General features: G+C 49.4%; 2 protein-coding genes across 15 annotated transcripts in view; one reads left to right on the forward strand and one right to left on the reverse strand.

Annotated features, from left to right (window-relative positions):
* The first annotated feature begins 7530 nt into the window (after window positions 1–7530).
* MAP2K4 (mitogen-activated protein kinase kinase 4) lies at window positions 7531–56425 on the forward strand. Its single transcript, XM_042022065.1, has 10 exons — window positions 7531–7654; window positions 25867–26041; window positions 35613–35732; window positions 42503–42622; window positions 43364–43415; window positions 43810–43937; window positions 50925–51002; window positions 51954–52102; window positions 52624–52669; window positions 53445–56425. Exons 2-10 carry the CDS (start codon window positions 26003–26005, stop codon window positions 53556–53558), a joined length of 846 nt encoding a protein of 281 aa, XP_041877999.1. The 5' UTR covers window positions 7531–7654; window positions 25867–26002; the 3' UTR covers window positions 53559–56425.
* A 3720-nt stretch (window positions 56426–60145) lies between these two features.
* MYOCD (myocardin) overlaps window positions 60146–69311 on the reverse strand; it is a 219749-nt gene continuing 210583 nt past the window's right edge. For 9 of the 14 annotated variants that reach the window (XM_042022067.1, XM_042022066.1, XM_042022074.1 and 6 more), the window contains 5 exons: window positions 69056–69209; window positions 67011–67952; window positions 64359–64472; window positions 63430–63487; window positions 60146–62773 (listed from right to left, as the gene is read on the reverse strand). In XM_042022067.1, the coding sequence (XP_041878001.1) occupies window positions 62205–62773; window positions 63430–63487; window positions 64359–64472; window positions 67011–67952; window positions 69056–69209 (1837 nt within the window). In that variant the 3' untranslated portion in view covers window positions 60146–62204. The remainder of the gene's footprint in view (window positions 62774–63429; window positions 63488–64358; window positions 64473–67010; window positions 67953–69055; window positions 69210–69311) is intronic. The other 5 variants (XM_042022071.1, XM_042022072.1, XM_042022076.1 and 2 more) reach the window with 3 other exon arrangements.

The raw sequence follows: 69311 nt of genomic DNA on the forward strand, positions 1-69311 counted from the left end.
GCTGGAAGTGGTTGGAGGATGAAAGAATATCCAAAGGAAGGATGTTGTGGCTTTGGCTCTTTTCATTGGCATCTCAGTGCTGTGGTGGAGGGCAAGACGCTGTGCTACATGGACCACTGCAGCTGTTCTTATGCTCTTTGTCTTTGGATCTAACCCTTGCTTCCGGAATTAGAACATCTTCCTCTGAAATCCAGATTGGAGAAGTACAAAACTAGATCAAATAGATCTATCTACAGATACCACTTCTAAAGCTTAGCACAAAATTGCCTTGGCTTTAGTATCGAAAAGTTCTCCAACCAAGTACTTTCAAAGACAACTGAAAGTTTTATGTGCTCTGTAGACTCGTGATTTGATTTCTTGCTTAAGCGACTCTACACACCTCCATTATAATTCAGCAGAACTAAGCAAAAATGCCTGTTGAGAGCATGTGTTCCTAGGTGTTCTTAAGATCCAGATCAAAATCTTTCCCAGTGTAACAGTGCAGAAACAACCTTGCAGCTGAGACCAGGTTTTCAGAAGGGCTCAGTTCCTCTCTAAGTCTGTGAAGACATTGATCAGATGTTCGGGAGAACAGCACACGTGGGCACTCACAAGCAAGAGACCAGTTCATGTGAAGCAGATCCAAATTGAAAAACTGGCTATTTTTAGCTGCACATAGATGGCAGGCTGGTAGTATTTGGAAAAAAACCCTATATATTGCAAAGTTTTGGATCCAGACGTGAAGATCTGCTGTGCTTGCATTGCGCAAAGGATTATTTCTTGTGGGTAACAGTGGTCGAGTGGAAAAGCAGCCCAGTGCTGGGGTCAGAGCATTATCCCTCCTCAGGAAAGTCTGGAGCCTGTTAGAATCCAGCTCCAGCATGAGTCTTCTCACTGTAATACAAGTTGTTTCCAGCATTTTATTTGTGCATGTTAGTGCAGCCTGAACATTTTCACACACGCACGCTTTCTCTGCTCATTCTTTCTAGTTATTTAACTAGTCGGTGACAGGCAACATGTAACTATTCTTATTCCCCTGACTCTGGAGGATTTTTTATTCTATGATTCTGTGACTGTAGGATTCGGTCTGGTCACTGGGTCCAAGGTGTTTATCAGAGCCAGTGGGATGCAGGCTGTGATTGACGTTGCCACTTTGCTGGCCTAAGGTGTCTAGAGAGATGACGGAAACGTGCTTGTTGCTTTATCCAAAGAAACTAAATCCTTTCCATTGACCTTAAGCAAAGTCCTCAAGGGCAGATTTTTTTTCCTTGCTTTTAGTCTGAGTATGGGCTCCTAAAATTAAAAAGAAAAGAAATAAAATCAACCAAACCCCCTCCCCAGTCTTCCTTCCTGTGGTATATTTTATAATTGTTGCTGTGCTGTTTCATATTGAAAAAGTACTCGGCATGGCCCTTTGCATAATTTATTATTGTTGTTCACCAGGAGAGGCTCCAGGTGCTGCACAATAAATTTCCCAAAGTCACCCTTTGTATCTGACAGCTGCTCTGTGACAGACTCTGCTGGGTTATGCCATGGCTGCCTCAGGCTGCAGAAATATTTTGGGTGAAGCAGAGTGCTGCTGTGAGAGCAGACACACACTCCTGATCTGGCAGCACCTCCCATGTGAACCAGGCCCTCCAAGTTCTCTCCAGCGGTGTTTCACCAGGCTTGGCACTGGACTGTGACTGTGAGCCATGTGTTAAATGCTGCTCTCCAGCTAGAAATTGCCTGAACCCCAGTTTGGGATTGAAGCTGCTGTCTGACCCCAGTGCTGCACTCTCCTCTGGGCAGGGAGCTTTAACCCTATTCATACAAATGGTGTTTCCATGCAGGACAGCATCAGGGATAATGTTAAAGGTTAACCGTGGGTTTTGGAGAGTCCAGAGACTTCATTCTCAGGTTTTGCTTCTGAGTATTTCCAGTCTGAGGGAACTAATCTTAATCCGATTGCAATTTCTTGAACTCTTAAGATTAACCTACTTTACCAGGCATGCTGGTGGAAGTATTTATAGATGGTGGAAGTGCTGTTGGATGTAACCTGGATCTTGTACTGCCAGTTGTGGAGGTGCGTGTCTGCTGGTGCAGCTGTGAGCCGTCTCCGGGCCCCAAATCGTGCGCATGTCTTGCTAAAATACTGTCTAGTTCAGTTTTTTTGCCATAGAGTGTTTTCATGAAGGCATTGGCCAGTAATCCTTCCAGAGTCCTGGCTGCTCTAGGCTTGGGTGTTTGTGCTCCCTAGTTGGAGGCACGCTTGGGACTGTGGGTGAATTATGGATAAATCCTCTTTCTAATGAGGCGACTCCTAAAAATGAGCATACTTAGCTTACTCCTGCAGTGCAAAATGATCATTTCAAATTTGAATGCTGACTCTCAGATTGTACTAAATCGAAGGCTTCACTGAAGGACTAAAAATGTCAGACGTACTGAAAATATTTAAAGTGAATTTCTGTAGTTGCAGCTCTTAAAATTAATAAGTCAAACTCTAGGTCTCTTCTTTCATCCAGACTCCTCAAATAGAACTGCAGGATATGCTGAAGTTCTTTAGGTTTTGTTTCAAAATTTGACTAGCTTTTTCTTGAAAAATAGTTTATCTTGAGGGTAAGACTGGAAACCTACTTTAGTCTCAGATTAGTTGTGCTGGTGTTGGAGTAGATCCATGAGCAAGACTGGAAAGGAAGGAGATAAAAGTGCAAGATGGTAGGCTGGAAGAGTCTGTGGGCAGGCAGAGCTGTGCTAGCAGCAGCAGGAATAACCAGCTGGAAATCCTGGGAGCATTCAGGATGTCAGCAACTGCGGGGCTGCAGCTCTGAACGCAGGTAAATGTTCTTTGCTGTCTCTACATCAAAGCAGGCATTTTGTTAGCAGACAAGATACAGCAGTTTGGTTATTTAAAGCTGTTGGAAGAGCAGAGATCTGTGTGGGGTTTTTTTTTTCCCATCTCACGTTAGAATTTGCACTAGCTTTGCTTGGAATTACCTTGGAAGAAATCAGAACTGATAGTTTTCTATTAAGAAAATTACCTCAAGCATTCAGCTCTGTTTCCAAATGGAAGTAAATAATCCATTCTTCCCCATTTTCTGTCTTTCTGTTGATGTGTTTTAATTTTACAAGGGAGAGGTAAAAATGTTGCACAGTTCATTACAGATGCACTGACTGTTCTTCCTGCTGTTTGCTGCCACAGCTTGTGTTCCAGCGGTTGTATTTCTTTCTTTCCTGATTATACTACAGTAAGGAAAGAGAGTGCAGATTTGATTCCTGGCGTATCATCACTCCACAAACAGACAGTGACTTCAGCATATGACCAGAGAGAATATTTACCTGTGCACTGTGACTCACTTGAATGCTGTGACCTGTGCTCAGGCTGTGGCAGCAAGAAGTTGATCCTGCAGAGTTGAACCGAGTGGAAAACATTTTGACAGGAATCAGTTTGTAGCCTTGCAAGATAGAAACCTTGGAAAAATCCATTAAACTACTAATGTTTTGAAAATCTTACTGCTTGAAAAGGGAGCATTTTGTTCTGTGTAACCTGAACATGGTCAGCAGTGCGGTTGAGGTGTGGCACGCAGGAATGGTGGTGAGGAGATTCTAGGAAGAAGTTAAGAATTGTTTTCTCCAACAGGAGGTGACTCAGAGGCTTGAAGAAATGGCTGAGGGTATCCTGTACCAGCTACAGTGCGTCCAGCAAGACCAGCAGAGTGACAATCCCCCTGTGCTGGGCACTGCTGAGGCACCTTGAATCTCTCATGACGAGACAGACATTGAGGGGCTGGAGCATGCCCAGGGAAAGGAACAGAGCTGGGAAGGGGCTGGAGTGGCTGAGGGAGCTGGGAAAGGGGCTCAGGCTGGAGCAAAGGAGGCTCAGGGGGGACCTTGTGGCTCTGCACAAGTCCCTGACAGGAGGGGGCAGCCGGGAGGGTCGGGCTCTGCTGGCAGGGAACAGGGACAGGAGGAGAGGGAACGGCCTCAGGCTGGGCTGGGGAGGTTTAGATTGGGTATTGGGGAAAATTTCTTCAGCTGTCAAGCACTGGAAGGGGCTGCCCAGGGAGGTGGTGGAGTCCCATCTCTGGAAGTGTAAAAATGTGTGGATGTGTTGCTTGAGGCCATGGTTTAGTGGTGAACAAGGTTGTGGTGCTGGCAGGATGGTTGGACTTGGTGATCTTTAAGGTCTTTCCAGCCTTAATAATTTTGTGATTCTGTAACTCATAGATGTCCTAGGTGAAGTAAAAATAGTAGTACACAATCTAACTGTGGAGGAATACTTTTGGCCTGCATGTGACCTGCTAGACAGCTGTTTCTTGTTGTGTGAAGGCTGGTTGGCTGTGGTGATGGTAAAGGGGCCTCACAGTGATGAGAACTTAACTGCAGAGCCAAGTGCTTGGATTAATTCTGGTGACGGATAGCAGCACATAAATAATTCTGTCCTTGGCCTAGCACCATTCACCAGTGCAGCAAGGAACAAGTGCTGCTGTCAGCCTGAGTTTTTCTGGGGCTGTTGTGTAGGTGCTTTTCCCAGTGTCCATTTTGGCTGCAGTCTATGGAATGCCAAGGGCTGTGCATTTGAGGATGCAGGGCATCACTCCTGGACCTCAGTTCTGTGTACAGGCCTGGTGGTAGAATGATGACATTCTTTTAAAAATGGTTTTGAGGACACCCACTACCACTTGAAAGCTGGAATGATTTGCAGTAAAGATTGCTATCCTTATGGGTAGATTAATTTATTTACAATCAGAAAGCTGGTTTTGGCTGTCTTTTTTCTTCTTGGAGAGCAACCTAACTTAGGATACAATCCTGCTTAGATTCCCTCAAAACATAAGGTAGTACTTGCCACTTCTGCTCAGCTGAAGTCCAGGCCATCCTGCTTTCAAATATGGTCTGGGCTTGGTATAACCATTAACATGCAGCTGAACAACCCAATGGTCACAATTGGGAAGACCATAAGTCAAGAAGCTTCATAGTTTCATGTTTGGTGTTGAGGATTACCCTAATTTGTGAAAAAGTAATCTATTCCAAAGTTAGTTTTGGTTTCTTCCAAATCATTCTCTGTCCCATAATCTTTACTGTAAAAGTTCTCAGAGAAGTAGATGTTGTAACGGTTGATGATTAGAATTACGTTAAGTTAGCGGAACCTTTAAAAGACAATTTGTATCAGGTGGATATTTCTGCAGCACATTTTGGGACAGTTTTGGTCACACAGCCTTGGTGGTGATGGGCATTAGTGAACTCCAGAAGCACCATAACCCCCACACCTCTTTGCTGTAGTGAGGCAGGGTGGTCTTTAATGAACCTGTACATGGCAAAATCACAGCAAAACTGCTGCACCTAAAGAGGCTCTTTTGTCTCCAGTTAGAATGATGTGTCTCAAGGAATAGAGACATGGAGTCAAAAGTTTTTTTTAGGATGAAACTCAAGATTTGGAGTCCACAGCTGAAGCTGTGGAAGGCTGCTAGGGAACACAGTTTGCTTTGGCTCTCCTCAGACTTCTGCTTCATTTGAGTCTGTTGTTTCACTTAAAGTACGTTTCCATGTGATCTGTGCTGGATGGAAATTCCTGGCGTTTCTCAGGATGTTCGTTTTTCCCGGTCACATTCCTTGTTCATCAGCTGAGCAGAAACAAACCATGCTGTTTGCTTCCCAGGGGCAGCCTAAGCGTCTGTATTTGTTGAATTTGTAGAAAATCTAGCTCCAGATGGTGGATTGACATAATTGAAACTATCCTTAGAAACCTACTGAGGTAGAAATCAATAGACCAACATCTAACTGTGTTAAAAAATGTCCTGTCCCTGTGTGAAAACAGGAGGAAACTTGGTGTATAAAGTTTACAAATAGTAAGAATAGGAGCAGGCTCTGAGGAGATTTTCTGATGAGGGTTTGTAGCTAATTGTGTCAATTTTAGTGTTGGGCCAGTTCAAGTCCCGTGTTCTCCTGAGCTGTATAAACATTGCTGTGAGAAAGGGAAAATCTTACAAAACAATGTTATTGCCCTTTGACAGAGGGCTGGGGTTTTGGGTGTGTGAATGAAACAGACTTGAAGGATAATAGAACAAATCCCTGGACCCCATCTGAGGGCAGACTTGTGCTGCCATCATGGGACCAGTGAGCAGGGGCTGTGTGGCCGTTCTCCACGGGTTCCTGCCCAGCACCATCCCCTGTGCTTGTGCAGACCTGGGGGGAGCTGCCGAACAGGGGGAGGTTTCAGGGGTAAGGGTCGCATCCTCCAGACCCTTGGCAGTCATTAGCTGTCTGGTTTTGCTCTGTGTGAGGGGGGAGATGCCCTCAGGGAAGCAGTCAGAAGAGGTGTGGGAGGTCGGTCAGGCGATGGCATGGTGTCGTGACAGGTTGTGCACTCACAGAAGATCCTCTGGTTCCTCAGTCCTGCAGACCTGCCCTCAGGTGTATGCTTTGCTCCAGGGACAAACACAAGGTACAGAGTGTGTCTGTGCTGGCTGACAGTGTCCTTAGTGTCAGCTTGAAATGGATTGTTACAGTGGGAATGGTGAGGCACTGGCACGGGCTGCCCAGAGAAACTGTGGTTGTCTCATCATTCAGAGTTAGGTTGGACTGGGATTTGATCAACCTGACCTAGTGGAAGGTGTCTCTGCCCATGGCAGGTGTTGGAATGAGTTAATCTTTAAGGACCTTTCCAACCTGAAGAATCACCCAGGCAGTGGGAAGCTGGGAGGGATTCAGCTGTGGGCTCCTGGGAAGGTGGGGGGGAAGAGGCCTCATCTCAGGTATTTTGGTGTGGAGGAGTGCAGGTTTCCTGTGGGCAAATGGGAGCAAGACAAGGTCTTTTGTACCCCAGTGGGAGGGCTGGGAAGGGGGAGCTGCCTTTGTAGTCCCAATCCTGCTGTTGCTTGAGCAGGTCATCTCAACTTCAGTGGAAAATAGAGAGCCAGTGGCTTGAGCAGTGACCGGGATCCCTCCCACACTACTATTTATTTATTTTGTGTTTCCCACTGCTTCCTCAGTTGGCTGCAGAGTTTTGCCTCACAGGGTCACCCCTCAGATGCTCTCTGCTTGGCAGCCCACCTGGCAGAAAGAGCTCACAGATATCCATCCTCCCTCAAGCCTGGTTATCTCCATTTGCTGCTAGCCTGAGGAGGGTCAGGAACCCCAACAGCCATCCTGTGCTTGGAATGTCACATAAAAGTCATCCCAAGGTGCCCTTTCCGTCTTCAGTGCTGTCCCCCCAGGTCTGTTGGTGTGCCCAGGCTGTGCGTGGCAGGCCAAGCCTCTGTGCCCCATGGGTGTACATGGAGGATGCTGAGCCCTGGGGTTGAAGGTGCTGTGGCTGCTGGAGCCCTGGCAGGTGATTCCAGGTGCTCCAGCTGTCACAGGAGGTGCTGTGGGTGCTTTGCTTTGGCAACTGCCTTGGAATGAGCTGGGGACGACCTTGGTATGAGAGCTGACTCTGTGTCTCCATCCCCGTGTCCTAACACAAGCTGTGATTCACTAATGTTGTAAAATGTAAAATCCTTTTCTCACAATATGTCATTTTTTTTCTGTTTATTTCCAGATGCTCTCAATATTTTGTGCTGACAAAAAGTTTACTTTATGTTCGTTGTCTCCCAGGTAAACGCAAAGCGCTGAAGTTAAATTTTGCAAATCCACCTTTCAAGTCCACAGCAAGATTTACTCTAAATACTTCTGGAGTTCCTTTCCAAAATCCACACATGTGAGTATAAAGCCAACGGCACAACTAGTGGAACAACTTTGAAATGATTTAGCCAACATCAAGTGTTAGTTAAATGCAGTTTGATTAGTTCAGTTATTTTTAAGTTGTTTAAATCTCTCAGTTTGAGTCACTGTAAAAGATTTTTTTTTCCAGAATTAAAAAAAAAGGTTAAATTGGGATCTTCTTGGTTTACACTGGAGCTAATGCCTTCCAGAATTGATTGAATTGAGTATTGTAGCTGATAATGCTAGATACACCTATAATTATTGTCCAGACTGATTCACTGTTGTTTTTCTATCTCTTTGTTCAGCTTATTACTTTTCATTAGAATTTCTTGTTTCTGTGTTACTTGTGAAAGCCGTAACTGTGATAGAATTGTTTTCAGCACTACAACAGACAAAGGTTGAGGATTATCATTTTAGCAACAGGGAGATGTTAGGGGAGTTATGCAGAGATTAGTTCTCAGTTTTCTAGCCAGTTTAGCCCCAGGATATCCCTGTCCAAAGTCTGAGAGCAAGCGTGGCACAGAGCTGTTCCTGACTCTAGTAAATACCAGGGTACATCAGCACCAAAAAGATCAGCTTTGTATCCTCAGATCCACCAATCTAGCTGGACAGTGCTGCTCTGCAGCTGGTCCCTGTGGCAGATGCAGCAAGCGTGCAAAAGATGTCCCACGTTTTTCTTCTCTAAGGTCTCAGGAGTTTTGTCAGTGTCAAGTCTCAGAAACTGCACCTGCAGCCTCCCTGCTACCTGGGCTCTCCGGAGTGTCCCTGTCACAGGCTGCTCCTGCTTGGCTCTGCATGTCAGTGCCTCTCTCCTGGAGCTCAGTGCCTTCTGCTTCCCCAGGACATACCTGCTGGGCTCTGTTCCTGGGAGCTTCTTTATGCTGGGGATTTTCAAACAAGCCTTTATCAAGTTAGGAACATGTTTCAGATGAGTTATTGACGGTAATTATAACATAGAGAAATTTTATAGAGTACTTTAGATGATTCTCAAAATCTTGAGTGGCCTTTCCAGCAAATCCTCCTCTTTCCTTCTCTCTCTTTTCCTCTCTAAAATAGAGTATTCTTATTGGTTGTAGAGCTCACATTTAGATATTCACTTTTTGTGTCTCACCACATCATCAAACCCTTGTAAAGATATTCTGCAGAAACCCTTCTGGGGTTCTTTCCTCTCTCTGACCTTGTTAGTCCCTTAAATAAAGGACTTAGTTTCAGCTAGTGAGTCCCCACCATCAGCCTTCTATAGGGATTTGACTTTTCTGTGTTCATCTGTGTGGATTTCTGTCTCGGATTCACTGGAAGTCACAGTGGCTCCTGTCTAGCGCAGAAGAGCTTTCGTTGTTAGTCGATGACATCTTACGTTCCATGTTTGTGCAAGTGATTGTCAACGCTGTCCAAGACAGGTGCTGCTCTTTCTCTGTGGGAGTTGCAGTTGTTGGCCAGGATTGGATCCTGGGCTGGTTAATGGTGTTACTAGGTCTGAGGGCTTGCAAGTGTTTTGGGTTGGATAGGATAGCTGTTCAGGTGCCGGAATTGATGGTGGTGTGTCTGTGCTAGAGCTCTCTTGGGAGGCTGCAAGCTCCCAAGGCCATTTCTGTTTGAAAGAGATGGATGCTGTTAGCTTGGTTGCTTTTTCTGTGGTGAGGCTGGCTGAGCTTGGATGCAGCAAATTGTCCTTGTGTCCTTTATGTGTCCGTAGCAGATGCTGTTCTCAAAGGCAGTGTTGGCATTTTCTGGTTGCACGCTTCTGTCAAGTGTTTGTCTCACAGCTGATATATCTCCGTCTCCTGCCTTCTTCCCTGAGATGCTGGAGTGACTTTTTCCTCAGTAGGCTAGAAACCTTTTCTAGACTTTGGATTTGCACTGGATATTTCAGACCTCCTCGCCCAGACGTGTTCCTGTTGCAGAGTGTGTTTCTGTTCACCGAGCCCCTTCTCCTCAGCCTGGTGGAGCGGAACAGCCTGGGTGTCCTCCCGAAAGGAGCACTGGCTGGGGATTGTCCTGGACAGGCCCTGTTGGTCCAGATGGGTGGATCTGAAGATACAGAGAGGTTAATTTCTCACATGAAATTTGGGGTTCTGTGGTTTGGATCCACTGATCCAGGGGTGTCCTGTTGCTTCTGCCTTCAGGAGGGCAGAGGGTCCCACCGTCAGATGTGTCTTGCCTGTGCTGAGCTCTGGTTTGGGCATGAGAGGAGGCAGCCAGGGGTGACATGCAGCTGCCAGGAGATGGGAATTGCCTATTAGCTATATTTTGCTTGATTAGCGGGTTTTGGTTGGGAAACTGCTCAGGCTGGATTGTTGGATGTTTAGGTAAAAGTGTGGTTTCCTGCTACATAGACAGAAAGTAAAAGAGAAAATGGGCCTCCTCATGGTGGTGTGTGTGTCAGGAGGGAGGAAACATCTGTGAAAACTGCACCCTGGAGCAGAAACATGGCTGTTGAGGAGGGGAAGCATGTTGTGCCACAGGTGGCATTCCAAATTTCAGGCTATTGAGTGTTACTGTGCTCCTTCTCAGTGCCAAGGCTCTGTACCTGGATAAAATGGGTACAGAGCCCACATTCTACCAAGGTGCAAGTTGTTCTTTCTTTTGAGGGTTTGTTTCTCAGTCTGAGAGATCTTCAGGGGTGTTGGAAAAGAAGTTGGGGAGTGTGGAGGAAAACAATTTTGGGAATTGCTGTAAGCCAGGGGTGGAGTTCAGCTCCAGTGAGCAGGGGTGATGCACACGCAGGCTGGACAGGACTAGTTGTGGTTTGCACAGGGAGGTTTCCCAGGTGATCTTTGTGTGATTTCTGACTCCATCCGTTCATGCTAGTTCCTTGGTTTTCATGGCATGTTACCTGGAGGAACAATTTCAAGGCCATGGAATCTCAATTACAAAATGTGGCATTCTTAGGACTCTGCCCAGTGCTTCCCAGTTGCCTTGCCTCCTGCAGTGCAGAGACCCTCTGTTCCCACTGTACTTCTGCCTGGAGGCTGTTTCCAGAGCTTTGCTGCTGTTGTGGTTAGAGGCTTTTTGCTAATGCATAGGCTGTGCCCTGGAATACTGTATCCAGGAGGAGACAGTATGGATTCAACACTACTGGATGCAGGAAGTTGATAGATGGGTTCACAGACCTTCCGCCTGCCCCTCTTTTGCAGTTTCTTTCCCATTTGCAGAGGTTTTGAGCCATGTGTTGTAATTTGGGTGCAGGTTAGGGCCTTATCCCTCCAGGCTGCACAAGCGTGCTGCCATGGGGGCACAGGGAGCACAGGAGGTGGGAGCCAGGGCAGGATCCAGAGCCACATGGAGGAATGTGACATCACATGCAGGAACAGGAGGAGTCAGTGAGTGGGCAGGACCTCTGAGCGTTTCCGTGCCATCTCCATCGAGGCGTTGGATCTGAGAGCTGCTGAGGGCCAAGTGGCAGTGGATGGTATGGCCTTGCTGCTCCTGTCCCATCCCTGTCCAGCCCATGTCACCCTGAGCCTCTGCCCCAGGACGTGTTCCTCTTTCACCTTTACGAATGCATCCACTACCAGCTGCGTTGGGATGTCTTGGAGGAGGTCACCTTTGTCACAGATATTCAGGAAACTAAGCAAGGAGGAGAGGCAGAGAATAGGGCTGCTCAGACTGGAGCCGGGGACAGGACCCCTCACATCTCCAGTGCTGCCTGGGATTTGCTCTAAACATTTTCTGGATTAGAACATGTGTTATAATCTGGGGGCTTTGAAGTGACCTTGAAATAGGAGACCTACTCAGTGTGACTTTGAATGAGATTAGAAACTGGAGGTATGTTTCTAGTTCTAGAATTTGGGCTGTTGTTCCCTGAAATCTCCCCTCCTGGAGATGCCGAGGGCTGAGACCTCCCTTATTCCAACTAAGGGGCACTGTCAGTGGCTTTCTTGTGCAGACCCTGTGGGGCAGGTGGGCAGAGCCCTGAGCTGGTGTGTTGAGCAGCAGGAAGCAAGGCAGGGGTTTGGAAGGAAGGTCCATTCTGGTTCTGTGACTGCCTGTGATGGAGGAGGTGTGCCTTGTTTGGTTCAGCTGGAACTGCTGCCACCAAATCTTCTCGAGAAGTGCAAAGAGATTTTTCTCTAGGCATAACATGTATCCTGCCTGTCTGTAGGGCATTCAGCACAGCTGTAAACAAAATTTTACATGCAACCTGTACAGGGTAAGGCAGAATAGAGCCTGAATTACAGACAGTAGTTGGGGAATATAATTCATACTTGACAGGGAGCAGTCTAGAGAAGAGGTAAGAGTTTTACTGGTGGAAGGATGCAGTCTAGAGAAGATGTAAGAGTTTTACTGATGGCTGATGCCTGATCAGAGTCAGTGAGGCTGTGCAGGCTGGGGAGCAGTTGAGGCTGTGGAGATCTGCCAGCTCTCTTGTGAGTTCAGGCTGAATTTGTCACTTAGACCAGATTAACAGCTGCTAACTTTGTTTTCCCTGCAGCAGACGTTGCAGAGGCTGGAGGACACAAGCCATGGTTAGGGTGAGCTCTTCAAATTCCAACCCATTATACCAACTGGAAAGCATCCCACCTTTTACCTCATCTGTCCTGTGTCCAAGTAGGATTTAGGTCACAAACAAAATTAGATTACTCCGTTATCTATGTGGAAGCTTTACAGAGCCACTTGCAGCTGGTTGCCTTTGCAGAAAGGAGATTCAGATCACACTAACAGGAGTGATGTGGTGAGGTGTGACTGTGGCTGTGCATGGCAGGATTTCTGGCTGGGCTGTGCTGCCCATTGCTCTTGAAACCAAGTTATTCATTTGGCTGTAGATGAGATTTTTGGTTTTCTGTAAAGCCTTGTATTCTTGTGCAGTGATGCCTGGATGTTGACTTAGAGGATTTAGATTGACCTGTTAGGAAATGTGCAAGCACAGGGAATGTTGATGGGCATCTGGTTCACAGCTTGTTGCTTCTTGAGTGTTCTGTCTGCTGGCTGGGAAGTCTCTTGACTCTCAGAGGTGCCACCTCTTGAGAACCTGATTACCAGAGCGTTGCAGTGTCACCTGGAAAGGTGACAAAATGAACTGACCTCTCTTAATGTTCAAACTTGATGTTTGAAGTGTCTGGTGTCCAGTTGAACACCACAATCTCCCTATAGCATGTGAGTGTCTTCATGGATTTATTGGAAGCTTCCAGAGCTGCCCTGTGTGGACCTTCTCCTTGTGACACCTGGAAGAGTCACACTCCTTTCCAGGGAGCTGCCCCAAGAGTATGTTGGATGTTCTAGTGAACTCTCAGGGCTGCATTCTTCAAAAGCCAGTGGAGGTCCAGTTGCACATCAGACTCTGCTGCTTCCTTTTTTCCTGTATAGTTCAAGGACTGTTATTCCTGGAAAGTTTTTTTTTTTTTGGCTGTTCCAAAACCTCTCTGAGGTGTTTGTTGCTCTTTTAATCTCCTCTTAGGCTTTTCCATACCCTTCTGGCATGTGAGATCAGGCTCTGTAGCTGCATAGCCTGCAGCTGGTGGACTTCTTTAGGAAGTAAGCCGAGAGAGTTCCTACCATTTTTGAAAAAACCGCCAAAAACCTAAACCCCAAAGGGGAATATCCTAAATTGGCATGTTCCCTACTACCAGTGTGAATTTTCCTGTAAATATTTCTCTGTCTCTTCCTCATTTCTGTAACTGTCGTTTACATCTTTATTATTACTGATTTCTGTTATTTTCCTGCTGTGTGATACCTTCCTGTGGCAGGAAGTGCTGCCTGGAAGCCTTGGAAGCAGAATTCAGAGTCAAAGGTACCAAGAATTTGGATTTTTTTTCTGTGACTGAATCTATCCCATTTCCTGAAAGTTGCAGTATTTGGAGGTAATCACTTGTGTTTTCAAGGCAGCACAAGTAAGATAGAACCTCCAAGGCCTCAGCAGAGACATCTCAGTGTTTGAGGGAGCCTGTGGTAACCAGGCTTTCACTTTTTGTACAAACATCACTGTCGGTTCAGTGCTGGAACAGTGCTTCTTCTGTACTTTTTTCAGGAGCATTTTTTGCAAATTGATGAATTTTGCCTTGTGTTTAACCTTCCTCTTTCTTTGGAGAGTTTACAAGTTCATTTGGCCAGTGATCTCTGAGGCCTGCATGACAGAAATGATGTGGTCTGTAACATACTCGAGTATCTCTGGCTTCGAGTAGGTCACTGCTTCAGAGAAGGTGCTGCCTGAGTCAGTGTGACATTTTCACTGAATGTGCTGCTTTAAGGTCTTGTCTTTTTTCTTTTTTTTTTTTTTTTAACTTTTGAAGTTTTGGTATATCAAGTGCAAATCCTCTCTGCAAAGGAGCTTTTTGCTGTCTGCAGCTTCCAAATTAAGCTTCTCTAGTGGCAGCTCCCACATCCCTTGGAGTTTTACTGCCATGGTAGGACTGTTCTCTTCTTTCTGTGAGGGTTTGATATCCCAGCACTCTGCTTCTGACTTTAGGCCTTCTGTGTGTGGAACCAAAATTTGGACCTTGTGCATCTCTGTTCAGCTAATTCACATGAATTTTTCAAGGGTGCTGAGCACCTGCCTTCCTGCCACACTGCAGAGACCTGGGCTCCTCAGAACTTCTGGAAACTAATGACCCACCCTTGGGTGTCTGAATCAAATCCAGCCTGCTGTTAGGTAATGACCTGACTCCCATGGGTTCCAAATGCTTCACGGGTGCTGAATGATTGAGCTTTGCATTATAAATTGTTGCACAAATCTCTGCTCTCCCCGTCCTGCAGATGGTAAGCTGGGACATGCTGTCTTTTGGAAGAGATAAAGCTTAGGCCAGAAGCTCGTGGTAGAGTTCAACAGGGATCTCTGATCTGTGATCCACAGGTAGCTCTGTGTTACCTCTCCCATCTGGGCATGGTTGGGAGCTGCTGTCCTGGTTCTTGTGCACACAGCCGTGGCCAGAGCTGCTCATCTGGGGGCAGAATTCAGACCTTGCAGCCTTGACCCTCTCGGTGTGGTGCATAGCAGGACCCCTGCCTGGGGCTCAGGGGAGGCCCATCCCCTCCATGGTGGGAAGAGGAATAATGGGTGAGAGGATGGTGATAGTGGCAAATCACCTTCCAAAGCACTGAGACCTGGCCCATCCTGCCCAGACAGGGACAACAGCTGGGTACTGGGGTGGTGGAGGAGCCGTGGTGGCAGCGGGGTTGGGTTATCTGAGGAGGGAGAGGCTGAGGCTTCTGTGCCTGTCCTTGTGAGCCCTCATGGCAACACAGCCATCCTTGGCCTTTGAGCTGGGACACAGATGTCTCACACACCAAGGCATGAACGTCCTGCAGTTCCTAATTCAAGGTGTGATGGCTGGATGCTTGGGCTGCCCCCTCAGGGCTGTTTTCCATGGCATGTTGGGCAAAGGAAGGTGGGATGGGGTAGTGGCAGAGCTGTGTTACCCATAAAGGTATTTTTAGTAGTGTTGTCCTCACTTTTCCAGGGACACTAAGGTGGTGTCTGGGCTAAGTCCCTGAAGAGCAGAGGTTCTGACTTGACTGCCAGATTTTTTCTACTGAGTTGAATGGTGTGGAGGGATGTGAAGTATTCTGGGTCAGTGGGAATGAGAAAGGTAGAGCAATGAGCTGGAAATGTTCATTTTCAAACTGAACTTTACTTCATTCAACATGAAATCTCCATCAGTGTGGTTGCCTGCTGGGACATAGAATGTCTGGACAGAAGAGCAAAGCTGGGCATGTCTCCCTTGGGGAGGAGTTTCCTGTAGACTTTCCTTCTCATGCCTGCCTCTTGGTGAGCTGTGTTGCCTCCCCTTTATCCAGTAACATGGCTCCATGGGTGGTGACCTGTGGTTGGCCAGCTCCTTCCCTGAGACACAGACAAGGCATCATCCTTGACTCCATCCATGCCCTTGGCAAAAGCCCAGTGTTTGCAGCCTGTGCAGGACCAAGTTGCTGCTTTGGGGGTACCTGTCATGCTCCAGAGCCTGAAGGAGAGCTGGGGGTGACCATTTTCCTTGCTTAGTCCGCTTAGTTCCAAAAGCACAGGTTTATAAACCTGAATACAAGGTCAGTGCTTTTGATAATGCCTTGTGTAGTCTGCAGAGGAAGACTGTTTAGGGAAGTCTGTGATCCTGGCCATGAAGAACGGGAATTTTCCCCATTCTCCTTGCTGTGTATGAGATGAGGGGTGGTGCTGCCTTTTTTGAAAGCAGTTCATGGCTTCAGGCTATGGAGGATTGGGTGTGGTTTAAGAATGTTGGGTTTATGTAATTCCTCTGGTTGTGTCCCGATGGTTCCGAGGTAGCGCTGGGTCTGGCAGGAGCAGAGCTGTCCCATTAGTGTGCAACAGACCCCGGGGGCTCCTGAGCTGCAGCCCTCTTCACACATCCAGGGGGACACCTCTGCTCCTGGCACAGCTGCATAGCTCACACCAAGACGTAACTACAACAGTGTTTGTTTCAAAGCAGGGAAAGTAGTTCGAGTAGTTTCAGAGTTGGTATCAGCTCTTCCCTTCGTGCTATTGTGTTACCAGAAGCAAAATTTTCTCCTCTTCTTTCCTTTCCTTTGTTTTGAGGTTGCTGCATCCACCAGCAAGGACAGCTGTGTACCTGCTCTAGGCAAACTGGTTGTAAGTCTTGGTGTGTGGAGACTTTCAAAGCTTTCAGGACACCAAAACACCTCAGTCTTCTCTGCAGGGCTCTTGAGAAAGAGGGAGACCACAGCTACATTCACGTTGGACTTTTCAGTAAATGACATCTGGATCTGTTGTATTCTCAGAGTTTTTAAAGACTGGTGTGTTTGTCCATTACCATTTTATCTGGAAAATTCTGTAAGCTATTCTAAAACTCGCATTTCATACTTTGTAGAGAAGGTGAGATGCAATTCCATCTCCGAGCATTCAAATGGTCTGATTAATTATTCACCAGTACCTTTTTATGGTTAAGAAGTACTGGTGAGATCCAGAATTCCATGTGACAACTGGAAGTTGCTACAGTATCTCCCTTTCTTCCTCCTGGCATGAGCAGTCCTTGGGGTTTGAGCTTTTTATTCAAAATGATCCCAAGCCACCTGTGCGTTTCCTGCATCCCAGGGTGTCGCAGGGATCCTCTGAGCTGAGTGCATTGCTGCTGTCCTGCCCAGGAGGGAACACTGAGCATCGCTGTGTCTGAGCTCATCAGTTTCTAAGGCAGGCTCTGAAAACCCATCAGATGGAACTGATTGCCATTAAAATTTTTCCAGGGAGCGGGAGATGCTTTTGCTGATCTTTCTAAACCACCTGAGAGCATGGCATGCCCTCTTGGCTTTCTGTAGTTCCTTTCTTCTAGCCCCATGAATCTGCTTTCTGAGCTTTTTTTTTTTTTTTTTTTTTTTTGTGATTCAAGGTCAGTGGGGCCACAGTAGTCCCATCCTCATGTCCTGTATGTCTTAGGGACTGGTGTCCTGGCACATGGGTGGAGTCCTCAGGCTGAAGAGAGCCCATATCCTCATGTTTCCCCCTCCTCCTTGGGCAAACGCAAACGCAATAACTGCTGGCTTTCTATGCAGAACGTGCTGGTGTTGGGAGAGGAAAATGGGATGAAGCAGAATGTTATATGTAACATCTCTGAATGCATGTGTATAAATATATTTGTGTGTACACACAGGTTTGGTCTCTACCCATTTTTTGGATAAATATCTTGTTCAATAATTATTTACAAGTAACAAAGTAGAACATGGCTTACGCATTGGGCTGAGCTTGGTGCCTGTGTGTCTCTGCTGTTGTGCAGCTGGTGGAGCTGGGCTGAAGGGCTGAAGGGCTGTCAGTGTCACTGTTACTCTGAGAGGGTCAGGCGTGGACCACCACAGTTTGTATCTGTGACTGGACTCCAACCCTTTGACACCAGATGGGAACCTTGCAAACCACATTGCTGCAGGAAGCACCTCTAAACAGCTGCTGTTGCCAGCTCTTGGAATAAACTCTGCTCATTGCCACTCTGTGTACTTGGGATCCCTTGTTTCATCAGAGCAGGACAGGCACATCCTTTATCTCTTCAGACTTCAATCACCACCTTGTAGTAAAATGTCTTGTGTTTTCCCCTGGCTGTGGAAAAGTGAGTCAACTCTTCTGCTTTGTGGGTTCAAACCGAAGGAATCAGTCATGGCTCTTATCTTCTGTACACATCGAGGAGTGGAGAATGAAGACAGAAGAGTCTTCAGATTCAGAGACTGCATTGACCCCGCAGATCTTTGTTGACAACTTCTGTCCTCACTCTCTGTATAAATGAATGACTTCCAGCGTGTGCCGTGGAGGACACCGGGTCTGAGTGGACAGGATGCACACAGGAAAATCAGCTGCTGTACAGAGTGGTCATGGAAAGTGCTTTGTGGTGGACAGGATGGATGTGATGGAGGTGGGGGTTGGCCTGTGGGGCTGAACTGGTTTTGGAATTCTCCTTGTTTGGGGAACAGGCTTCTGAAAGGGACTTAACTTACCTGGGTTTGTGGTGTATCATGTCTGGGAAAACTACAGACATCCTTAATATCAGGTGGATGTTCTTGCCTCATATCATGAGCACCTCTTCATTTTGGGAAACTTCAGTAAAGAGAGAGCAAATCATAGAATCATAGCATAAACTGAGTTGGAAAGGACCCACAAGGATCATCGAGTCTCCTGGCCCTGTACCCTGCAAAAATCCCTCCCTCTGCTTGGGAGTGTTGTCCAAATGTTCCTTGAGCTGTGGCAGCCTTGGGACCGTGACCATTCCCTGGGGAGCCTTTTCAGTGCCCCAGCACCCTCTGGGGGAAGAACCTTTTCCTGATATCCAAACTAAATCTAAATGGCCAAGCCAGTCTACAGTGGATTATGGCAATGCTGAACAGTCTTTTTGTTGAGCCTGTTTTAATTCCTTCCTTCCTAAGATATGCTTGGAATAAATCCAGGTGAGCAAATGGTCCTTCCTGCCTGGTGTAACTGGTGCCTTTGCAGAGACAAGTGTGGATCAGTTGGAAGTGATTGTTTCTGATGTCTCTTGCTGCAGCAGTGTGAAGGTGGTTGTCCTCTCTGAGGAGCACAGGGGCTTTGCTATAACACAGCTTGTGTTCTTTTCTCTCTGAGATTCTAGGTGGGTATTTCATACCAGTGAAAGAGAGGAAAGGTGATTCTCTGGGAACATTGGCTTAGCTCCTTACAGCACCCTTAGTTTTCTGTGAGCATTCTTACCGAGCTTACAGCAAAGCAGCTCTTGGCTCTGAAGGGTCAGTGAGAGCACCGTGCCCCAGCAGCCATCACGGAGGAGCCCAGCATGGAAAATCTCACCACACTACTGGAGCCTGGGAATCTTCACCTGGCACAAGTCTTTTGTCTTAGAGAAGGGACGTTTTAAATACAAGTCAAATCTGGTCTACTTAGTCTTGTTACAAGCTCTTTTGGTCACCCCACTGAAGTAGCTGAATCTCTGAATAAGCAATCTCTGTCTTGCAGTCAGGTGCTTTCTATGTCTCACATCTGTCCTTGTCTGCCACAGAAGGAAATACATGACCAAGTGCATTCTTGGCAGTGAATTTCAGATTATTTCAGGCTGTGATGCAGCCCAAGGTTTGTGGGATATTGTTCAGTTGTATTTTTTTAAAATCCCAAAAGAGAAGTTGGACTTATGCAGACTAGGGTTGTAATTTTATATCCTACAGAAGTTTAAATTAGAAAAATCACTTCTTTAGAGTATTTGAAACTAAACCATTTCTTGTAGTTGAATTAGCAGTGCTCATTATCTGCCCCTCTCAGGTGGTTCCCACAAGGAGCTGAGCAGAGCCCCTGGTTCCTTTGCTGACCATGTGTCCATGGCTGCAGTGGTCAGTGGTGCAAGTATCCAGGGCTTGTTCTCCACGCAGTGCTTAGCAGAAGCCCATCTCGCCCAAGCTCCTCCAACTGCTCTGAGATAACAGGTCCTCATGTTGAGAAAGGTTTCTAGAGCTGGACAGCTTGAGGGACTCCGAGATCCAGAACACAATTTTTGTTCCTAGAGAAGTCTCATAGTGCAGAGTGGTGATTGACTCTTGTCACTTGTAGGGCTCTGGAGGGAATAAGTATGTAGTTGTTCAATTCATTCAGACTTATTTGGGAGAGGGGATCTGATGAATGGCAAGCCCACCTGGGAGAGACCACCAGTCCTAGATTGGTGGATTCAGGATGGAAGCTCGATTTTTAATTTTTTTTAAGGGAAAAAAAGTTGTTAGTAACATCTGCTTTAGCACAAGAAAAGCAGAGCAGGGATGGTCAATGTGCCTCAAAGGAAGTAGCATGTCACTAACATAGAGGTATTTGGCTAATAAGTTAATGCATGTTTCTAATTGTAGTAATAATACAGCTGGAAATAATAATTCTCATTGCTGTAAGAAAACAAACTGCTTATGTCTTAATATGTTAAAATGAGTTCAAATCATCAGGTGCTGCTTTGCCCCCAAGGAGGGGAGGTTGCTTAGGTGGAAATTGGAAGTAAAAGGTGTGGCTGTAATTTGTGACGCTGAGTGCTCAGTGGGCAGTGTGACTAGCTGAGTATTGTGTTGTACGTTATTGTGTCATGTGATAACAGCACCATGTTTTCCTGTCATTTCCACAACTTTTCCTGGCTGAAGTGACACACAAGCAACCCTGGGTAGTAATCACATTGTCCCGTTCAGTTTCAAAAGGAGAGAAGCAGACCTCATCCAGAAACTTTCCAGCAGGCTACAGTAAGCTTTCCTGTCTGTTAGCCATTGTCAAATCTTCTCCATCCCGCAAAAATGGCATCTCTTAAAGTAATGAAATTGTCTCAGAAATAGTGTCATTCCATTGGGTGACTGCTGTGTCATAATGATTTTGCAAACTATTTATGGTCTGTATTGAGGTTATTTTGTTCATTCTTATGGCTGTGCTCATGTCTCTGTTTGCTGTTCTCTCTCAGGGAGCTGCCCATGACCCAGGAGAGGAAATAAAAAGAATCAGCATTCTCAGAAGGGTTGTTTAAATTAATTAGCTCAGGGTTTTCCAGTATTATCCTGAAGTTCTTGAATCCAGTGTAAGCTTTGAAATCCCAGCTATGGTAGGTTCAGTGAATGTGCTGCAGTCTGGCTCATGGCCAAGTCAGAATGAGTTTGAGATCAATGTGCTCAGTTAAATTCAGCTCAGTCTTCTCCATGGTGGGTGGAGAGGTTTCCTCCATGTCAAGGGCAGGGTTAATCAAAATCCGTTGTAACTCAGTACTTTACCAGGGAAGCTTAATACGAAATATTGACATTTTAAAAGCCTCAGCCAAGCCCCATTTGAGTCAGGGAGACTCTTTGCAGCCTTGAGCATGTGCTGGGCTGAGACACGTGGGCTGTGGAATCTTCCACTTCTTGGGAGATTATCTTTATTTTAAAGTTTTGGAGGAGCATAAAAAGCCAGAGCAGTGCTAGGGAGAATTTCAGCTTCTTGGTCACAAGGAAAGGGAGCAAATGTACTTTGCTTTAGTCTGGATGGGTCACAGGTACAAAACTATTTCCTTCCTTTGCCACGTTTTCTGTATCTCTTCTTCATGTCTAGGAATCTGTTACTGAACATAATGAAGCCTCAGGACAGTTTCTGTGGATCAGAACAAACCCAAATTAGTTCTGCCCCTCTTGCAAGGATGCTGTTTGTTTATGAAAACCAAAAATGTCTTCTTTTGAGAATCCAAAAGCTTTGTGACAGCACCTACATTTCCACCCCTCTAGAAAAAAAGACCAGGACGTTTCTTCTGGAGACTTTTTCCAGTGAAATTCAATTCATAGGGTTGATATGGTGTTAGCATTGGCCTGCAGGGGCTGAAAACGATTTTAGAAGTGACACAGACTTGGAGATAGAAGAAACAAAGCTCTGTAGAACCTCTCCAGGCTGTCTGAGAATCTCGCTAGGAACATGTCAGCCGCAGTCCTAAACCGTGTTTGTACTCTGAAGTTGCACAGTGTCATTTGAACCCTGGCCTGGAAGCTTTTTTTGTTAGGATTTACATTTTAATTTTGGCTGATGGACCACAAACCAGTTTTTTAAATGCCAGCCTTTTTACCAAACCTGTGGAGAAGTAGAATATATTCTCATTAATCCTAGTGTAAATAGGAGATTTAATGAGAGACTTCTGAGCAGAATCCAGCACCAGGCAGGCTTGGGAAGCACAGCTGGTTTGCTTGGATCTTTTTGCTTCTGCAGATTTTATTCATGTCAGTTGTACCATCAAATATGCCAACTTTTGGGCTTCTCTGAGTCCTGCAGAGCTCTCAGCAAAGTGAAACAGAGGAGATAGGTAGCTGCCTACATCATCTGCCTGACCTTGCTTCATGTCTGTTGACCTTCAATTTTACTTAAAGAAACCCACCAACTTTTCTCTTCTTCTTTCAACAGTCCTTTTTCATTCCAAGGAAATGCTTGTTTTAAAAAGTTGTGGCCTCCCTGCAGTTGGTTGTTAACAGCAGGGCTCAGGGAACTTCTGCAGCATGTCTGGGAGCTTCCCAAGGTCTCTGTGGGTCTCCACAGAAGATTTTGGGGTCCCTGGCCATCACAGACCTTCCCACACGTGTCCAGCTGCGCAGCTTGTGGCAAGCAGCCTCGTGGCCGTGCTGGGCCCGGCGGTGCCTGGCGCCAGCGCCCGCCCACCTCCTGCCAAGCTGGACACAGCTCTGACAAAGGACAACTGTTTGGAGGAGTTGTTGTCTTGCTTGGTGCTCCTAATCCCTGGAATAACTGCTGTCACAAGCATAGTAACCATCTGCAGTGAGACCGACACATTGGTGCCTTTCAAGTGCAAGGATCGCAGCCACCTCCTCAGCCCCTTTTTTCTTCTCTCTTCAAAAATTTTCAAAAGCAAGATGGGGAGTTGGAAGCTCAAGCCCTGGATGAGTTGTCAGGAGCTGTAGTCACTCTAAGGTGCTTTTGGAAATGCTGCTTTTAACTGTTTGAGGAGTATCTAGCCCACCTTAGCTATTTATATTATTTTTTAAAATCATATATGAAGCCCTGCAAGTCCACCTTGCGCATCCTGAGCATTTGGAGAATGTATGTCCAATTTTGCCCAACATTCCCAGCCTTAGAGAAGGTTAGATTGCACAGCTTAGAAACAAAGTGGTGAGAGAAGGCACATGTCTGCTCACTTTTGTGCAGTCTCTGATGTGCACTGATCCCAGGGACTGGGCACTAACTACTTTTTACCTTCACTAGACCCTTGGCTGTGTTGTTGTCCTGCTGTTCTCTGAAGCAGCCTGCTGTCGTACCCAGAGCACCAGGATGTAGTGCAGGGTTTAGGGAGGCTTTTTTGCATTTGAAGGCATATCCACCCTGTGGATTTATGTCCTCATATATCTGCAGCAGTACAAGCATACAGACAGATGTCCTGCATTGGTGGTTTAGTTTTTATTGCCTCACTCAGATTTACATCAAAAAATTCCCAATTTAGATCAACACAGAAAGTCTGTGTTCTAGATTTGCATTTTTGAGCTCCTTTCTTTTCTTGGCATGAGAATCCCTTGGGATTTTGATTTACACTGAAAGATTCCGGATACAAAGTGTAGGTTTTTTGACATTAAAAGCAATTATTGCATTCCAGTTATGACTCTTGAGGTGGGCCATGCTGCTTAAAGGAAAACTGCCCTGCTTGCATATGGCAGATCAGCTAAGTGAGCAAAACCTCTATTCAAGTATCTGTCACTCTGTCAAACTGATGGTTTGGTTATTTGACCATTTCCCATGGTATTTGAGAAAAGCTAAGCAGGAGCCGTGGTTGCGAGACAAGGCAGATGGCATCATAAATACATAATGGAAATGAAGCCAAGCTCCAAGACAAGAGGGTTCGGGGCTGGATGGTAATGGTCTGTCTCGATCCAAAGCCCTGGAGAGCTGCAGAGCCCTCAGTGCAGCCCTGGGGAGGGGGTGTTCCTGAGCTCCCACCTTCTTCCCGGCAGCTCGAGGCACCATCCTGCAGCTGCGGAACAATGGCACAGATCTGCTTTCACACCACAGCTGGGGACACACAGGCTGCTTGTGTGACAAGGAAATAACGAATTCCAATTCGCTTTCTCTTCTGGTGCAGGGGCAGAAAAGCAAAGTTTCCTAGTCTGAAAAACAGAGGGAAGAGAGGAGAAGGGTTTAATTGCTTATTTGAGTAAATTACCTCAATGTTTAAATTTTTTAACTGCATGAGAACTTTGATATGAAATGTTATTTTCAAATAAGAGCTGGAAAAGGAGCTCAGTCAGCCAAAACACAACATTTCATGCTCTGTTAAATTTCACCTCTCTGCCGTTTTCCCTCTGCCTTTTTGAAGAGGATTTAGCTCTCAAAGATCGTGCTCCTTCGTGCCCACCAGCTGGCAGGAGGTGAGGCAGGAAATGCCTGTTTGCCTGTGCCTCCTTGGCACGGTGCTTCTCACCTCCCTTCCTCCCTCAAAACAAGAACTATTTTTATGGCACTGACAAAACAGGATGGTGGAGCAGTTAGACAGAAACCAGTTCAGGGGCTCCCAACAGAAGCTGTCTGTGAGACACTTGGCACGTGTGGAGGTCATGTTTCTTTTCTTTTTTTTTTTTTTTCCATTTCTTTTTACCTCTGTTCTTTTCTTTTTTGTCATTTTGCTGCCTTATTTTTCATTCATCACTTTTTAGTAAGCAACTTCCATGGAGAACCCCACTGAAGGCAGTGTTTATTATGCACAGGAGCTCTGAGATGGCGTGTCTATCCCACCTGTGCTTGTAGCACTATCAGGTGCTTTCCCAAATCATTCCTAAGTGCAGTGTAGGGAACAGCAGATTGAAATCTTGAGCTGGGCAGGTTAGAGAGCAGCAAACACCATGGCAGGCACAGCCCAGCAGTGGGGAGAGGAGCTGATCCCAAAGGCTTTCGTCGAATGGGTCAAGGGTTCAGGACATGCAGCTGCTCCAAATGTGGCAGCACTAACCCAAAGTGCAGCAGAGGAAGCCGTCTGAACTGTAGCTGCTCCAGTCAATTGGCCTTTTGCCCTCACAAAACCTGGGATCCCAATAAAACCCAGTCCTGGTTGGCTCCCCAGCTGGGTGGTGTTTGCAGCTGCTGGTGACCAACGTGGGATTTATCAGCGCGGAATCAGCCCTGACCTGTTTATTCCTCGGCTGATAAACTCAGTAAGCTCCATGTGTTTGGTGGAATCCTCCGTGTGTGTTCTGCTTGTTGGGCCAGACCCTGGACAGGGAAGTGGGGGCTGGATCAAATATCCAGTGAGTTTGATAGATCTCCCCTGTACACAGGGTGGTCACAAGTACTTGTGTGCTTTAAAATCTGTGTGAGATCAGTGTGCCCTGCAGTGGGAACTGTCTGCAATGCATCCTGAAAGTGGAAAATGTGGGCTTTTGGCTTACTTTATGACTCAAGAAGTGTGAATCAGCTAATTAACTAATGAAAAACTGAAATTTTGCATGGCATTTTAAGATGAAAAGTGTTGCAAATACTTGTCCATTTCCTACTAATTCAATGGTAGCATTGCTGCATGTGAATGAGCCATTGGGGACACCTTTGAGCTCTTCTGTTCACAAATTTTGGACATTCATCTGTTCCTTACCTGGGCAAATCCTGGTGGCTTCAGTAGGGGCAGGGATTGCCTGAGAAAGTTAATTTGGGTGCTTGGTGAAGACACACTTGAACAGGCAGATTTTGTTTTCATATGTCACAAAGAACTTGTCTTGGTTTTTATAAAAGCTTGGCTCTTTATTTGGTTTTGGATAAATTAAATGATTATCTAAGCGTATTGGGTTTTGGGTTTGGGGGTTATTTTCTTCTTTAATCGCAGTTTTTCATTAAGGACAAACTTTTCCTAAAGTCTCACTGGTTTACCCAGAAGAGCTTTACCTGTATTGATAGAATTCCAGCTGGAAGGGAGGCGGGTGCTGGGATGTGGTGGTGTAGAGCAGCAGGAGCTTTGGGGAGATGGGGCTGGGCGTGCTCTTCTGGCTCTTGGTGCTGCATATTACCAGATCCTGCTCACAGCCTCATGTATTTTGTGCAAAGTAGAAAGAACTGTGTAAATGAGTGCTTAGAATGACTCTATGAGACATATTGAATTTTATGCTGCAGCTGGAGAAACTTATCCTTAATTGAAGCTGTGGGCAAGTGTATGTCATTTTTGATTTAACATTTTCCCTCACCCCTCCACCCCTCACCCCAGCCAAAATCCTTCGTGGAGTCAGATTGTTGCTGTAGCTTTGTGAACCCCTCTCTTCTAATGTTTAATCAAGTGCTGAAAAGAGACATTTAAAGACTATTTAAAATGTGGAAAAATTGCTTCCCAATATTTTTGACAGAGAGAGACTGAGAACACACAGCATTGAATCATCAGGAAAATTGAAGATTTCCCCTGAACAACATTGGGATTTTACAGCAGAGGACTTGAAAGACCTTGGAGAAATTGGACGAGGCGCTTATGGTTCTGTCAACAAAATGGTCCACAAACCAAGTGGGCAAATTATGGCAGTTAAAGTAGGTGATGCCCATCCTTACATTTGTACTTCAGTCCATTGGGATGCAGTGTGATGGAGAATTAAGGTTCTTCCATCTAGCACCCATCTACTGCTCTGTTCTATTTATTTCTGGTGTAAAGGCTGCTGTTTGCTGAAACTACAGTGTATAATGGGCATGTTTTCAGGTGATTTGTGAAGTTCTCATAATTGCTGTGCCCTTTTCAAAGTGTCTATCAGGAACCTGCTGTTCTGAGGGGATCACACGTCTCTGGAGACTGATGATGGGGCACGGGCCTTTCACCTCTGGGTCACTGGTTCAGGTACAGCCTAGGCTGGCGGTAGGCACAACTTGACATCTCATAGCTTCTTGGTGTCTTTTGTGAAATAAGGTAATGGCTTAAAATTAGCTGTTTATGTCAGCATATGTGCCATGGTGTGGCCTTGCCAGAAGGAGCTGGAATGGAGTGGATGTTTTCTAGGGAATGTTGTGCTCTTGCTGATGTATGATGGAGTGTCTGCTTTGTGCTTACCATGTCCTGGAGGTGGAAAGTGTAGCAGGTTTCTTGACTGTCCATTTTCTACTTTATGCTACCCAAAAACTCACCTTAGAACCAGGAACAGCCTTCTCTCCCAGCTGGGCAATAATCCTCTGTATTGCCACAGCAGTGCTGCTCACTGGGCATTTTTGAGGAGCTGCTTGTCCATGGAGGAGGGCAGCAGCTGTTGTCTCTCTCTCTGGTCCTTTCCTTTGCTCACTGCAGGTTACTAATGACATCTATCTTTTAACTCTGATATCAACTGTAAGTGCTCTCATGGCTCCCAGGAAAAAGCAGAAGTGAGCTATGTAGGAGTCTGTGTTGCTGTCTTTTCCAACTCTCTGTCTTCTTTGGAATATTCCCTGATCGGATCTGGAAACGTTTGCCCTGCTGATTTCACATGCCAGGCAGACGTATCTCAGCCCCAGCTCCAGCTGCTCTGAAATAATTCATATCTGTCTCTAGTGTGTCAGGTTACTGGAGTAACCCCCATCCTTTGGTCTTCTCCAGTACATCCTGACTTCCTCGCAGTGGTGGGATCACTGGTTAGGTCTCTTGAGTGTTTTGGATCACCATGCAGTGCTGTTTCAACCCGGGTTTGAATCCCTAAAAGTCTCCAGCGGAACTCGAGGTTGCCTGTAGCTAAAGGCTGGTTTCTTTCAGTTGCCATTGGTAGAACTCAGGGATGTAGTTTGCAGATGACAGGTTGAAAAACACTGGTATAGTGCAATGATTCCTGGACACCTCCATCTTCTCAGACCCAGGGTGTGTGACCTGGGTACCTGCAGTTCTGCTGAGAGTGGCCATGGGTGTGAGGGGGGCACACCCCCAGAGCTGAGTGGCTGTTTCCGGAGCTCTGCTGTGGCTACAGCCATGCGGAGAAGGGCATTTTGTTGGATTAGCTCGTGCTGTGGAGAAGATGTGTCTGCTGACACAGGGGTTCTCTTGTCCCACACTGTTTGCACAAGGGCTTTTCAGCACCCTAGGTGAATCTTGTCAGTGTCAAGGGCCCGTGGTGCAGGTACAGCCATGTGGGAGGCAGAAGGTACCAGTCTCCATGGCTGGAGATGGCATGGCTCAGCATGTTGAGCTGGCTTTCCCAAGGAACAAGGTGTGTTCTGAGCCTCAGGAGGATTCTGGGCTTGGGGGCTCACTTTTGAACAAGTAAATTTGATTTGTTTACAGTGACTAAACTGTGAAATGTTAAAGCTGTGGGCTGGGCTGGTGCCACCTTCTTTTCTCTGACCCTCTTTCTTTTGGGTGGACATGGCTAGGCCTGCTGGGGAGGAAAGGTTGGAGGGTTTGGGCAACAGCATCATTTCTAAAACAGTAGTGGTAAGCGACTGTTCTGTTTGTCCCAGTGGGGAGTAAACACCAAATTGAGCAAAGGAAGACCTGTGGGTGGAACAGTCAGTGAGGCCTCCAAGGCAGCAGCAGCAATTGCCCAGACTGGATGGTGCAGTTCTTTGAGATGAAGTTTCAGGATGGGGCTAAGCTTGGACTAGTGACTAGTTCATCCCACACTCCTCAGACTTTCCTTTCTCAGCCTCCTGATGCTTTTGGGGCAGCCATGGTTGTGCATTAATCTTCCTGCTCCTCCTCTATCTTAATCTGTCCACGTTGGGGACTGTTGCCCTCCTGCTCTCTCTTTCTCTCAAGCTTTGTGGTCTTTTCACCGTGGAACTGTTGCCTTTAGCCATATGTTCTTCTACATAAAGCTCTTCTGTAAGAGAAGTTTGAGAAGGGAAACTGTGTTTTGTGAAAATGTGTCAGTTTAGTGAGGTCTTGGCTATGATCTCCGTGACACCTGCAGCTCTGTGGTGTGGCACCGTGCTGGGGACAGGCAACAGGAACCCTTTACAGCTGGATTGTGGTGTCTGGTTATTTGGTTGGGCTGCTGTCCCTCCTGTGCTTCCCCAAGAGCAGCACCAGTGCAGCAAGCCAAGCATCCTTGGAAGGACAGCGTAAGGAAACAGCTTTGTGGAGGCTGCAAGCCAAAAGTTGCCTGTTCAGCTCACTAGATGCAGAGAAAATTGGTACAGGCACCTGTCCCAACTGCTCCTCCATTCTTCTCCACCACTCCCCAAATTTCCACTACTGTTGCTGCAAATTCCCAGCACAGTCAGGAAATTCCTACCCCACTTCTGGAAGGGCCACGTTCTGCTTGCAGCTACCATGACCAGGCTTGTTTCGCCCCATTCTACCACAGGGAGATTCAAATCCTCCTTGTTCTGCAAGTGTGCAGCTTGAAATATTGCTCATTTCCCCCCTTGCTGGAGTCTTCCTCTGGCTGAAGGCAGCTCCTGCTGTGCCAGGCTAGCTGGGCACCTCTGGACACTCATCCTTGCACCCCAAAAGTGTGGCTGCCAGAGCATATCTTCAGATCCTGTTCCCAGCTCCTTTCTCTGGCTTTTTGTAGCCTGTCATGCCTTTGCCCAAGGAACAGTTCCTTGACACTTCCCAAGCTTTCCCCTGCTTGGTGCATGTGGCTCCTGTGCCCCCAGGGCTCCCCCAGCACAGCCTTTTTTTTGCTGCACATCCAGTTTTTCTTACCACTGAAGGAAGATAATTCCTGAGGGCTGAAATATCACCAAAATAACTTAAGGTCTGCAGGTGGAGACACCGTTTTCTTTCATTTTTCCCTGTAACGCATTTTGGTCTATCAGCCCATGGGTCCTGGCAGATGCAATCCTGGCACCTTTAATGAGTCTCCTGGCATGGGCAGGGCTGCCAGGCCCTGGGTGAGTCAGAAGGCTTTTCATCTGTGCTCCAGAGTCAGTAGCAAAGGAAGAAAATGAGCCTGAAATGGGCCTCGTCGTGTCGCTGGCTAAAACCACTGCAGCAAGGCTTCAGCTGGTGGAGCATGGCTGGGATGATGAGCTCCTGGTGAGTCCTGCTGCTCCTCCCTCTCCTTTAGCCTTGGTCGTTCTCTGTGAATACTTGTTTCAATGACAAAAAGACATTCTGTACCTCTTCGGGAATAGGCTGAAGGCTGGAGTGGGCTGCAGGAGCAGGGACCTGGTGCGCCTGTTGCTGCCACCTGCAATTGTTTGTGCATCCCTTATGCTTTCTGCCACAGAGAGGCTCTTCCTAGAGCTATCAGGAGAAGGGGCAGAAGATGAACGAAAGAGGGGTCCAACTCAAGAGGATTTGTGTTCAAACCTTCCTCATTTTTGCCCCTGGAAAATGTTGCATTATGTTTTCCTAATCTTCCAAATTTTTTTTTTTCCCCAAATAAAAACCAGTCCTTTCATTCTTTAGGTCACTTCCTTTCAGATCTTCCTGGAGATGCACCTTTTTGCTCTGGGTCAGCTGCCATCACAGTCTTCCTGTCACTGAAAATACCCTTTTCATTTTCTTGAGGATTTATTGGCATACGAGGTTAAGACTTTCCCAGGTGGAAAAGGGAACAGCCCAATTTTGTCCAGGGCCAGATCTGGCTATGCAAACTAATAATTGCAAGGCCAGTTTGCATGCTAAATCCTCACCCGGTCAGGTTTCTCTTCCTGGCTCCTCATCTTCCTTGGAGAGGTCTCTTTTCCTGGCTGGTGTTTGTGTGCCGCACCAGCTCTTTGTGACCTGCCCTTGTTGGACTTCCAAGTCTACCCACTATCCTTTGATTTTGCTTCTGCTTTCTTGTTTTTGTGTTAGTCTGGCTTTTCCCAGTCTGTGGCAGTCCGTAAGTGACTTGTGACTATTTGTCCTGGGCTTCTCCACTGTGCAGAGAGCCCTGGTTCCTCCTCAGGATCTGCTCCAATGCTGTCACTCCTGGTTTTGTCTGAGAGGCTCCACAGTCTGTGCAATTCTCCAGCCCTTTTTGCGTTTGCCCTCCAGCATCACCACGTGGTGTTGTCCCAGCTGCTCCAGGGACTGTGCCTCTTCTTCCATGAGGGTACCACAAATGAGAGGCACGTAGAGAAGCCCTATTTATTTGGGTGAAATGTTTTCTTGGGGAACTCACCCAGCTGCTGGGGGGTGTAATTTCTGTCCTGAGGTTTCCTTCTGGCCCTGGTGATAGTTCACACAAAAAGGGTGTTTTAAAAGATCCCTGGAATTTAAATGAAAAAAAAACCAAAACCATAGCCCAAACTGGAATGAAAGCTGGGGAGCATTCTTCCAGTTAGAGCAGGATGCTCTGCTTTGCACTGAAATACTGTACATGGTGTGGGTTTTATTAGCCAGGTACTTCACCATGCCTCTGGAAGGCTGGGAAAGCTGCTTGTTTGAAAAGTTCATAAAATAAATAAGCACATATTTAAAATAGTCAACCTTTGATGTGTTGGGTGGCTCCTGTGCAGGTCAGGAGCCTAAACACAGCAGTGGTGTCCGAGCATCTGGTGTTCCTGGCAGTGATGTCTGAGCCTCAGGCTCAGGCAGGAGGTCTTCACCTCCTGCTCCTCAGCTCTTCTGCCCTGCAGCAAGGACCACCTTGGACGTCTGGGGTTCACTATCAGCAGCTTCTGCCAGTTTCATTTGAACCAGTTCAGCTGGCTGAGAAATACATCACCAAGAGACGAGTGGAGTGGTTTGTGCTTTGGTTGACCTTCAAGCTTATCACAGCCCCATGGAAGCATCTTGCACTTCTTTTTAATTGCATTACTTTTCTGTCAGGAATGGTTACAGCTGGGAGAGTAACCCAGCTGAGGGAGAGGGTGTTTCTGTCCGCAGTGTTCAGTTTTCCCCCACCCCAAACAAAAGTGATTTTCAGCTGTAGGCCAGAATTTTCTGTATCTTCCAATATCCTCAGCCTGGTTGATTTAGTCCCACTCTGCAGTATTGCCTGGTCCAGCCTCCAGTTACAGTCAGTGTCCTCAGCCATTGTTGCTGGTTTCCTGTGTTCCCTTTAGTTTAACAATATTTTTGACATGCTCTACTTCTGCTCTAAACTTGTCCTAAGGAAATCAGAAGCATTTTCAAGATCAGTTGGGTAATCGGAGGTGTCAAACCCATAAAAGATCCCTGTTCTTCCTGGAGAAGCCAGTAAGCCATGGAGCTGTTTCTTGTTCAGAGCACAGTGCCTCTTGTACATCATTTTGCCTGTAGTCAGTGCTTGTTCTCTCATCCACAGCCTTAAACCAGAAGTTCCTGTCTGACTTTCTTAGATTTCTTGATGGCAGTCTCACAGCAGAAGGAGTTTCCTAAGTATCAAATACCCCTGAGAGCAGAAATTCAGCATTTATTCATACCTCCATGACTCCTCCATCCTTACCTGGATGGCTGATAGCCCATAAAGGCCCATCAGAATAACACATTATTATATTTAGCTCCATCCAGGGGCAAATTTCTGTCCTTCCCATGTCCATATGACTTCTGAAGAAAAGTGTTGGACTTTTATTGCCAAACCATCTTTGTAATTCTTCACACAATTGAGTTCCTTCTCCCAAACCGACACCTTCAGAATTTTCTTTTTCAGTCATCTGTTTAGGTCTGCTGGCTGAGAGTTGGGGAAACCAAACCCCAGTGTTCCCAGCCCTGCTGGTGGGGTAGCTGGGGAGGGAGTGGGTAAGGGCTGGAAAGGAATGCTGAGAGAGAGCCTCATCACAAGAGGTTGGAAACCAGTTGCAATCTACTTCAGTCAGCAGTAAATGTGTTTCAGATGGGGAGATAGATACTCCCATCCTCAGCAGTGACTGGGCAAACCCTCCTTTTCTCCCTGGTTTGTTGTCCCAAATCGCTGCCATGCCATGGAAGGACCACTTCTCCCATGACACTGCCAGGCACTGCTGTGCTGAGCTTTCTGCTGAGGACACAGGTGAGCCCTGTGCTCAGGACAGTGCTGGGTTGTCTCACAGCTTGAGGAGCTGAGTTTCAGTTTGGTGTTTACAGCTTTTTTCCCTTTTGTCCCTTTTTTTTTTTTTTTTTTTTTTTTAAATTTTTTTTTTCAACCAGTCACTTCACATTGCACCTGAATCTGTCTGTGTGCATATTGGGCTGGATGATGTCTCTTCTGTTTTGGGTCCAGTTTCTGGAATCTGCCTGGTTTTAGGTTTCGGAGTGGCACAATCCACAGCACAGATTGTACTTTTGCTGTTGATGCTGCTCAGAGCATGGCTTCAGAGCTCTTCTTCCTGGTGTTGGAAGGCTTTGTCCTAACCTGCGTTTGAATTAAAAGGGCTGGAGAATTTTCTCCTAGGGGATTTGGTACAGTTTAAATTGGAGGCCAACAAGGACTTGTTAAAAAGGAGGCTCCATAAGCTTCTACTAAAAATCCCCCTTTTTCCATCCATGGCTTGTTTGGCCGTGGGGTCACTTGTCAGTGACTTACCAGTGTCTGCCTGCAAGAGAGTGCCCAGGCTGAGAGCTGTAAGGCCTGAAGTGAAGCCAGCCCCTGTCCATCCCTGTCTGAAGTGCTGCCTTCAAGCAGCTGCCTCGCCTTGTGTCTTCCTTCCCTGCCATGTCCCATGTCCTTCGGGCAGTGTATCTGTGGGAGCTCTGCAGTGCTTTGTGCTGTGCCTTGGTTTCAGGTAGCAGGTTCTATCATGGCTCACGTGCTATTTGGGTGGTGACTGCTGTTGACTTCACTCACCTTCCCTGTTCTGCTGGTGAACTGGGAGTGCTGGGCTGCAGCAGGCTCCCTGGCACACTGCAGCTAAACAGAGCCACCTTGTCCAGCCTGGGCTGACCCTATCTGTGTGCTGCACTGCATGCTGCTCCTCAGAGTTCTCCCCTTCTCTTCACTTTGCCAGTCTCCAGCACTGTTGTGTAAGACCTCCCAATCTTGTATCATGTCATTCCTTTCACTCCCTGAAGCAGTATTTGTTGGAGTTGGCTTCTCAAGCTGTCCTTTGGCTCCTGTGTCTGCCTGGACCTCTGCCCTGTAGCTGACCCACTGTCTGTGTTCTGGATCCTCTGCCAGTCCTTTTCTTGCCGGGAGCTCGTGTTTGGGAAGAGGAGTTTGGGTTCAGTGTTGTTCTGGAGTGCCATTAAAGTTGCCTCCACCATACAGCATGGTGGAGAACCATTTCACATGGTTTCCAGAGCTGGAGAAGTAACAGCAGAGCAGGAATGTCAGAGGTGGGAGGAGATGCTTTGAGGAGGAGCTGTGGGCTTTGAGGAGGATGCTGTGGGGGTGGCTGTGACAGGATTGTGCAGGTGCAGGGGGAATGCAGAGCAGGGCTGGGACAACGCTCAGATGACCAGGAAGGAGGCTTTTTGGAGACAGACATGGAGTGGGCACAGAAGGAGGATACAAGTTACAGTATGGAGAAAAGCTCCTTTTGGTTCCTCACCAGAGGTGACCTTTCCAGTGTGGGTCATGTCTCAGTGAGAGACTGAGCTATTGGTCATGGGTCTCACCACGGTGGCTTTGGCATCCATCACCTTCCGTGGAGGTCAGAGCAGTGGCATTTCCATTTCACACAGTGCTGCTGGTGCATCACCTGGAGAGAGGCATTCACTCTGCTCGGCCTCCAGCCTCTCGGGGGGATTGCAGAGCTTTGTATGGTGAGGGCACAAGAGCAGGAAATAGCCAGTGACTGTCTGAACTTGAGTGCAACAGACCTGAACCAGTGACCTGGAGGTGAAGTGTTTTAGTTCTGTTCCTGGCCCGTTGAGCTGCTTCTTGCTCTGTTGGTGACACAGAGCCCCACCTGCTCAGCACATCACGGGTATTACGGACTGTGGGTGCTGGACAAGTGTCCTGACAGGTCCCCCAAGAACTTTAGAATTCACAGGGTGGGAAAAGGGCAATATAAACATAGCATTTACTGGTGTAGGCCAAACTAGAGGTACTAGAACATTAAGAACAAGTGGTTAAATACCAAAATACCAGGATACACTACAGGTAAGGAAAATTACAGTGTTGATACTGTCCTTGCTTTGTGTGGGTCATCACAAAATAAGTCCTAAAGTACATAATTGTGCCCTGTTTCACGTGTGGTGCCATATGAATGGCCAACCTTGAAAGTACCTTCATACACCTGGCCTGTGCTGGCTGATGTGTGGTCCTGATGCCACCAGCAGTTGCCCACGGGGCCACAGTGTTGGTGAAATGGGTGCTAGCATCTTGCAGATATTTTCCCTGAGCTTGAATAATTTTTCCTTCTTGGATAGCCATGTAGTTTGTGTCCCTGAGGAGGGTCCTGGCTACCTCTGTTGCTTGGGACTTCTTGCCAGGTATTTTTTCTTGGGGTTTTTAATGGTTTTTCAACATGAGTCACAGCTTCAGGATCACGATTTCCTCACTTGTGATTCAGGGAATGTATTAATTAGTGCAAGATGTTAAATATATCTGTAAAATCACATGAAAAACTGTGGATGGTTGTCTCCATCCTTCATTTAACCAGTCATGTTTGAAAACGTAGTTTTTTCTTTTCAAATCTGCATTGTTCTTTCAAGCCCAAATGAGACTTCTCATAATATATAGTATATATATAAAGAATAGTATGTGCATAGATATATCTCTCTATATACACGTGGGGTATATATATATATACACACACAGTATCTTTTATACAGTGTTGATGTTCCCTAGGCCAGTACTAGGTAAAGGATTGTTAGTTTTATGAGAAGAGCTCACAGGACTGCTGCCCATCATTAAGATTACCAGAGAAATGTGTTCCCTGGGTTATGTGACAGTCCCTTCTCCGCAGCCATGGTGGAGGCTGTTGAATGAGCCTTTTTGGTTTCTGTGCTTAGAAATTTTAAACATAATGTTCCTTGGTTAAATTTCAAACCAGTCTTCAAGCCCCGTCCAACATGGCTAAGAACTGTGTGGGACTTTGTTTTGAAATTAAAGCTTGGATGTGGTGTTTTGCTGTAGTTTTCAATGAAATTTCAGCTCTTTAATTTCTTTCTGACATTTCATCTGAAAATGTTGATGCTTATGCAAGGACTGAGGGTTTAATAGTCTGATTAAACAGCTTTAGAAGTTCTAGAAGTTCCGTTTCTTATTTGAGAACACTGCTTGATTCTCTAGAGTGTTTTTGAGCATGCCTGGGGGAACTGCCTGCTCTGCTTGGCTTTGGGGTCCCGGTCATGTGTCTCCATCAGCAGGGCTGAGGATACAGTAATGGCACGTAAGTGATAAAGTCTCTGCCACTCTTCCTCTTCCAGAGAATTCGGTCGACAGTGGATGAAAAGGAGCAGAAGCAGCTTCTGATGGACCTTGATGTAGTGATGCGAAGCAGTGACTGCCCGTATATTGTTCAGTTTTATGGCGCGCTCTTCAGAGAGGTGGGCACCCCAGACTTGCTTCGTTTGTCGCACAGTTTGGGTTTTACCTTGTTTTTTCCCTTTGTAATTTCAAGCTCGTGCTAAGGAGGAGAAAATTGATTCATGTTAGGTTTCTTGGTTCTCCACTTTTACTCAGTGGTATTTAGCCAGGAGACCCAGGTGTCTGGCCACTGCTGAGCAAGCATTTGGTCCCTTTGCAACAGGAGTTTTGGAGATGAATGTTGAAACCTGACTGCTGCTGCTTCTCCTTCTTCCTGTAGCTCTTCTGCAGGCTTGGATTATCCCTACTCCTGTAATTGCTCTATTGTTGAAACTGCCACAGTACAGGGAGACAGACATGGAGCCCCTGCCTGTTTTCCACTACTTCATCCCAAATCCAGTACCTCTGCTCAAGGGAAGAAGGAAAGTAGAGACCTAAGGGCTGCAGGTGGCCTTTGGGGATTATCAGGCATAGCAGCCTGTGCAGAGTCTTGTGGGGTTTTACTGGGGAACTTTCAGAGAGAGGTCAGTGTTGTAGGTAAAGCCCAAAACTGTGTCTGAATAATCAATTCCTGCTTCTAGAGAGTCTGCCTCTAATTTTTCCAGGTCACTCCTCTGGCTTTAAATCTCATTTTCTAAAATAAGCATAATAATCCTTCCTTTTCTCATGCTATGCTTTTTCTGATCTTTTTGAACACAGAGGCATTTTAGGCCAGTAGGCATTGTCCATGTTCACACAGTACAAGCTCCTACCACATGTGGAGCCTCATCTCGGCAGGAAATTTCCAGCTTTGCTGAGATGCAGGTGACAAGGCTGTCAGCTGGTGTGAGGAAAGGTCTGTGGACAAAACAGTGTCTTGCCAGATGCTGATGAGCAACATGCTCAGTGCTGTGCAAGCCTGTCATCTCCCTTCATCTTTGGGCACATCCCAGGAGGTAAATGTAAATACATAAACAATATAAAAACTTACCTTCAACAGCACCCAGATGTCAGCCTGGCTGCACTCTTTGTCTTGTCCAGAAATCTCATCGTCCAGCAGCCAGGCAGGGCTCCCAGGGCTCCTTGGATGCTGTGGAAAAGTTTCTGGGAAAGGTTTCATTTCTCTTGTTGGAGTGAAATCCTCTTTTTCCCCCTTCAGCACAAGTGGTGTTTGCTTCAGAGATGAAAGCAGCCTCCCCTCTCCTCGGTCCCTCACTGGCTGGGTGATGTTCCAAGTCACGGAACCTCAAGGGTACACAGGGCGAGCTGGGAGGCTCCTGTAAAGTTTTCTGTCTTGTCCTATTAATTACTCTTTCCAATATTCAGTAGAATCTTCATCTTTTAAAGATAGGAAAGCATGACAGCAGAGAAACACAGAAAGGGGAAAAAAGGAATTTCACCAGGCTGTTTGGACCTGTGTAACCCCCCCAGTCTGCTTATCAGATCTGTTCTCAAATAACTGTGGAATTTCCAGGTCACTGCTGCACCATCCCCTGGGGTGTAAGAGCTCCTGGGACATTGCTAAAGACTGAAACTCTCTCAGGAAATCTGCAGCAAACTATGTAAAACAAAGCTCTTTGTTCCAGCATTTCAAGGTGAAAAGTAAGGAAATTCTTTTGGGATTGCCTACTCTGAGCTGGGATTCAGGTTCTCTGGATATGGATGGAGCAACGAAGGAGAAATCTTCTTTACCTGCTCCTGAAAAGTGAAGGGCTTCCATGTGAGCCTCTTTACAGGAGTTTTAACACACTGAATAGGCAGCTTGTGCAGTCAGAGGGTTGGCAGGATCCGAGCAGCTCCAGGAGAAGCAGCAGGGCAGCTGGCACGAGGGGAAGGCAGGCAGCCTTCCACAACAGTGAGCGTTTGATGTGGAGAGGCAGAGCTAAGCTCTGGGATCCTGACAGTTTGGGAATACTAAACCAAATTGGATAAAATTATGCAAGGTCTTACTTTGTAGCCAAACAAGTGTCCCAGCTTGCAGTCAGGGGAGTAGCTGTGAACACAAGTTCCTGCGGCAGCCTCTGTGAATGCCAGAAGTTTGATTTGGAAAGGCAGAAAAAACTACATGAATATTTCTCCCTGCAGTTGTATTTTGTCTTGCTTGTTCCACATTTTGTGATAAGGAAAGTCTTCTCTGGGTCCTGCTTGTCCCTCAGCAGGCAGCACCTGAACCCATATCGTTTGCTGCCTGTTCTTCAGTCAGAAGGGACATTTCTGTTACTGTATGTGTGTGCATGCGATGGAACATGTAACAGTGCAAAAACCTCACGTTGATTACCAGGTACAGGACTTTGAGCTCATTGGCACCCACTAGATGAGATTAAATTGCCTGTTCAATGGAACAAGAACAAAGCTGAAAAAGTAAAAGACAGTGTTTCAGTCTATGCATGGAATCAGGGGCTTCAGAGCACCATGCCCAGCACATGGTTGGCTTTTTGGGCTGCAAGCACATGTTACAAGCTCATGGCCAGTTTGTCATCCACCTGTGTCTCCCAGCCCTTCTCCTCAGGGCTGTTCTCAATCCCATCATCATTTATACTGCTGAGTGCCTGACCCAAGTGCAGGGTCTTACACTTGTTGAACTTTATGGGGAGTTCCCACTGGCCCCAAGAGACCAGCTGGTTTTCCTATACTGCACCTAGGAGAGCCCAGAGTCCTGCTGGTGTACACAGAGCTGTCCCATCAGCTGTCAGAGATCTGATTGAAGAGGATCTGGCTACATGTGCTCATGTGTTTCCTCTCAAGGCTGTACTTACTGGATGGGGGAAGAAAAAAAGATGATTGACAGGGGTTCTGCAAACATTTCACTTGAGTCTCTCCTTGTGAGAAAAGAGGAGCTGTGGGCTGAGCCCACAGGGCTGCACTGGGACCCCCAAGAGTTTGGCCCTCAGCATAGCTGTTTTAAGAGGTTTTTAGGTCTGAGAAAAAAAAATGCTCTCTTCTTGCATGTCTGCTACAAGCTTTAGAGCTGCTCTGGTTTGAAACAGTGCCTGTAAGGCTGGGAATGTTTGGGTAGTTACCCATGACCACACTAGTGGCTCTTCAAAGTATCTGTTCCAGTTGTTTTTCTTTTTAAAGAGGGGAAGAGGAAAGAAGCCTTATCTGACTTGGAATCTCAGGAGTGACTCCTACACAGTGCAAGTGTAGCTGAGCCAAGTTTAAACCAACAAGTTCAATACTTGATAAAATTATTCAATGAAAAATTCATTGCAAGTTGCAGAACATGCCTAGGAAGCTGGGTGAATCAGCCCATGGGGAACTTCTGCTGGCAGGACAGAAGAGCTGGGATGGATGTGTTGGTAGCACAGTGCTGGGATGGTGTGAATTGCTGACATAGCCTTGCTCAGTTGTTTGATCTCCTTGCTGTTGATGCACCTCACCCTGTTTCTATGGAAATCCTTGACTGTGTTGCCATCCCTCAGCGCATCTGTCCCCGTGGTCAGTCCCTGCTCTGTAGGAAAAGTGTCCTGTGTGCCACGTAAGGATATATGGTGGTGACATTTGTCAGTCTCTCTCACTGGTGTAGCTGGAGCTTGCTGGCTGCCCCTGCAGTGAGCAGATGTGATAAACCTTCAGCATTTGCATCATAGAGTGATGGGTGTTGGAAGGGACCTCTGAGGTTACCTTTTCCAACGCCCATGATCAGCTGGGGCCACTTGACCAGGATTGTGTCCAAATAGCTTTGGAATATCTCCAGGGATAGAGTCTCCACAGCCTCCTGGGGCAACCTGTGCCAGTGACTAATCCCCCTCACAAAAAATGTTTCCTCATGTTCTGAGGGCACCTCCTGTGTGTCAGGTTGTGCCATGGCCGTGCTGCTCGGCACCACTGCGAGAGCCTGGCTCCATCCCCTGTGCAGCTTCCCCTCAGGTTGATGAGATTCCCCTCAACCTTCTTCAGGCTGAACAGTCCTGGCTTTATCAGCCTTTCTCATGGGAAAGATGCTCCTGTTCCTCAGTCAGCTTAGTGGCCCTTTGCTGGAGTCCCTCTTGTACTGGGGAGCCCAGCACTGGTCACAGCACTCCAGGAGTGGCCTCACCATTGCTGGATCGAGGGGAAGGATCACCTCCCTCCACCTGCTGGTGATGCTTTGCCTCATGCTGTGATCCTTCAGCCCAGCATTGTTGGCTCATGTTCAGCTTAGTGTCCACCTGGCCCCACAGGTCCTTTCCTGGCCAGCTGCACTCCAGATGGATGACATCTTTGTGACACCTGCTCCCTTGTCGATGGGAATTCTCTGCATTGAGAAGCTGAAGCACCTCCATTGCTTGTGAAGCAGCTTTTGTGTCTGTCCTGGGCAGAGATATTTTGAATTAAATGCACAGGGTGTTCCTGGACATTTTTTGGAATGTCTACAAGATGTGCATTAGCATCTGGTAATCTAATACCCAATAAGGACTGAAATACAATCATTGGAAAAATATCTCTAACAGGAAGAGAAAATTAAAGCACTTTTGTCGTTTTATGGTCGGAAATCAACCTGACCTAAGAGCAAAATTTAAAGTGAAGCTTTCATTAGGGTGGTTTTGTCCTCACAGTTCACAATGGAGCAGGACTGGCCCATGCACATCAGCACTTCTTGGGATTTGGTCAGGAAGGGGGGCTGAGTGCCCATTGCCCAGCCAGCCTTCCTTTTTCTTCCGGTTAAAATTCACCAGTTTGCCGAGGGGTAAGGCTCTCCAACTCCCAGGAAGAGTTAGCCTGTGGAGTTTTGGATCTTGCCACCAGCCTTAAGGAAGCTGCATAGTGGAAAATGCCTGTTACCTTTTTCCATTGATCTTGCTGACATGAATTCCTCTAGGTCAGGTAGGTTTTTACATTACCAGATCAATAAATACCCCCATTCAGGAGTTCTGTGTGGCACTTACTTCAGGAGACAAGTAAATCAAGTCTTTCCTTGGGTGCTTTGGATCATAAAGGGGGCTTTTTTATGCTTAAAAATTACCACTGGACAGCAATTTGTTGTACTTACTTGAGGTTTCAGTCCCACACCCATCCCAACCCCATGATGCAGAGTACACGTGAAGCCTCTGTCACGGTAATGGCTCTGCTCAGGTGTTGTTCACTCAGTTTGTTTTGCTGTCCAGCTGTTGTAACCTGGGCAGTGGAAGCCACTCACAATACTGGTGCAGTGGACACAAACACAAGGCTGCAGGTGGTCAGTGGTATTCTGGCTCTCTAGAACCAGTCTAGTCCCCCCCAGTCTCAGTAGACTAGCCCAGGAATGTAGCCCTGTCCCAATTTTTTTATAAAGCTGATCAAAACAGAAGCAGTTTTTGAATGATCCTGTGGCCAGTAGAACCAGTCCATGAGAGAGAGGCTGTTCTCACTGCAGACAGCTCATAAAGCTCTGGTGGGCTTCCAGTCTCACTTGGTTTATGCACATCACTGGCACTGGAGCCACGTTGCTTGCTCTGAGCCACTCTCCATTGTATGGAAGTGCTTCATCTGCACGTTGCCTTTGTTGCTAGTGCAGAAAAGAGAAATTTTATACATGCATTGCCCAATTTAATTTCTGCAGTTTAAATCTGAACAGTTCCTTAGCCAGCTTCCTCCATAGCCAACTACAGTCTCTAACAGCCCAGGTTCACCTTTTTCCAGGTCATGCCCTCATCCTGCTGTGCTGCTCTGGCCTCTTTCACTGTGATGTCTCCATGTCTGTCACAGCACTTACTCCATCTGCTGCTTTTTTTTGGTGAAATGAGAGTTTTCTGGACTCAGGCTTGTAGCAGCCCTTGAGTGGATGACATCAGCTCCTGCTTTGCCTTGAGCTGATGTGAAAAGCTTGGTGCCAAATGAGCAGCAGAAACTGGAGCTGCCCATGGCTGTAAACCAAAGTCTTCTTCCCCAGCCAGACATCCCACTGTCAGCTCAGCCCTTCCTAGGAAAGCAACACCCCTCTTCTGGAAAGGGGGAGGCTGTCCTTTGGAGTCAGCATCCCTCCTTTGACAGGAGGTAGTGCTGGATTTGCTGTCGCCAGAGCAGCAGCACCTGTGACACTGGGGGTACACGGGATCCTTCCTGCAGTTCACTGTCAGTGTTGTGCAAAGGGCCTTGCACATGTGTGAGCAGCCCAAGGCCAAGTTGGGAGGCACTGCTGCCTCTGCCCACACCAGCATGTGGTGTTTGGCAACACCTTTACTGGGCACCTCTGTTCCCCCTAACCCAAACTTCTGGGCTGGAGCAACTTGGCAGGTGCAGCTCATTGGTTTGTGTTTCACAGAAGGTCAATCTGAGTGGCAGAAAAGCCTTTTCTGGCCTTAAAACACGTGGCTCTACAAGCTTTTCCACCAGCTAAATTTAACTGGAGAATTGCTCCTGGCTCTCCTGAGCATGAGAGAATGAGGAGATTGTTTCACACCAAAGTTATTTGGCTGTGCAGGATGGAGCTGGGGCCTTTGCCACTCCTCCAGCAAAATTCCTAGGGTTCTTAATTTTATTTCCATGTGTTAACTTAGAGTTGGGTTGGTTTGTGTTTTCTTTGGTCAGGAAAAATCTGCCTTCAATAGGGTAAGGACTTGGAGAAGTTTCTCCTCTATTTGTTGCTTTTACCACAGGAGTGTGCAGTTTGTCCCAACCAGCATGTCATCCCATGCCTTGAGCCAGATGTGAGCGGGGCAGGTAGATGCCTCTGCTGTGAATGGAGTTGGGAGCAAATTGCTAAAACTAATCAAGCTGAATTCCAGCCTTTCCATCGAATGCATGTTGCTGTTAATGTATTTCATTGGATTCAGCAGGTCTCTGTATGCTCTCTGGATTTGTATTTCTCATTTTTATCTCAACAGTAACACAGATTCTTTTCTCTTTCCAGGGTGACTGTTGGATCTGTATGGAGCTCATGTCTACCTCGTTTGATAAGTTTTACAAATATGTATATAGTGTATTAGATGATGTTATTCCAGAAGAAATCTTAGGCAAAATCACTTTAGCTGTGAGTATTTCATTAAACCTTTTTGTTGAAGATAATTGAAAAGTTCTGATCACTCTCCATGTGAAAAGCTGGTTGGTCTGTGGAGTACAACTGCTGCTGCTGTTTGCACCACACTGGGAATGGTTCTCCAGGGTGCTCGTGACTTTTCCACGGTGTGTTACATGGTGTAAAAGGAGGTCCTGGGGTCAGTAATCAGTTCATAAACAGACCCCAGGACCAGCATCCTGCTCTGTCTGCTTGAATGTGGGCACCAGCAGCACAGGCACCAGCCCAGACCAGAGAGGCTTCTGGCAGTCTTGTGCAAAGGCTCCCAAAAGCACTGGAGAACCTGGCTGATGTTTTCTTGATTTAACCTGCAAGTTCTGGCCTAATGAAAAGTCAGGTAATTGAAATAGTTGTGACCTGCTGAAAAAAAATACAGCATAGGGCTTGAAATAAATTATTGCTCAGGATAATTAACAACAGAGATTGTTCAGGCTTCACCCCTTGCTTCCCTCTCCCAGAGTGGGATCTTTCCAGGTCACAGGGCATGTGTGTTCACTGAAGTCCATGCTCTCTCTTATATCACCTTCTGTTTGCAGAAAAAGATCAGAGAAAATTGCTTTTATTACGTGGCACATTACAGCATTGATATCTCAATGTATTAAATGCTTTTCCCCCCTGTTCTTGGAGTTCCAGAAATTTAATAATCACAGGACTCTTACGACATCTGCTTATTTTTCATCTATTTTTCTTTCCTAGACTGTGAAAGCACTAAACCACTTAAAAGAAAACTTGAAAATCATTCACAGAGGTGAGTTCTTTGTGTCTTTTTTTTTTGAGTTCATGTCTTTTCTTCTTTTCTGTTAAAATAATTGCAAGAATTGTTAGTGGCCTTTAAAGTGTAAATAGCACCTGCACCGCCGCGGGTCTGAATGCAGGTTTTGAACAAGAGCCTGTTCTGTTGCCCCTCCAGCCTGTGCTTTTCCATGTAAGTGTGATTCTCGGGTTGGTTGGGCATCTGCTTCTGCCTTTGGGCACGTGGCATCTCTGGGGCTGGCTCCATCCCCTCGTGTTCCCACAGGATCCCGGGTGCCAGCGCCAAGGGTGACGGCGCGGCACTGCCGGCCTCGATCCTCTGCAGCTGCTCTGCTTGAAATCGAAACCTCCAGCCGTGACTTACTGCTTTAAATTTCTTTCCCCTGCAGACATCAAACCTTCCAATATTCTTCTGGACAGAAATGGAAATATTAAACTCTGTGACTTTGGCATTAGCGGACAGCTCGTGGACTCCATTGCCAAAACGCGGGATGCAGGGTGCCGGCCGTACATGGCGGTGAGTGGGATGAGCCCTGGGCTCTGTGGGATCTCACCCCCCCCCCCCCCATCCTCAGCCTGTTTCCTGTGGGATGAACACCCCTCTCCTGGATGAAACTGAGCTCTGGATTGAGCGCTGCTGTGGCAGTGTCATCCAGGCTGTGGCAAAGTGACCAAATTCCTGGGTTTTTGCTGGGTTCCTCTGCTGCTGCCAGGGCTGTGGTGCTGGAGTGGAGAGGAGCTCTGTGCCTTCCAGCAGTTCCAAAACACCAGCACCCGGGGGAGCAGGGCTGTCAGAGTGCGGGTTTGTCTTGGTCTGCAAGAAATCCATTTGCTCTGGTAAGATTATGTCACAGGAGTTATTGCAGAGCAGAATTATAGTGATTTTTGTAAACCACTTTAATTCCAAAGTGTGCCAGAACTTCATTCCAGGAGAATGTGATTCTGGAGAGCAGCAGTAGCAGAGCAGCTGTGTGGAAATTGCTGGGGCTGAGTTGTGGCTCCTGGGAGTCTGTCCTGCTTGTTTGCTGCCCTCCCCCTCCCGGAGAGAAAAGCTGTAGTGGTGATTTTGGAAGCTGTCTGAGGGTTTTAAACCCTTCAGTGCTTCTTCAGGGTGCTTTGAAAATGCATCTCTGCTCTCACATGAGCCAGGGGTACCTTGTGCAGGGAGCTGTATGCCTGCTGCTGTTCATATAACTTCAATTTTAGTGCCTGTATTTAATTTTTGTTGCATATTTGTGGCTCTTTATGCTGAAAAATACTGTTTTCTGAATTCTTTTTATCTACCACCATGTAGAAAAAAGGAAAATACCTCTCTTTTAAGGTAGGGTTCCCATCTGGCCCAAGCCATGGCTCTCAGATCGTTTTTATCTGACTGTGGTGTCCAAGGCAAAACCTGTCTGCCCTGACTCTGATCTTTCTTTGAGCTGTGGGTAGGTGGTCAGCTCTGCTCAGGCTGTTGGTATAGTTATGCTATGACAGTTCCTGACATGTCTGTAAATAGCTGCAGTGCTTCCTTTCCCCTGGGACGTGGGTGGGCGAGTGCTTCCTTTGGTTTTCCTTCTTCCTGTCTGTCTGTCCATGTGCTCTCTGTGATTTGTGCAGCTCCATCAGCAGCTCCAGACTTGGGTGGACTTTTAAGTGAGCAAAAGTGTTGCGGTTCAGTTGGTGTTTTTCAGAGCCTTGGCATGGCACAGGGTTTGTGGGGCAGCCAGCAGCTGGCAAGCGATGTGGGAGATGACTGCCCTCTTCCCTGCTGCCCTCCAGCCTCAGTGACTCCTTTCCAAGTACATGAGCGTTTCCGTGTACTGGGAAGCCTGGGAAATGGGGAGATGTCCCCAGTGTGCATGCACATCTGCCAGCTGTTTCTCCAAGCCAGCAGAGGCTGTGCCTGAAGGGATGCTGTGATCAAAGCTGGATATACCTGGGAAGGAGTCAGGCCGCCACACTCCTCTCAAAAGGAAAACAGTATTTTTTTTAGTGTAAAATAGGCCAAGAGTAGTAGCTCTGTTCAGCCAGGGAGGCTCTGCTAAGGGCTGCTGGATGCTTCTCCCTGATGATAGTGTCTTGTTTTGCAAGGCCCACCAACGCCATGGCACTTGCCCCCTGAAGGAACCTGGTCCCCACATAGCTGTTGGTAAGAATGACACTGGATGTCAGCCAGTCTGGCTGCGAGTGGTCTGAGGAGGCAGCAGAAGCCATGTCCAGCTGCCAAGCAAGTGCTGTGTGCTTGAACCAAAATTGTTGGAGCTGTCACAGTGAGCGGCGCCTCAGCCTTGGCGCTGCAGCACTGGGAGTTTGTTTTGCTTTTGGCTTTCAGTTCCCCTGCAATTGTTACAGTGAGCAAAGGCCTACGTGTTGGTACCTCGTGTTCTCTGAAGGAAAGAAAGGCAGGACCAAGTTCCCAGGCAGCCGCTGACCCCTGGAGCAGCCTGGGCTGTTCTGAGCCCTCCTCACCCGTGCCCTGTGCTGGGGGTTTGCTCCAGGTGGGGTTCCACAGCCTCCACCCAGCAAGGAGCTGAGGTTGCTCCTGGCCAGCCCTGCACCCTCCCTGTGTCCTGCTCCCTGTGGTCCCTGCCTTGCCTCTGGCTAGAAGTGGGCTCTGTGTGCCAGGCTGGGGCTGGTGGCCTTTGTGACATGACTGCTTTTGCATTCTCAATGCTGCGGTGAACCCAGAGAGGAAGGGTGAGACTGAAAGTGCTTGGTTTAGGCAGGGGCAGAGGAGGGGACCCAGCCAGCATGAGGATGGATGTCCTGCCCTGCCCTGCTCCTTCGAGACCTCCAGGAGTAGAGTGTGATGGTGTCACTGTCATCCTTGGTCACTCAGGTCCTTTTTCCAGGTCAGCTTGGAGCCTCTGACTGCAAAACTGTGGCTTCTCACTTCTCCCTGGTGAAGGTGGACAGTCACTGCTGGCATCGGTATCAGGGCCAGCTGGATGTCCTTGTGTTCAGATGTTCAGGCAGAGATCAGGCCATGTAAGGAAAAGGAAAATTTCCCAAGGCAGGTGACAATGACAGCTCTGACCCCTCTTTCCCAGCCGTGGAGGGGAAGGCTGTAGGGATGCAGGAGTTCTCTGAATCCTCTTCCCAAGCAGAGCCACTAAAAAAAAGAGCCTGTTTGAGCTTTGCATTCCTGTCCCAATGCCCACGTTTTAACCAGGCTCAGTCAGTCAGTTTTCTTCACTGTAGGTTTGAATTCATCCTCTTGGATGCTCCTGAATATTACTGTATGTTGGACTTTTTTCTGCTTGCTTCTGAAACTTGGCACCCAGCCATAGTTTTTTATGACTGAGAAAACAGATTTGGGAGGAGACTGAGAGACATGTGGCACCATCCCTCTGCAAGCAGGGCAGACTGAATGCAGGCTTTGCTGCCTGTGATGGAGCAAATGCTGGGGAGATGCCTGAGCTGTGAGTGCAGCCATCCCCACTCGTGTGCCACTGCTGCCACCCACATGCTTTCAACTTGGAATGTGACCTCTGCTTACTCATTCACTGGCGAAAATCGTCCCTGAGGTTTGCCCTGCGTGGGACTTCTCCTGTTCAGACGTGGCCCCTGAGATCACACGGTGTGGAGCCTGTGCCTGGCAGCCCTGCTGCAGTGCTGAGCCTGGGCTGGAGCCTCAGTGTTCCCACCCTTGTCCTGCCAGGGACACGGCAGGATGGGATTTTCTTCCTTGGCCCTTCAGATGCTTGGCTGCACAGGCAGCTTATAGCAACTTGTGGCAGGAGCCACCTGTGTAAGCTGACTGCTTGCCCAAAGTGTTGCAGGCAGGACATGAGTTCTGTGGAAGAGAGTATTAAAAGCAGGGGAAAAAAAAACATAATTTTGGCTACTGGGATTTAAGGGGAAGTGCCTAAAAGTCAGGTCTGGGAGATAGCTGCTCTCAGGAGACACTGGGTGTTCAGCTGGAAACAGCTCCTGGCTGCTGCAGATTTGCCGTGCTCAGGGCTTGACTGGCTGTGCTGGGGTGGCCCAGGGTAGCCCCTGCTGCCCTGATAAGCTCCCAGAAGGCTGATTGGAAGCCAGAATGTGACCATCAGGGTGGTGAAGGTGCCAAGAGGGATGTGTGTTAAGCTCTAGGGTACTGGATGCTGGCCTTTCAAAATAACACCAGACAGGGAAGATCTCCGAAGTCCTGCATTAAAGATGCCTCTTCAGGTGCTGGAGAATCTGCCACAGTGCCCATAAAGTTGTCCTGGTCATTCATTATGCTCCTAATACCTCCATTTAATATGAGTAACTCTTGTGTTAATGGCTGGCTGTGGGCTATGGTTTCTTCTCCATTTGCAGAGTTAAGGAGCCCTGTTCTTGTCGGAGCCCTTTGCCCCAGCAGGTACTTTCTGCCTCGGATGTAGTCACCTCTTGAGCTTTTCTTTGAGGAGATTAGGGGCTGAGCACCTTATTCCCTTAAGGCAGATCAGCTTGTGTTTTATGGCTGGGCTATAAGCTCCCATTTTTTCAACATCCTTTTGCAAATGTAGACCCTAGAATTGTGCAAACTCTCTGTGTTGGTCTCACCTGTGGTTTATGTCACAGGAGCAGCTGTTCCCACCATGTTGGCCCAGCTACATACTGGTGCTCCCCTGGGATTTCCTGCTTTCCTGTCCTAGGATCCTCTGTCCCTCCTGAGTGTTCCCTGTTCTTTGTCTGCTCCTGTGAGTCAGCAGCCAGCCAGAACCCAGCTTACCAAACACTCCAGACACACTGGTTTTCCAGGAGTCCTTATGTGTCACACTAGCAATAGTTTTTATAAAACTCTATATTTAGCAACGCTTATTTTATATTTTCATGGATATTAGTAGCCGTAAGCTAAGGCCACCTTTGACGTTCCACTGTAAATCCTTCCCACTCAACACACAGCAGTTCCACTCTGAACTCTGTCAGGTGAAGCATTTACTGATGCAAATTATTTGTGCTTGAGTTGGTTGGGGTCCAGACCATGCCCTGCACTAGGCCAGCTTTATTATGGCCACATTTGCCTTTTCTAACAAGACAAATCAGGTTGTTGAGAATATGCTGTGCTAAGCCCAATGGGACCTGGTTGCCTTCAATAACGTTGCTGTCAATCTGTCTGTGACTAGCAGGTGTGCTCTGTCCACCAGCCCATCACTTTCCTGCTGTTGGGATCAAGGAATTCAGGTGTGGTTAGGAAAGCCAGCTGGGAGGGGATGGCAGCCCCATGCGAATGGAAAGCAGTGTCTCCACCTGGAAAATGCTGCTGGAGAAGTTTTTAAATGAAAGGTTCTCTCGGAGTAAATATGTAAAGGAAATAGGAGGGGAAGAAAGGCCATTCTCTGGAAACATGATCTCTGCTGATAATCTCTGGGCAGTCATGGGCTTCATGGCTGGCCTGGGCAAGGGGGAGGGACAGGAAATTAAAGAACAGAGGGGATTTTGAAAGGAACATCTGAATTCAACATCCAAGCAGAGATGAATATTTTGGCTGAAGTATTTTTTGATACACTACTCTGCTCTCCTGTCTAGGTGCAGAAGTGATGCACGCAGAGCCAGCGTCTCTGCTGCTGTCCTGGTGGTGCAGAGGGACTGGGCAGCTCTTCACTCATCACATCGTGTGTCCTTTGCTCTTCTGTGTCACTCCCTGGCCAAGGAGCTGGGTCATTTCCCTGGGACCAGGGCAAGCTGTGGCATAGGATGCTGCGTGACCCCTGCAGTGACTGTCACTGCCATACAGACCCAGAGGGAACACAGTGTTCACAGCTTTGTCCTTGGTCACCTGGAGAGGAGGGTATGACCTTAGAAGAGATTTTACCCAGCACAGTGTCACTGTGGTGCCTCATTTGCTTGTGTGAATGACTCACATCTGTGCTCCTAAACCCAGGCTTTAGCAATGAGCTCAGCTTCTGTGAGTCCTGTGTGCTCAGGAGGAGATCCCAAAGCTTAATAAGCTTCACTGCACATAAGAAGCAAGATTCACATGAAATTAGGCACTTCACCTCTAGCAGCCCCTTGGCAGCCTGTACCTGTCTCTGATGCATCCATACCCCGTCCCTTCACCCCATGAGCACATCCAGAGATGGCTCTCCACCTCAGCCATTTTCTTTCCTGCTTGCACTTGGCATCAGAAGGACACCTGGCCTGAGCCAGGCTTTGTCTGCAGCCCTCGTCCAGGTCCCCAGAGTGTGACATGGTGACTCTTCCTTCCTTGGTGTTAATTGCTCCCATGTGATCTACATGGAAAATTCTCAGCATTCTTCCTGCTCTGTATTTAGATGGGATTTATTTTGGTCTGTCCTGCTTTCCCTTTAACTGTGCCACCATGGTCTAGGGCCAAATCCCCGGTGCTCTGTTCGGTCACAGGAGCAGGGTGCCCCTCATGGGTGCCTGAGACACCAGCTCTGTCTCACCAGTGCTGCCCATCCCACCAGTCCCTTTGAGCAGTTTGGCCCTGCCCAGAGCAGCTGCTCCCTGTGCAGTCCCCTTCTTCATCTGCAGCCTGGCAGCTGCTCTGCTGTGGCACATCCCTGTGCATTTGTGGTGTGGGGGTCACAGCATCCTCATAATTTGATGTGTCCAGAGCTGGTGGCAGCTTCCAGACATCATGATGTGTCCCCAGTAGAGTTCAGGGCTGGGTCAGCTGCTGCTGCACTTTTCTGCTGCATCTGCCATGAAATTGTATTAAAATGTATCTTACAAAGCAACCAGGGCTTTCAGGATATTGCCTGTGCCCCTTAATTTAGAATTTATTGCTCAGGTATCTCTATTATTGTTGTAGTCAAAACTGAATGAGACCCTGTTTCTTTTGACACGTTAATTATTATATTTTTAACTGAAGGAGGCAGACTGAGGTTTCTCATAAAGATGACATGCAAGGCATAAAGATGTTTTTTGCTGGTTCATCTCTGGATAACTTGCTCTTAGGTGTGAATCACCCATGTCTGGCTCAATATTGCTTTCTATGAAAGGCATTTTGGATGTCTTAAAGCCTTGTAACATCATAGTTGCCTTCAAGGGATGACCAAAACCTTGTTAAGAGGAGATTTTCTTAAAGCACATTGTTTTTAATAGTTTCTTAGGTTTGGCAACCAGCACTGGATGGGGAGAAGAGTTCTGGTAGATGCTGCTAAGCCTCACTCCCCAGGGTGGTGGATGAGATGTTGATTCCAGTTCTTATGATCCCTTGGGAACAACTTGGCTGTGAAAACAGAGAAAGTGAGACTTCGTGCTAAAGAGATCCCAAAGTTAAACAAAACTGAATAAATAAGACAGTCACAATTTTTCAAGGTATTTGTGCAAAAAGAAGAAAAACCCGACGCATTGGACTGTGATAAGTTGCCATTTCTGATCTCTTTTACACCATACCTCCATAAAAATCAGTGTTTTAAGTGATTCCTCGAGATGTTTCTCTGCTGGGGTTGGATGGCTGCCCTGGCCACAGGTTTGCCTCCGGAGCTGTGCCAGGCTCAGAGTTCTTTCTAGGTTTGCAGATGCTTCTTGTTGCTTCCTGCATGGCACAGAGCTTGACTGGTCCTTCTTCCTGTTTCAGCCGGAAAGGATAGATCCCAGCGCGTCCAGGCAAGGCTACGACGTGCGCTCAGATGTCTGGAGCTTGGGGATTACGCTGGTGAGTGAGGGGCTCTGCAGCCTGGCTGCCCTGTGCAGCGTGGGGGTGTCACACGTGGGCAGCGCAGCCCAGCTCCTGTGGGTGTTGTGATTGAAATGAGCACTTCAGCCTCAGGAACAATCTGAATGCTCTCCTGGTAGATGGCTCTCCTGAGCCCCTGCAGCTGTGTTTTGCAGAGAGCAAGATGGGAACAGGGAAGAGGTGTTGGATTGTAAATGGATTTTGTGTTCAAAATCTGAGATGAGGAGGGGTGCTGAGCGTGGTGGTGCAGAGCAGAGCACCCAGCCTGTGTGAATAAGCCTCTGACAGCCCTGGCAGCTGCTGTGCTTTGGCTGCACAGAGACTTTGGTTAATCCTGGATTCTGGGATTCTGATTCCTCACTGGCTTAACCACAGCGCTGCTACCTGCACACACTGATACAGTGAGAAGCTCTTAACTTTCTTCAGGTTGTGAAGCAGAAGAGAAAGCACAAGCAATTAAGTATGAACCAGTAGCTTCTGTTTTCACCACTGATGTTTAAAAAACCTCATTTTCATTATCCTGTGAGGAGCAGGGAGTTGGATTTGGGAATCCTTATGAGTCCTCTCCAACTTGAGATATCATATGATTGTATTATTCTCATTATCCATTTTCTCTAGTGGTTGTTAGGATGCTTGGGAAGGGACTGGAGGATTTTATTCTCCTGCACTGGTTTGTTTTGTAGCCAGTGGAGGAGCAGACATGGCCAGCACAAAAGCATGGCCTGGTCAGGGTAAATCTGGCCATGTTCCTCACACAGGCAGCAGAACTTACTGCTGGGTAAATTCTGCTTAGAATCATATAGGAAATAGGATGAAGGATCTCATCTCAGTCTTCCTTCTGGGGGGTTCAAGGTCGTTGCAGGCATTTTCTTGCCCTGACTGAACTTACCTGATGTAACCCTGCCTGGTGCTGTTGCTGTCTCTCTGCAGTACGAGCTGGCCACGGGGCGATTCCCCTACCCCAAGTGGAACAGTGTATTTGACCAGTTGACACAGGTAGTGAAAGGAGACCCACCACAGCTGAGTAACTCAGAGGAACGGGAGTTTTCCCCAAGTTTCATCAACTTCGTCAACTTGTGGTAAGTGTGTGCTGCTGAAAGCATTTGGAGTTGGCTCGTTTTCTTGGCTGGTGTTTGGCAAGGGTCATGTGTCCAGCACTTCCTGGCTTCTTTTCATGTTCCTGCACCAGCATATGGGTGAGGACCTCTCACATTTTAGTGGTTTGGAGGTGACAGGGGATTTGTCTGGGTTGGGACTGAAGGGCAGACCTTGGAAACTGCTCTTCAGGAAAGGAATTAGGAGAAAACCTCCGAGAGGCTGTGCTAGAGAGAGGCATGGTAAGGAGGGAAGTTTCCATGGCAGGACATTTGTGTCAGACACAGCCCCAGCCCCTGCCTGCACAGCTGGGATGGCTGAGAGGGAGGAGGGAGGGAGGGAAGTTGCTCCTGTGGTCACTCACAATGCAAGGATGGGTTTTCCAGAAAACCAGAGGTGGTGAGTCCCACTGCGACAGCATCGTGTCCTGTAAAAGTTTGTGTTTGATGTCTGTAATGTTTTCCCTGATCCCATGTTCTCCTAATTATCTTTATGCTTTCTTTAGCCTTACAAAGGACGAGTCCAAAAGGCCAAAGTACAAAGAGCTTCTGGTGAGTTCTCAGTGCTGCATCTGTCAGTGCCTCCAGCACACAGCTCACACGGGGCTGGGCTCAGGCAGAAGTGAGATCTGAAGGAGCCGAGCCCTGGATTTGGGCAGCAGAAGGGCCTGTCTGTGGTGGGGGTCTAAAGGAGAGAGGGCAGCAATGCTTTTGGCCTGGATCAGTCACATGTGGCAACTGTGCTCCTTCAGGGAGCTCTGGGCACCTGGAAGGCACCTCTTCAGAGGCCCTGGTTCCACAATCAGCCCTGGGGTTTCACATCTCCTGGTGTGAAAGGGGTTTGCCTGATGTCCTGGTCCAGAACCTCCCTGATGAGATCAGCTGCTCTGATCTTGCCAAGTGCTGCCTGCTGTGGGCAGAGCATAGGGTCAGGGCTCAGGAGAGCAGGGCTTGGGTTTGACCTCTGCAAGCCACTCCCTGTGACTCCTGTCACTCTCCCCACTGTGACAAAGCTGATGATGAAACCTCTCTTGAAAGTATTTCAGTAAATATCAATGCTACAGAGGAGCTGCTGGTCCTGCACCCTCACTACCTCCTGCCTGTCAGCTCCTGACCCTCCGGAGTCCTGTCCCACCTCCATTAACCTCCCACGTTACAGACGTGGATTCCCAGTGTGGAAAAGCCATGGCCCAGGCCATGTCCTGGTGTCCTACAGCCACCACAAAGCCGTGTTCTTGCCCCAGACAACTTTGCCTGCTCAGTTTTTATCTGAGGAGCGCATGCCAGGAGGGTGACCGTAACTTTGTTGTTTTTTATCTGATTCCAGAAACATCCCTTCATCCTGATGTATGAGGAACGCACAGTGGATGTTGCATGCTATGTTTGTAAAATCCTGGATCAAATGCCAGCAACTCCCAGCTCTCCAATGTACGTGGATTGATACTGCTGCTACATCAAACTCTAGAAAAAGGGCTGAGAGAAAACAAGCTGTAAAGAATTTTCATCACATATTGCAGTGTTTTTAATGCTCGCCCAGACACCATGTGCAATAATATTGGTGTTATTTCCATCCTGTCTGTATACTGTTGTCACATATAAAGTGCATCCCTGTAATACCTGATCACACAGTGTTAGTGTTGGTCACAGAGAGACCTCATCTTGCTCTTTTGTGGACATACTCATGAAATGTGGAAATAAGTACATTTATTTGTTGACCGTGATTGGATAGCACCTAAAATTCATTTCTAGACTCAAAACTTGGAGACTCCTCAGCAGCTACTGGAAAGATTTTTCTCTCAAACTCTTCCAATTGTTGTTTCAAGTAATAATAAAAAGCAAACAAACAAAAGTTAGGCGTTGTCTGTCTGAACATTAAGAGACTTTGCCTGGAGGGAGAAGAACTTGCTTAACCAACAAGATGCTTTGCCTTCTGGAGCTGGAAAGGCAAAGGAGAATTTTATTCTTCACAAAGTGCAATAGATTTACTGCTATGAAATTCTGTTGCTTTACAGTCGCAGTGTACTTTCTGGGGACAGTGTGCTCAGCTGAACTTCCTGTTAAAGAGAGATCATGTTAAATATAGTGAATATGTCTTTACCAAAAATATGTTGCGTTGAAAGAGGCTAACATTAAACTATTGAGATGGGACATAATGTATTCTTCCTCCTTTTACCAAGCCAGCCACTCTTCACTCTTAACTAGGTGTCCTGTAAATTGTTACCTGGTAAGATAAGACCTTTGACCTGAAGAATTATTAAACTACTTGATTGAATTTAACCTGCTTGTTGACCTGGTTTATAGTGCACAGTGCTCACCACCCACTGGCTTTGCTTTGCCTTCACCCAGTGCCATCCACAGAGGCTGCAGCTGCTTGAACGGGCCACCAGCTGATGGCTGTGAGTGCTGGCCAGTGTTTCTCGTGTTCCTGCTGTCCCCAGCCCTGGTGCTTGTGCCTTTGGCCCAGCCCAGCCCTCCCAGCCCCATGTCCCTCACAACTCCAAACCTCAGCTCTTCCTTCTCGCCAGTGCAGGCAGGATGGAGGGGTGGCCCTGGCTGCCACGGGGCTCTGTGCCCGTCACACCCTGCTGAGCTTGCTGGAGACAATTCGCCACCACGGGGAGATTGAACCTCTTCTGTGACCTCCACAGCTCTTGGTGCTACACCCAGAGCAAAACTCTCTGAGACTGTTGGGTGCAGAAGGAGATGAGGTGGAGATGAAGGAGCACCTAACTCCTCTCAGCTGGCCCAGCAGGGCCAGGCAAGCTGTCATCTTCTGGTCCATTCCTAAGTGAAACAGCACATCAAGCTTTTCTGGCTGTTCAGTTGACATATTTTTCAAAGATTAATTTTTCCTGAAAACTTTTTTCCCCCCAAATACTGCAGTTTTCAGGTGTTTAGTAGCACACCAGGAATAAAATGGAGGCTGCAGGGTCTCTGCTTTCCATTTTGAGCTGTCTGATTTAGGTGCTTGGTAGGACTTCATCAGTGTTAGAGCAGCCTCCCATCAGAGCTCGGCCGCAAGCCCGGACCCAGGACGCAGAGGGAACGGAAACACCGTGGTGCTGGCAGGATCCCAAGGAGGGGCTCCCCACGTCCAACCAAAGCCACCCCGTGCCAACAGCCCAAGCCGAGCGCTGAAGACCAAGCAGCACATCCCAGCAGGGAAGGAGAGCCGGGGCCGTGCCCCAGACACGGCTGGTGCCTGTCGGCCGCAAAGGCGACGCGTCCCGCTGGCTGCCGGAGCTGCTCCTGCTGGCACTGAGGCTGGTGTGAGCCTCTGGGATCCATTGGTCCTGCCCTTCCTGGATTATGTTCCTCTTGGGCTGCTCCTCAGGCAAGGCAGTCAGCAAAGTCTTCCCCAAACAGACGAGGCAGAGGTTTCTGCAGGAACTGCTCCTTCCCGACAGCTCTGGTGCATCCTGCGTAAGGATCAGATAGACCCAGCATGTCTAAAACAGTCTTTCTGTCCCCATCCCCAGAGCCTCTCTCAGGTAAATCCCTGTGGAGCTGTGACTCCTCTCTCCAGCCTTCAGTCCCCAGAATGAGACTGCAAGTGCTCCAGGGCTCAAAGGGGTGCTGGCTGTGGGGGCTGAAGAGACCCACACCCAGGAAGGGCAGCCACGTGTGGGGCTTTGTCCCTCCCTTTGGGTATTAAAGTCTGACTCCCTTCTCCCCGGTAACAGGGAGCCCAAAAACCTTTCAGAGGGCCAGCACTGAGATGGATCCTCCCCAAAAACAGACGTGACTGCCTTGCTCTGCCCTGTTGGGGTGGCTGGGTCTGTGCTCTGGTGCTGACCCTTCTCTAGCCCAGGACCAGTTTGCTGGGAGTGGAAATGCAAAGATTTGGACTGCCAGTGACAGGAGTGAGGTGCTGTTGCCTGAGTGGCTGTACAGGACAGGTTTAGCCTATTCAACATAGATTATTATAAATTATTAAGGGTGCACCATTTATTGCAATGTATCTTTATTTAAAAAAAAAAAGAAAAAAAAGGTGTATAGTGTTCAGAAGCTGTGAAAATAGTGTAAGAACTGTACATTGTGAATTCTGGTTATTATTTTTTTTTCTTGTACCATAGAAAAAATGTATAAAAATATCAAAAAGCTGATGTTGCAGGGATGTTGCCTTATTGTCTGTAAAATGAAGCTCAGGAACATAACTGCTTCAAAGAGCTTCCGAATATTTTATCCGGTATCCTGGTTTGACTTCCTCCTCTGTTTAAGCTATTATACATGGATCAGAGTGTTTATGTAACAGTTCTATCCTTTTGCCTGCAGGTCAGTTGTAATAAAACTAAGATGCGACTGTGACCTTGTTATTTTCATTTTGTAAGGTCAGACATGAATGGGAAGGTTCACTGAGAGCTGTGGAATACCTGCCTTCCAGGCCTGTCCTCCAGGTGGAAGAGGAAAGCAACCTTCAAATCTGCTTGTGCCAAGTGAGAGACGTATAGGGAGCCCTGGATTTATTTTCTCTCTCTGGAAGATTGCTGGGCCCTCCGTGTGTTCGGGTGCCTCTCAGGCGAGCGCTGTTTGCAGCACAGGGAGGTTCTGGTGGCTCAGGACACCTTGTCCCTGTGAGGAGGGCAGATGGCCGTGCCCACATGCCAGGGGAAGGGCAGCTGCTGCTCCCAGCTGTGATGGCTGCTTTAGTTTTGCAAGAGCAGTCAAGGTCTGCAGGACCCACATGATCTGAGAGTCCTGGCTAAGTCCTACTGCCCGGTGCTGGGATGTGTCTCTTCTGCCTGGAAGCTGTGGAGGGCTTGGAATCTGTCCTGTCAAGGGGGCAGAACTGGGCCCCAGCAGCCCCACTGGGAAAAAAAGAGTGTTGGGGGAGAGGGCCTGGCCACGAATTCCTGTCCTGCTCCAGTGGGCTGGATGGGACGGTCCAAGAGTGCTCAGCCCAGAGAGGGGAGAGCCAGAGCATCCTGCAGGGATCCTTGGTCATGGCATAGCTCAGGATCTGGAATAGTTGGGAATGGATGGATCACCTGACACCAGCTCTTGCAGGGTCTCATCACTTGGAGGGTGACAGTTGTGTCGAGAGAAGGGAAGGCAGGGAAGACAAATGGAGCTGAAGAAGGTCTTGCTGTGTAGAGATGCACAGTGTGAAAGGTTCACACAGCTCAAGTCTGTCAGTTTGCCTAAATTCTGTGTTCCCACCACACCAAGCCTTTTTCTGGAGCTCTTTGTTGCCAGCACAACACTTTCAAGATTTTTGGGCCACCTGCTATCCTCACTCTTCAGTCAGAATCCAAGATCCCTCATTTGGTGAAGGAAGAAGACAAAATCTGAGCACACACCAGGGAGGGTCCTTCCTGACTGGGCAGCCACCAGAGAACACAGCTCCTCACCTCACAGCCCTGTGTTCTGTGAACTAGGAATGCTCTGGGATTCTGCTCCTTTGGCACTGCCACCTGCCTTTGCATCCTGGGGTTTGCCCTGAGGAAGCTGGCACAGCTGAAGGAGCTCACAGGCGCTGGTGGCTGTATGTGAGTCCATCCCTGCATGGGATGGTCCCATGCTCTGCAGGAGGGAGCGGATCCCTCTCAGCTCTGTTCCCCTGTGACTGGGGCATACTGGAGGGAATGTTATCTGTGGACATTTCAGTCCCTCTCAACTGCTCCTTGTTGAACTCATGCTTCATTCCCTCTCTGGGGTGTTTTCCTGCCTGCAGGCATTTCACTGCCTTCACTGAGGATCCCTCTGTGTCACTGCTGAGGCAACACAGAAAAACTCCGACCTCATCCCCTGGCCTTCATCCCAGCCCTGTCTGTCTTTTGGGGTCCAGGCAAGTATAAATGAAGGGCTCAGACCTGTGTTCCGGGGGGTTTCCTCTGTGCTGGCACTGCTGAGGTGCCTCCAGTCTTGGGGGACAGTTCTGGGCCCCTCAAGAAAGGCACTGAGGGGCTGGAGCGTGTCCAGGGCAGGGAACGGAGCTGGGAAGGGGCTGGAGCCCCAGGAGAGGCTGAGGGAGCTGGGAAAGGGGCTGAGCCTGGAGCAAAGGAGGCTCAGGGGGGACCTTGTGGCTCTGCACAAGTCCCTGACAGGAGGGGGCAGCCGGGGGGGCCGGGCTCTGCTGGCAGGGAACAGGGACAGGAGGAGAGGGAACGGCCTCAGGCTGGGCCAGGGCAGGCTCAGGGTGGACAGCAGCAGGAATTTCCCCATGGAAAGGGTGCTCAGGCCTTGGCAGGGGCTGCCCAGGGAGGTTTGGAGTGCCCATCCCTGGAGGTGTCCCAGGAAGGGCTGGAGGTGGCACTCAGAGCTCTGGGCTGGGGACAAGGTGGGGATCAGGCACAGCTGGGACTGGATGGCCTGAGAGGGCTTTTCCAGCCTCAGTGGTTCCGTGATTCTGTTAACACAGAGGTGCTGCTTTTTAAAGCAACTCCATTTCCCCTTTGAATCCCGATACAAATCACACGTGGCCATTGCTTTGAGCGTGGTAAGGGCCCAGGGAAAGATGGAGTGGCTGCTCTAAGGAACAAGAAAAGGAAACAGCTGTTGTATTTTTGCTTTGTGTTTACAGCTGTGCAAGTGCTTGGAGAACGAGGTGAAGCACAAACTCCCTCTCCTGGAGACACACAGCACCGTTCTGTTGGAAATAGAAGAGCAGGACAGTCTGTGGCTGCTCCGGGGGGCATCTGCCAGACAGCCTTTGTCTTGGCATGACTCCTGTGCCACCCATCAGGAGAACGTGGTGTGTCCAAACAGCAAAGCCCTGCTCAACCGAGCGGGAGAGCTGGGTGCAGGGGTGTCACCCTGCAGGTGTAGCTGTGCCAACAGCCCCAAAAGCACACACAGGCTCGAGAAGGCCAGAGGGGTTTGGTGTGTGTAGGAAGGCAGCTACTCACGCTGAGATTTGCTGGCTTGCAGGACTGTGTGTGGTGAAGCCTGTGGTATCTGTGGGGGTGTCCATGCTGTGCCTGTGGGTGCAGAACCAGAGCTACACTAAAATCCACCAGAGAAGGTGCTCTGAGTGACCCAGCACCTCGTTAGACACCACACACCTGCTCTGGCTCTGTGGCTGTTGTGTCCTGTTGTCCTGGCCAGAGCACTCCTCGCTCTGAGGCAGAGCACCCTGCCCTTGACTCAGCCTCCCCAGGTGCTCTGCTCCAAACCTTGGCACCTGACGGGCTCCTTCCTGCCCTTCAGAGCTGTGGCTCTCTGTTCCATTCACTCTGCTCTTCGCCTTTCACAGCAGGGACACTCAGCCTCCCCAGCTGCTCTGCTGCGGGGGGAGCGGCACGGGCAGGCTCTCCTCAGCAGGCAGACAGGGCGGGGGAGTGCTCCAGTCCACTGATATTCCTGAAATAATCCTAGGCTGAGCCTTGTCTCCCCATTCTCTGAGTGACCACGACCTGGCCCAGCCCAGGCAGTTATCACAGCACGCCTGGCTTCAGGGTGTGGGCCAATGTCCAATTTAATGTCCAGTTAAAAGATGTTCATAGGAACTGGTTATTTGTTCATTGTTTTAGATTCACTTGAGCAATGTCTCAGGACCATTTCACCTTTAGCCCACCTGGGCAGTCCCTCCTCACATGCAGGTGGGTAAATACCCGGGGAACCTTTTCTAATCCAAGGAAAGATGTGATGGATCTGGAAACAGACACCAAGGGCTGCTGTGGAGAAGGATGCAAGGTCCCCCGGGGTGAGGGCCCAGCCTGCTCTGCCTCTGGGCAGTGGGAGGTTTGGCTGTGGCAGAGCTCTGCCTGTACCCAGCACCCTGCAGCCACCAGCCCAGTGCTGACAAAAATACCAAGGGGCTTGGGCAAGGGCTCAGCTCTGCCTTTTGAGGGGGACCTGACCCAAGGAGTGGGGCCTGCAGGAAAACAAAGCAAAACCAGAGCCAACAGAAGAAAAAGACAGGAGACTCTGGCTGGTGTGTTCAGAAATCTTCCAGGAGAAACTGCTGCCATGAATGAAATTCTTCTGGCCTTGAAGGACTGTAACTGTCCCAGAGCGTGGAGCTGGTGGCAGATGGGATAGCTGTGGCTGTCCCACAGTGAAATCAAACAGCAAACCACGAGCAGACAGAGTGGCAAGACAAGGGTTTTAATAATGTAGGTGTTGCTGGTAACATAGGTAAGGAAATGTGCTTGCTTACAGGTTTGAAGCTGACAGCATCCCTTTAAATAAGGAAATACATTTGCTGAGAGGAGAAAGTTACCTGGAAAGCTCTGTACAAGGCCGCAGTGGAGCAGCTAACACTACTCTGGTTCAAGTGCTCTGAATATTCTCCACGGACTGGCTTCAAAAAAATCTCTCACTTAGAAAAAGAAATTCTTCTTAAAAAATGCAACCTGTGATTGTCTATCCTAGCAGTGCCCTGTGACATTTGTACAATAGAAAAGTGGTGCTTTAAATAGTGACTTGAAAGCTACTGCCACGTGCTTTATACAGCATGCAACAACACCAGGGACTGGGGACACCGCCCGGGCTGCAGAGCTGCCTCCAACAGCTCCAGCATCCCTGGGGAAGCGCCACGGGAGCCACGGCCAGGCTGGACCTCCTCCCAGCAGCTTCATCTCCGTGTGCTGTCCTTCCAGTAACACAAATATTAAATACACTCAGTCTGTAAATAGTTTAACAATCTTTGTCAGCAACAATATTTACTTTGGCAAAACCAGAGTTGCAATGAACAGACGTGTCCATCACACAGTCTGCAGCAAGTTCTTTGGTGGAAGCCAAGAAGTGAAGCAAAGGCTCCTTCTTGCTAGAGCCTGAGGAAGAATATTGCACAGAGACTCATAGGAGAAATGCTGGTGATTCCAAACGGGAGCATCACTGCGGGAGAGCTTCCTTCTCTGCCGGCATCGGGAGAACGGGCTCCTCCAGGCTCGGTGATTCACAGCTGTTCTCCGGTAGCCTTGCTCTGGGCTGAGGGAGCAGTGACGCTGCAGTAAACTCGGGGAGGAGGGGATGACGGCTGGGGATCGAGGAGGGGTGGGCAGAAGGGTGGAGGGGAGGATGGCAGAGGAGTGGAGGCAGCACCAGCAGGCGCTCACACGAACCCGTAGCCACACCAGGGCCCGCTGAGCTCTGCCCCAGAGCGCTCGCTGAGTGTCCCTGCCGGGCTCCCTCCGCTCCCGGATCGTGCGAGGGGCTGGAGATCATCCTCACCTGGCTGTGCAGAGAACAGCCCCTCCAAAGCCTGGCTGGTTCTTTCATACGACTTGCTCCTACCTTGGCCGAAACACATCACTCATCTCTTTGTGTGGGCCGTGCTAGCGGGGACACGGCTGCTCCACTGGGATGCCACATCCCTGCCATTCCTGCACCAGCATCCTGAACATTTGCCTCCAATGTCCAGAGCTCTCTGCTCCAAGGTCACCTGCTGCAGCCTGATCCTGTTCAGAATGCAGCCAGGACGGCTCCTGGGCTTTCAGCCCCTCAGGACATGCCAAGGTGCCACCACGAACACGATGATCTCCAACTCTAATCCACCTGGAGCAGAGCTGTGCACGGATGAGGCAATGCAGCTTTGGGCAGGAAGGAAGCAAGAGCTGGGCTGTGCAGAGAAGGGTGCTTGCTACCTGGCTGGGCACAGCTCCCTGCTCCTCACCCTGGCATGGGCATGGCCAAGGTGAGCACAACAGGTTTGCCTGAAAGACTGGATGAGGAGAGGAGAGGAGAGGAGAGGAGAGGAGAGGAGAGGAGAGGAGAGGAGAGGAGAGGAGAGGAGAACAGTGGGCTCTCCTCTCCATGATTTCCTGTTGCCACCCAGGTGAGGTCACCTCACCACACAGTCTTGTCATGAGCTGCTCCAGTTCTCACAAGAGTGACTGCTAAAACCGGGGCGGGGGGCGGGGGGGAAGACTAAAGAAAGAAAAGTGAAGTTCTTGTCAATCCAAGGATGTGTTGTTTCAGGCACTGGTGTCCTCTGTGGGGTTGTATCAATGGAGGAAAACCAAAGTACCAGAGTTGTTGTGCTGTCATTTTCAGTGACTGGAAATTCAAACAAGTTTATATGCTGGGAAAATGACTCCAGTTTCCCCTGGATGAGGCACGTTAGCCCTGCATGTTCTCTCGCACGACAGGAACACTGTGCCGCCTGCTGCAGGCTCACAGCATCCTGCCCCAGCGCATCCCTTCACCACTGCTGCAGGTGCAGGTCCATGCTGGTGTTCAGGTTGAGGTCGGCAACATCCAGGAAATCGATGTTGAAGATGCTGGGGCCGGCAGGGGTGAGCGAGCTGAAGCCGGTGGCAGAGCTGGGGGGGGTGAGGTCCAGCCACTCCATTGTTTCCCACGGAGACTCAGTGAAACTCATTTGTAAACCGGAGCCTTCGGCAGGGGAAGGGGAGAGCTGCGTTTCCATGGGCGAGAGGGGAGTCTGTAAAATCTCCTGGGAGTTGAGCAGTTCATCTGCGGCTTTGCCGGAGAACCCCTCCATCATCCCTTCGAAGTGGGGCTCCTCTGCCCCCATCTTCAGCAGGGCCATCTCGCTGACCCTGCCCAGGGGGCTGTGGGCGTTGAGCAGCACCTCGAGGTGGGCGTCGCTGCTGCCCGGGCAGTGCTCGAAGGGCAGCGGCGCCGCGGACCCCGGCTCGAACGGGGCGGAGCCCTTGGGGACGGAGGCACCGGAGTTCCCTGTAGACACCATTATCTGAGGTACTTTCTGGAGGCAGGACCGATCTTCCTTGGCATTGGCTGGAATTTCTGTCAACAAATGAGAGGGATTTGAGGTGCTCTGACAGTGCCCGCCGCTGCTGGGCACAGGGGCACCACCACAGCCCTCCAGCTGACCTCTTGGGCATCCCCAGGGAGACTTGCTCCCCACTCAATCCCACTGGCACTGCTTGCCCACCCTCCCTGCGGGAAGCCTCGCTCATTCCTGCTTTCTGACCTTGATCCCCTGCGTTTGGACACAGTCCCTAGGGCACAGGCACTGGCAGCTGTCCCCAGGGGGCTGGGAAAGGGCACAGGCAGCACTTTGCACGGGGGAGGGCACCAGAAGTGCTCTGTGTGGGAGATGGCACTGGCAGCACTGGGAAGGGGGGGGGACACCGGGGGCTCTGTGTGGGGAGGGGGCTGGCAGTGCTGTGCACAGGGCTGCTGCCCTGCTGTCCCTTCTCTCTGCACAGGTGACAGCCGAGCCCAGACCACCCCAGTGGGTTGGCACACGCAGCAGCAGGTTCCAGGAGGGCCAATATGCTTTTGGGTTCAATCTCAGTGGCTGCTGGCACAGGGAGGGCAGGTGAAAGCTGTACTCGACTCAGGCAGCTCTGCTGGGGTGCACAGAATGCACTGAGCCCCACAGACCGAGGCTGGCCTGGAGGGGAAGCCCTGGAGGGGAACAGGGAAGCAGAGCGTACCTCCACTCTCAATCAGCACGTCCAGGAGCTCGTCCATCTGCTGACTTCGTGTCATCTGCTGCAGCAAACGACAAAGAGGAGAGTAGAGGGCATTAGGAGGAGAGTCCCTCCAGCCACAAGCCAGGTAGATGGCTCTAGATCCTAAAAAAGATGGCTCTAGACCCCACAAATGGCTTCCTCCCATGCAGAAGAGAGGCCATACCAACATGGGGCTGGCAGCAGCATTCAGGGCACCGCAGGGTGTGGCTCAATCACGGTGGATCCAGGGAGCAAAGCACCCTTCCCTGCTGCCAACCCTCTGCTCAGTGGCCACTACAGCCTGCCCTGTCCCTGGGCCCTCAGGACACAGCAACATTTTGGCCCCAGCACCTCACACTGGCATGTGCCTGCCTGCCCTCCCTGCTTCTTGCACTGCCCATCTCCCTGCTCTCCCTGACTGGAACCTGGAGGATCTCCTGCACGCCCCCATAAGCCCATTTTCACTCTGCCAGCAGCATCACTCCACTTTCCTAAAGGCACCACCACTCCCAGCACTGAGGCTGCTCCCAGACTCTGGTGGGAAGGAAGACGGCCAGTCCTCCCCGGGGCACAGCGCTGCAGGTACGGCTCAGGGGGGCAGATGGCACAGAGCAGGATGAGGTTTCCTGGTGACCTGGGAATGCTCAAGGGTCTGTCTCTCCCAGAGCATCGAGAACCCAAAGAGAGTACACTGGCAGCCTGGGGGACTCGGGGGGTGTCAGGACCCCTGGGTGCGCAGGGGAGGAAGGTCAGCAACTAACCCTTCAAAAAAGCCCATTCCTCATGGAAACAGACCTGTCCTACCCAGAGACCACAGAACAGGCTGGAACTCCTGCAGCTGAGTCCCACTAACTGCAAAAAGACATCATGGGCAGCCCTAGCCCTGTAGGAAACAAAAACCATGCAGTTACCTGCTTCACTGCATCCTCATAGGCTGGAGGCTGCTTTACCTCTGACAGGGCTGGGCTTGACTTACAAAAACTTGGGGATGAAATAGAAAACTTTTGGCCTGACTGCGCAGCCATCTGCATGGGGAGATACAGGGAAATGGAGTCAATGCACGGCGGGAGGCCCGGCGCTCTCACCCCTGCTGGGGTTGGTGTGGTGCCAGGGAAAATCACGATTTTGTGGGTCAAATAAAAACAAAATGCCTGGGCTGTGAGCAGGATAGAGGCAGATAAACCAGCTCCCTGACCTGGCTCTGAGATGCAGGGCCAGGCTGGCCTCTGGTCACTGCCAGGGCACCGACAGGGTGTCACAGAACGTCCGGGTGCTCAGTCAGCTGTGGAGGCACAGGACAAAGGGAAGACAGAGATGCTGCTGGTGGTCAGCTGTGCTTGGCCAGCGATGAGGCACTTCCCCAGCCACCCCCCAGCCCCTCCCCATCACCACCTGACTGGAGGCATCTCACAGAGCTCAAGCCAGGGAAGATCACGCAAAAGAGGGAAACCTCTGCCTGTGCCAAACACCTGTGTATCTTTGCCAGCTTTTTGCCAGGCTCCCCTTCCAGGATGGACCACATTTGAAGCACAGTGCCTGCCAGCTGCTGTGCCCATCACCTCTAAGGTCCTTGTGTGTCCTTCCCCACTGCCTGGCCATGGCTTTGTCCCACAAAAACCAGCACCAGGGGATTCACCCTCCAGGTGGGCTGGATCCAGGAGTGGATCCAGGGCAGCAGTGAGGTCACTCTGCCTGGCCATGCACATCCCGGCCACCATTCTGTGGAGGGCAGCTGAAAGGAACACTACCCCTGGCTCATGGGAAACAGCACTGCAGTGCTGGGCAGACAGGAGGAGTTCTTGCTGAAGAAGGGCCCTCACTCCTGGGAGTCCCTTGCAGGCAGCAGAGGAATATCCAGGATGGGTGGTGGTGGAGTAGGGATGAGCTGCAGGACACAATGGAACCATCCCCTCTGTACACCCCCAGCCCTTGGGCAGGGAGGGAGGAGCTGGAGATGCCCCTGCAGAGCCCCTGCTCCCTCCTGACCCTCACTGACCACTGCCCAGCTGCCCAGAGCAGCCCTGCTGCCTCTCTTGGCTATCACCTCACAGCACTGTGTCCCACTGCCCATTGCCCCCACAGCTCTGCTGTGGTGCCCAGTTCACCTCCACAGCCCCAGTCACCCCCTGCATCCCCTGCTCGCTGCTCCCCATTGCCCAGCTCACCCATACCAGTGTTCCCATCACCCTCCTCACCCCTACAGCAGCCCCACTGCCTGCCTCACCCCAACCCCACTGCCCTCCATGCCCCTTCCACTGGCAGCTCTGTCTCTGCCCTCCCCACCCTAAATTGCTGCCCTTTCCCACCTCACTGGCCATGCTGTTTGCCAGCTGCCCACAGCACCTACCTCACTGTCCTCTGGACACAGCACTGAGCCCCACTCTGTGCCACTGTGCAGGGCTGCACCCCAGGGCCTGCTCGGGGCTGCCGTGGGTGGGTTGGGAGCAGCCCTGCTCTGGCGTGGGCTGCCCTGCACACCCAGGCTGCCCCTGCCACACCTCCGTGTGCCCACCCTGCACCCCTGGCATGGCACCGACCACTGAAAGGTGCTGCTGCTCCCTGAGGAGCCCTGGGAGGGCCCTGCATGGACTGGGGCTGCCATCAGCAGAACCCTGTGCTGTTTCGTGCAGGCAGCGTGTCCCCCTCCCCAGGCGTTCGTACCTGTCCAGGGGGCTGAGTGAGGAGTGGTGGCTGCTGAGGACAACTCTCTGCTGGGCTGGTGGCCAGCTGGGGAGGCACAAGCTCTCTCTGACTGCAGACCTCAACTGCCAGCCCTGCTCCAGCTTCCTGAGAAAAGGCTTCCCCGGGGCAACTGCTCTCCTCCAGCTCAGTGGTGAAAATCCCTCACACACTGCTGGGAGCCACAATGGCTTGGCAAGATGTTGGGAAGCCCTGCAGCCCTGCAGCGGGGTCTCCCAGGGGTGTAGGAACTGTGCCAGGGCTCTCCCAGGAGCTGAGGGATCTATGCTGGTGCCTCCCTGCTGTGTATAGAGCTGTGCCAGGGCTCCATGGGGCATGGGCAGCTGTGCCAGGACTCCCCCAGGGGCAGAGCAAGCTGTGCCAGGACTCCCCCTGAGGGGAGAGGCAGCTGGGTTTGGGCTCTTTTAGGGTAGAAGAAGCTGTGCCAGTGCTCCCCCAGGGAAGTGGGAGCTTGCCAGGACCCCTCCAGGGGCAGAGGGAACTGTGCCAGGGCTCCACATGGCAGAGGGAACTGTGCCAGGGCTCCACATGGCAGAGCATGCTCTGCCAGGACTTTCCCAGGACACAGGGAACTTTGCCAGTGCTCACCTAGGGGCAGAGAGAGCTGGGCTGGGGTCCCCTGGGGAAGAGGGGAGCTGTGCCAGGGCTCCGTGGGGCATGGGAGCTGTGCTGTGGCCGCCCCAGGGCAACTGGCTGTGGTGTTTGGCTCTCCAGAAGATACCCTGCAAAGGACCCTGCAGTGCTATCAGCTTCCAACCCATCATCCAGCTGGGATACTCTCTGCCCTGCCAGTGGCCCCGGGCCAAGAGGAAAGGCCTCCCCCAGGCAGGTGTGACCCCGTGGGGGCCCGGGCTGGCACTCACCGGCGCTGTGCGGAGGCAGCTGCTGCCCGGCGGGGACCCGCTGCGGCCCTCGGGGGACACGGGCAGCAGGTAGTGGCTGTTGGGGGACGGCGGCAGGCTGATGTGCTGGGGGCTCTTTGCAGCCCCCAGGGGAGAGTGCTGGGGGGAGCACTGCGGGCTCAGGAATGTCGAGGAGGTGATGGCGCTCTGCCCTGCGGGCTCCAAGCAGTGGCTATTTACAATGTGGGGCACCTGCGGCACCCCACAGTTACTCAGCTTATCCGAGCTGCCGGCCTGGCCTTTCAGGGCCATTTGTTTGGATGCAAATGGACAGCTGGACACGGTGTTTTCTTGCTTGATAGGGACACCAAAGAAATGCTGAGCAGGCTGCTGCTTCTCCTCGAGGCCGTTGCTTCTCTTTCGCTTCTGGAGCTGCATCCGCAGCTCTTCCACCTGCCTCTGCTCTTGCTGCAGCTTCCACGTCAGTTCATTGATGACCTTCTGCTTCTCCACCAGCATCTTGTCTTTCTCTGTGTCTATTCCTTCCAGCTCCAGTTGGATGCTCCCTCCATTCATGCTGCTCATGAGGCTTTCCTCAGTGCTGCCTTGAACTGGAGATGGCTGGAGACCAAACTGTGGAGAAGACATGGGCCCATCGTTGAAGGTGTCTGGCAAAGAGCCGCTCACAGAGAGGTCAGAGGAGGCGGGCGAGATGGGTGGGGTGGAGCTGGTGCTGCCAAAGTGGTAGAAGCCGTTTGATAACATGCTGGTGGAGGACTGTGACTGGTAACTCGACAGGGTGCTTGTCGGAGTGACTGGGAAGGTGACGGTGGTGATCTCACTGAAGTTTGGCACCGTGGTGCTGCTGCACTCCTGGAAGGGCCGCAGCCGCTCCATCAGCGCTGTCTTGGTACCCGACACGGGCAGGCCTCGTATTCGGAGCTGCTGCCTCAGCTCTGACACCTGGAAGGAAAGTCACTCGTGGTCAGTCTCAGGGGCAGATAAGCCCTTTAGAAACCCAGTGCTTCTAACAAGGAGTCTCGGATCACAGGCTCGCAGCTTCCAGCTTTGAAGCTCTGCCCTCCCAGGTGCTCCCTGTCTCACCTGCAGTCACCAGAGTCACCATGCACAGGCCTGACCACTGCACATCCTGCAGAATCTCAACCCTTCCTAACAGGAAAACCTTCCTCCTTCCTCCAAGAATGTGACTCCTCTCCATAACCAGCAGTGGTCCTTGGGTCATGGAAGAAACTCAGCATTCCCTTTCTAGCAGTAGATTTCTCCATGAGCAGAGGACTTAAACACAGACCAGGAGCCAGCTGACAGCTCAGAGAATGTGACACATACTTTGGAGCCACCTGCTCTATGCTCAGGCACACGATTCAGTCACCTGAGCTGGGGCAAGCTCACATTATTTCTACCTCTGGGCTGCCCCCAGATCTCTGCTCCTAGAAGGATTTGGCCTTCCCCATGGCTGAGGGTCCATTAGCAAAGGATAAAAGAACAGCTGATATGAGGGATTCTCCTCTATGCCCTCTCTTACTTACATGAGAGATGCTCAAAACAGTTCATGTACCAGGAGGTACCTGCTCATGCAGAGAGCTGAGCTGGCCTGGCTGCAGTAACCACTGGGGAGCTGAGACACAGGGGAGGCCATGCTGCCCTACCACCTTCTGGCTGGTCTGTCAGAGCATCCATAATGTCCACCCTAAAACCACAGAGGGATGGAGCCAGGAGCTGCAGGAGCAGCAGCTCAGATGATCCTTTAGCTTGACCTGCAGTCTGCCTAGGCTACACCTGTGGATTGCTAATACCCAGGCCAGAGCAGTGCACCCTCTCATCACCTGCAGAGCAGCAAGCCCTCATGTTCAGAACCTCCCCAGTGACCAAGCCCTGCCCCAGGGTGCTGTGCTGTGCTCCTGGGTGGCTCAGAGCACAGGGTTCAGGTGTGCTGATCTGTAACACGGTCCCTCCCAGCCTAGGGCACTCCCCTGACGCACTCAGAGGCGGCACAGCACGCTCAGGCTGTGACATTCTGCTCCTGCAGTGACAAAGTTTGCACTCACTTTGAGATCATCCAGGTTGGATGGCAGAGGCCCTGGCTTGATAGATGAGACACAAGTCTGGCCTGAAAAGGTGGTTTTCACTGGAGAAAGAGGGGTGTTGTTGACAGAAGCTGATGAAGAATTTGAACTTTTGACCATTTGCTCGTTTGATTGCCTGAAATAACAAAGGAGATTTGGGGTGAGTTGTCTGTTCCCCCAAGGTCCTTGTGCCCGGCATCCCATCCCTCCACTCCCTTGCTGTCTCCTATATGAGAGT

Source organism: Corvus kubaryi, unplaced genomic scaffold (assembly GCF_017639235.1).
Source record: "Corvus kubaryi isolate FWS band 111438036 unplaced genomic scaffold, C.kubaryi_AGA036_p1.0 37187, whole genome shotgun sequence".
Lineage (NCBI taxonomy): Eukaryota > Metazoa > Chordata > Aves > Passeriformes > Corvidae > Corvus > Corvus kubaryi.

What these genes read in the sequence shown, in the direction of transcription:
- MAP2K4 (XM_042022065.1), top strand. Translation starts at nt 26,003, where the DNA reads ATGGTCCACAAACCAAGTGGGCAAATTATGGCAGTTAAA. An exon ending in GGCAAATTATGGCAGTTAAA is followed by an intron (nt 26,042 to 35,612) that starts GTAGGTGATGCC and finishes TTCCTCTTCCAG; the next exon opens with AGAATTCGGTCGACAGTGGA. An exon ending in TAGGCAAAATCACTTTAGCT is followed by an intron (nt 42,623 to 43,363) that starts GTGAGTATTTCA and finishes TTTCTTTCCTAG; the next exon opens with ACTGTGAAAGCACTAAACCA.